The 72,089-nt window shown below is 36.2% G+C and overlaps 1 long non-coding RNA gene and 1 pseudogene across 4 annotated transcripts; one reads left to right on the top strand and one right to left on the bottom strand.

Annotated features, from left to right (window-relative positions):
• Positions 1 to 30,936: 30,936 nt before the first annotated feature.
• LOC134473585 (uncharacterized) lies at positions 30,937 to 47,280 on the top strand. 4 transcript variants are annotated; one of them, XR_010043887.1, is made up of 5 exons: positions 30,937 to 31,065; positions 35,075 to 35,133; positions 35,437 to 35,534; positions 38,001 to 38,065; positions 46,223 to 47,280. It is a non-coding gene; the product is annotated as an uncharacterized LOC134473585 (long non-coding RNA). The 4 variants fall into 4 exon arrangements; XR_010043888.1 differs by having other exon boundaries at positions 46,220 to 47,280; XR_010043886.1 differs by lacking the exon at positions 46,223 to 47,280 and adding an exon at positions 39,174 to 40,180.
• A 2,808-nt stretch (positions 47,281 to 50,088) lies between these two features.
• On the bottom strand, positions 50,089 to 50,743 carry LOC100721889 (polycomb complex protein BMI-1-like; annotated as a pseudogene).
• Positions 50,744 to 72,089: the final 21,346 nt, after the last annotated feature.

Here is a 72,089-nt window from a genome sequence, read left to right as displayed (position 1 = left end):
AGATCTGGAAGCAAATAACCCTAAAAGGAATGGAGATGTTATAGAGTGTTTTGGTTACTTTTTTTCATTGCTTAGACAAAATACACAACACTCAAAGTTAGAGGAGGAAAGGGTCATTTAACTCACAGTTTGTGGAGGTTTCAGTTTATAATTGACTGACTCCAAGGCAGGGTAGCATCACAGAGAACAGTTCATAGTGGTCAGAAGATAGCAAAGCAACAAGGGATGGCCACAGCTCTTTCTATCCTTTATATTTATCCAGGTTACTCATAGTGCGTATCATTCACACTCTGAATCCTAGTACCCTTGATCCTAGCATTGCACCAAATCAATTCCAGCATCACACATTCTAGATCCCTGAAAAAGCACCATGACTGCATGAGGTTTTGAGGGGACACCTAAACACAAGCTGTAATATAGTGTCTATTTGGAAGGAAAATCACGTCTAGGTATTGATACAAAGATGTGTTGAAAATAGAAATGGAAAGTGGCCCCTTTGTTTACTGAGTCAGAAAGGATGTCTGTCTAAAGTTAGGAAGTCTGTTGGGGTCTAGGTGAGTTTGGCATAAGTTTTAAGCTTCTTATCCATTTTATATATTGATCTCCCTATCTATTATCTATCTATCTATCTATCTATCTATCTATCTATCTATCTATCTATTTATCTATCCTTTCTAAAATGGACTTAACATGTGACCTACTGCATATAAGAATGCTTAGTAGTTTGGAAAGTCATCATGAAGTAGACCAGGAATTTTCTCCGTAGAGGTCTTCTATCTGACATCTTAGTATGTAGTTTCCCACTTGAGTCATGATATAGAAGCATCAGGAATACTGATGAGTGCAGACAAGGTAAATGCAAATTTTGGGATGTTGTTGAAATTCCACAAGAAATTCTGAAAACTTGATAAATAACTTTTTGCAAATAGAAGCTTTTGAAGAAATAACTACTAATGTTCCTTGTGCGGAAAGTAGGAACGGCTTGGAAGAAAGAGGCTGAACAGAATGAAGATGGTAGCTCCAAAAGTAAGCTTCCTTTAGGTCGTCCCTCCTCGACAACTCCACGCCTTCTCGGGCAGTCACTTACACACTGTACACACAGCATCGTGGGGAGTGACAAAGTTAGCAGTTTGATTGAGTTGGCTTCCCATGACTGCTGGTAGGGTGCAAGGTGTTAGGGTGACCACGCAAGAATATTCTGTATTTAAAAGAAGCTCCCAGAGCATCACAACCTATGAATTCTATAACATAAGACTCAAACTTCTGTTTTTAGTAAAAGAAAATGAGCAAGATCTCATTCTCGACATTCTTATTCAGCAAAACAGGCCAAAACTTGCAAAGAAAGTTATACCCAGGAACAAGTCTCTGTTTGTAGAATCTAAGCTTTCTTCTTTTTTTTTTTTTTCTTTTTTAAAAATTTTATTTAAAAGGAAAAAGAGAAAAACACAAAACAAAACAAAGCGGTGTAAGGGTACAAGTAATACAGAACTACAAAAAAAAAAAAAAAGTAAGAAATCACCAGTTAATAGATTACATATTATCATCTTAGAAATAGTTGCTCAACTCACAGTATCAAAGAATACAAAGTGGACATTCAAACAGTGAGACTGCAAACAGTTGTGTTCAATGATCCAACCAAAAACATTAATATGGTCAGCTATTTAACACCCCTAAACACACTTGCTATTGTATCCTTTAGAGCTCTTTTTTTCCTCTCTTTTTTACAACAAAATTTACACATTTTGGGTTTTATTACTCCTTAGTTCTTATTATTTTTTTGGGGGGAGAGAATAAAGTCAAATATGGCAAAACAAAACTGTCAGTCAAAACCAAGGATAGACATAGCACATGATGTAAAACAGAGTACAAGGTTATCAACAATGGTTATCAACGATGTCTCTTGTTTCCTTAAAAAGAATTGTCTATCTCATTAGATATTATAAAGTTGAACAAAACAGTAGAGAACAAGACCAATAAAACTTAAGCATTGTAAACATTACAGGACTTCCAAAGGAGACAATAGTCAAACCAGAATGGGCATCTTAGTGAATCTTACTGCCTTCAAAGTAGTTGCCTATACCCTCAAACTTGATACTATCATACAGAATGGAACAGAGTCTAATCAGTCAAAACAAGATAGTGGGAGTATTACAGGACTTCAAAACAAGTTAATAGGAAATCAAAAAAGTTACTATTATATACCCTGCTAATTTTTTAAAAATTTTCCCCTTAATTAAAAAAAACATAAAAAATAACTAAATAATTTTTAATGAATAAGGCAGAGATTGAGATAAAACAGGACATAACAATATAACAATACAGGTCAAAACATGACTGTTTCAGCAACCTAGTGCTTTACCACCAAATAACCCGACTTAATAGTAGTTACCATAGTGTCTGTCTTTTTCCTTGAAATATTTGAATAAAACTTCATATACTATAGCTTCAAATATTTCCATATCAAGAAGCCCAGAATAAAGCCTTTCCAATTAATAAGTGAAAACTTTATAAGGCTTCAAGGCCACATAATGGGGAATCATGATTACCACATATTTTTATATATTTGAATCATTACTTACATTACGGAAACTATTCAGTATTCACACATGCGAGACTGATTTATTTCACTTATGAGTATGGTCTCAAGCTGCGCCCATTTATTGATAAATATCTCAATATGATCCTTCTTTATAGCTGAATAATGCTTCCTTCTGATATCTTCTGCTTAAAAGGCTCTTTGCAAATGGTATATAGCCACTATTTCTTCCTGGGGCAAGAGTCTGAGCTTCCAGTACAATCAACACATGGCACCAACTAATCCAGCATTTCTAAGTCATCATTTAACTAACGCCAATCAATCTTTAATTCAGAAAAGGGAAGACTTGATCCCCTACACACCACAGAACTACTGCTTGTGATCTTGAGATTAATAAATACTCATTATAAAAAATAATTCCTTGGGCTTAGCAGGCAGCCTCTTTCTCATGGGGTCCAGCTGCATTCCTAGGGAAATTCTAGGTGTTAGATACCTTGAGGCCTCCTCCAAGTGGTATCTTGCTTTATCATCAGAATCTCTTATTTCAATGCAAGACTGCTTTTGAAAATGAAATTACCTAGTCCACCATCCCATCACTTGGTCAACTGTACCCAGCTCACTGGCATCTAGCTTCCAATATTTTAAGTGAACTGATGATCTGTGGCATAGCCCTTTGCTTTTTCACTCAAACTGCATTGAAATGTCTCTCATTCTCTCCATAATTTCCTCTAGCTTCTATTTTTATTCTAGGCCAATTACTAAAATCAATTGTGCTTATGTTTTGATGCTCTCCCTGCCCTGTTGCGAGGCTAATTACAATAGTCACACACTTGTCTATCCCTCTTTTTCTTGGAAGGAGATTTGTTTCTTTTTGAAACATGAAGGCATTTTTTGTACAACAAGGAATAAAGTATCTTATAAAATACTTTCAATTGAGAAATAAAGATGTGTATTCTAGTCAATTCTCCATCATAAAAGATCCCTTGACCTTTGGAGAATTAGCCAATTATCACCTGATTTGATTATATAACATTCAAATGTGGTAAGAATTATTTCATGATAACAGAAAATTATGAGCAAATATATCACATACATTTTATATATGTATATAAATCACAACACTTTAAGTTTTTAAATTTAGTACTTTAAATTAAATGATCACTTTCCAAATCACAAAGCCTCCAAACTACCCAAGGTTTCCCTTTTAAAACAATGCCTTGATTTTAGTTGAAGATACGGATTTTATCTAACTTAAATATGTCAAAGTTTATTTGTGAACAGATAAGTCTTAGGAGCCCCATAGACAATTAAAAAAAAATCAAACACTTGCAGTAGGTTGGTATTGAAACCTGCTGTTCTCTTTCCCAGTTTTTCATATTTAGTTCAAATGTTCAACTGTTTAGCAGGCTCAGATAACTTAATCAGTGAAGCTCTTATTTTTGGCATTCTCACATTCCAAATTAAAATTACATTATATTTTTTTGGGAAAACCCCCCACCAGTACCATCTGTGAATTGAATGGTGTCATTACATCAAAGTACTGCAATTAGAACAATAGGGTAAAATTAATGCCAATGTTAAGTACAGATGTGCCAAATATGATGGGTAGTTGATACACAATTCAAATTGACAACCACGTGCAGTGTGGAAAGTATCCAGGCATAACCCCGGATCCAGTTGGCCAATGGATGTCATGATTGCCTTACAGAGAACATATTTAAAAGAGATTTATTTGGCAGTAAGAAAAAGTTAGTGTGAAAAGACCATAGTCTATCCCAGGTTACTCATGCAAAGCTCTCATTATCCCAGGATAAAAATGGGTCCAAAGAAGATAATCCAAAGTGCATATAACAGTTCATTGCCATGGAACAAAATTCCCATATTTTCTGTTTCAGGATAGAACATTTGGTATTTATAATATTTGATAGATCAGATGGCACCATTAGTCTAATATTGCTGTTTTTCCCATTTTTAAAGCTGAGATAACTACTAATGCTAGCATGCAGAGGGAGTTTCTTGGTATAAGCTGATAGAATACTCTATTTTATTATTTAGGCTCACCACATATAAAACTAAATTTTTGGAATGTATGATAACGGACCAAAGCTCCTTTCAGTTTAGGCTCTTCTAATGCATAGGTAAGTCAGCGAGGTGTTAGTATCTATCAACCCTTAAGCTACGAGTGGTAAATAGCATTTTCATGTTAAAATAATTTTGCTACTAAACCCAGAAATTTTTAGCAACAAATTTAAAACAAACATTTTTTTTTGTGAATAGGCATAATTAACCTATAAATCTCATAGCAGCAGCTTTTATTTAAGCAAATAAGTTTCAAAAATGAGACAATATTTATTAAAGCAAGAACAGCAGTTGCTAGGTCAACAATTATATAGAGATATCTGCAGATGCAGTTTTGTTCCCAAAGGCTAGCTTGAACTGAGGTTATGATGATCTTTTTCTATAGAACAAAAAATTGCAGTCCAGGAATAATGGCATATCCATATTCTTTTCTAAAATGTCACATTTGTACATTCTTTTCCTTCATTATTACTCAATATTCTAAGTCTTAGGGTTTAAAGTGTAGAAAGGAATATAAATTGCGTGAACACAGGATGTCAAGAGGAACAGAGTCTCATCATTTTTGCAACCCATTATTACGAATCCCCAAATTTAGTGAAAGAGTAATTTAGCATCATTTGATGCCTGTTATTATCCTTCCTTCTTTTAGCTAAAGAATAATCCCTCTACCAGATCACATTTTCGCTCGTTCACTTGTGTGCACTGCTCTAGAAGTTCTCTCTCTTTCCTACACCATCAATTTTTCCCCTTCACTGTAGGTTCCTTCCCATCAGCCTACACACCTCTATTTTTCTTAGAAAGACAACTTTTTCTTGACTCTGTAGACCTCATTAGCTGTTCTCTTTCCCAGCTAATCTTTCAGACAAAATTTCTTAAAACAACCATCTTTACTATGACTGTAGTTTCTTTTACTTTGTTCTCTTAAACCCATCCCACTCAGGACTCAGGCCTGTATCACTTCACCAATCTCAACAGTGATGCTTGCATTGGTAAACTGAGGATTACTTTGGAGACACCGTTTTATCTGACCTATCAGCAATGCTTGCTAATAAAGCATTGCCTTCCTGCTATTTTTCTTTCATCTAGCGTTTTACATTTTCTTCTCCTCCTCATAACCTTTCTTCAGTTCTTGAGCATTCCTGCTTATCACTGATGACTTTCTGTTGGGGCTGCAATGGCTCCAACCTTGGCCCTTCTTTTCCTTTCTACCCATATGGATTCCTTTGATGGCATATCAAATCTCATGGTGGTCTCTACGGACTATGCTAAAATGTGAATCATGAGTATTATGTCTTCCCTGAAATCTAGACTTCTGTGTCACACTGCCTACTCAAAATTTCCACATGAACCTCCAAATGATATCAATTTAACATGTACAAAACTGAACTCTTTACTCTTCCACCTCCAAACCTACTTATCTCTCGATAAAAGCTTACTTGTACCTCGGTGTGATGGTGCATGCTTGTAATCCTTGCACTCTGAGAGACTGAGGCAGGAAGACTGCAAGTTTGAACACAGCCTGAGCAATTTAGAGAGATTCTGTCTCAAAATAGGGATGTTAATGTGAGAAGGCTGGGGTGTCAATCTCCAGCACTGGAAAAACATAATCTTAACTGTGCTTCTCCATTCATATGCATAAGACCTATACCCAGTTCTTCAGGTTGTGACATGTATTTGGAAACGAGTATCTTTAAAGAAGAATTTAAGTTAAGATGAGCGTGTATGGCTGGTTCCATCAGACTGATGCCTTTATGAGCAGACACAGTTGGTAGACATCCGTGTTCATGGAGGAATGACACAGCGAGAATGCAGTAAGCCAGTCATATATAAGACAAGGAGAGAGGCCAGTGAACAAACCAAAGCCAACAATCCCTTGACCTTGGATTTCTAGCTCCCAGAATGCTGAGAAAGCACATTTCTATGGCTTAAGTCTCCCTTTCCCCAAGAAGGCGTGGTGTTTATTTATGATAGCTTTAGCAGACTAGTATGCTCAGTACTTCTTCCTCAAGTCCATTCATGATAAATCTACCCTTCTTTTGCCCATGCCAAAATGCTGGAGATGTCCTGAATTCTTTCTCTCTTGTGGTTCTTCTATGCAGACATCCTGTTGTCCCTAAAGGCAGAATAAAATCTGACTACTTCTCACCCACTCTCATAGGACCACCTTAGTCCAGACTGTCATTGTCTCTTGCCTGGTTCACTCAGAAGCCTTTTTTCTGCCTTTATACATTGAGCATGGGCCCTCCATTCTATTCTTTGCAGCTCGGTTGGATGGGCACTTGCAAAAAGAAGTTTAAAATTGTCAATTCTCTGCTTTAAAGCTCTCCATTTTGCTTTAAATAAAAGCCGAGAGCTTTTTAACTTGCCTCGGGGCTCTGGAATGTCTTGCATCACCTCCCTTGACACCTAAATGGCTTCTCTTTCTGCTGCTTTCTCCTTCACTCACTCTGTGCCCATAAACCCATAAACACTCCAGGAATGCTCCAGCCTGAGGGCTTGGCATTGCTATTGCACCTGCTAAAATGCTCTCCCTTTCAACTGGTTTATACTTCTTTACTTCCTTTAAGTTTTTGCTCAAATGTTGCCTTCCCAGCCTATGTTATTTGAAATGAATATGCTCTCTATCTCTTTTACCACTAACACACCTTACACTGATGAAATTCCCCCAGCACCCTAATAACTAGCTAATGTTCTATTAACTTTGTTATTTTCTGATAATATTTAAAAATTTAAAAATATTCCTTTAGAACACAAGATCTACAAGGCAGCGATTCTTCATCTGTTTTGTTCAGTGATGTACCAATTGCTTTGAATGATACCTGCCACGTAGAAGGTGGTCAAAAAGTCTTCATAAAGTTAATAAATGAATTAAATATAAGGTAGCAACAAATGTTAATAAAACAACATCCAGCTTAAGAAAAAATTCTATTAAAACTTTAAAACAGTTCATATACTTCTCAACTTCACCTTTCCCCTCTGCTTCTATAGTAAAACATAATTATAGTTTTCTATTTATAATCCTTAGAACATCTTCATAATTATACTATATATGTAGATATTTTGTGTATTTTAAATTGAAAACACTTATCTGTATCTGATTTTTTGTTTATCTTTGTTTGAGAGGTTTTTCCATGTTGATAATGATAATACTGTTTATTTATTTCTAATGCTGTAGTTTTGTATTAAATTAACTCACCACATTTTCCAATTCTAGAAATTTGGCTCATTTTCACATTTGCACATGTGCCCTGCGATATATATGCTATTCAGGCATCCATGTACTGTAAGGACTGAGATTGGATAGCCTCAGAGAGTTTGATAGTTCCCTAGGAGTTCAATTTGCAAAAAAGTAATTTTTAAATAAAAATTCCATTCCTTCAGGTATGTAGACTCAAGGGAGGGTGTTTTGGGAATCAAAGTTCAGATTCCACTCTCTTGCAAAGGCTAAGATCTCTGGCATTTGGTTTTCTGATATTGGCAAATGGCTCCATCTCTATTTCCTAACTTGTTTCCCAATCTAGTCTCATTTTGGCTTCAGTGGATTTAACTTATTTTCTTTTAAGTTCAGCAATGTATTATCAGTGCTGCTTGTTGAATCTTATCCAGAATTTCTACATGTTTTAAATTCAGTGTTTTTTCGGAATACCTGTCTGCCATATTGCAAGAAGCAGCAGGAAGCTTAAACTTTATAGTTAATTTTAAAACTGTCACATATTGATGGGTTTGGTGTTGTTATTTGGGATAGGGTAAATGTTCTATAATAACAACAACTGTGTTTTGGAATATTAATATAACAATAGCAGCAGGCATCAAGGAGTTATTGATAGTAAAGGTGATTTAATTTATATATCTAGCACCATATTAAAAACTGTCAGGTCATCTGGGACCAATATGGATATTTTAATAAAAGGTGTTGTGACAACTGGACATCCATTTGCATAAAGTTGGATTCGTGCCTCGCACCTACATAAACACAAACTCTAAATGTATGAGAGATCTAAATACACAATGTAAAACCACACAAACTGGATAGGTGGATAAATCCCTTTAGAATCTGATGCAAGAAAGACAGATTTCCAACTATGACTCAAAGTACCATTGATCTATGCTTAAATCATGATAAATGTAAATAAAAATAAAATTCACATGAGTAACAAATGACAAATTCAAAGTCAAAATACAAACTAAGATAAAATATTTGCAAGGCCTATCATAAAATGACAGGCTAGTATTCATAATATAGAGAGAACTCCTTAAGCATTGGGAAAGAGATGGCCCCTAAAAATATGGAAAGATTTTCCACCTCACTCACCAGTTCAGTAAATATTCAAAAGTTTGATCACACACTCCTGTTGTTGAGGATGTGAGAATCTAATATAATACCAGAAGAAATATAAAGTGATATGTCTACGGAGTGGAATTTGGTCACATCTAATAAAACTACACTTTTGTCTAGCACATTCTAACTACTTACCCTGAAGAAAAATATGTCAATATTTAAAATTATGCAGATCATTGTACTATTGTATTGTGTTATTGCCAATTTTAGAAACAACACAAAAGTCTAAATGTGGGATAATGTTTGAATAAATTATGTACATTTATCCAAAGACAAGCATCTATGCAATGGCAGGGAAGGCAGAATGATGCTCAAAACCGATACAGTGATATCCAAGATATATCTTGAAAAACAATATGCCAAAGAGTATGTGTTGCATGCTAGCTTTTATATAAAGGAGAAAGAAGATTTTGCATGCTTGTGTGTGCGTGTGTGTGTGTGTGTGTGTGTGTGTGTGTGTGTGTGGTTTCATTACAAAAAGAAGCACAAGAAGATAAAACCAAAAGTTATGAAACAGATTGTCTACAAGGAATTAAATAGTGGTGACACAGAAGGAGTAAGAGAAGGGGCAACATTCCTGTGGAGTATACCTTTTGCTATAATTTTTACATTTGAAGCCCTACTAATGTTCTACAAATTTAAAAATTTAAGTCAACAAAGACAGATCAAACATTCTGTCATGGATTATGTCAATGACCCCCAAACCTCATGCAGTTATGGACTGTACCAAATCTAGCATTTGTGATTGGTTCATTGTCTAATGCTTGGATTGGTTATGTGAGTGTTATGCCTGCCAAGGGGTGGAGCCAGGATATGATGTAATGGTGGGAAGGGGAGGTCTTTCTCTCTCTCTCTCTCTCTTGCCAGTTCCCACCTTGCTGTTTGCAGCTGCAATGAAGGGCTGTTCCACCTCACCGCCGCTATCTAGGAAACAACTGAGTATGAACTGAAACTTCTAAGAACTGTAAGAAATAAACCTTTCCTTCCCTAACTTTGGGCGTCAAGTATTTTGTCCCAGCAACGAGAAAAGAATAACTAACATCCATGCTAAGGAACAAATGAGCATACATTTGAGCATTACAACATGTAAGGTAATCATAAGCAGAATGAAGAAAAAACTATTTTAAGTAACTTTTGAACTCAACAATTGGTATTTTCACTTCCCGTGTGAAGACGCAAAGGACCTGTGGCTTCATTTAGTAGGTTAGTTGCTATTAATGATGTATGGTAATTCCAAAATTTGTGTGTGTAGGAATCAGGAAATCAGTATATATTTTGATGTTGGAAGCTACCAGAGCTGTGTATGAAGGGAGATAACAATAAAAATTTGGGAAATGCAAGGAAGAATCCTGTGGTGTTGGACTGAATTCTAGTTAGTAACATGAACTCATGTTGTTTCCATGACACACATTACGTATTTGTGCTTTCTGTTCTATACGTAATTTATATGTATATACTCATTATTATATTAGTTCGTGTATAATTAAACCACACAGCACATTTTGTTCATTGAAAGGATCTGGGAATAATGGCATGTCAGTAGCAATAAGTATATAAATTTTGCTTCCCATCAAAACCAAGGGCGTCATCTAAATGTGGTTCATTGCAAGACTGAGTAAAAGGAGAAGTTGGGCCAGAAAGTGAGAAGATGCTCAGAAACTAAAGAACATGTGAAATGAACACAAGAGCTAGCTCTATAGATATATCTGGTCATACCTTTGAGTGGCAAAATGAATAAAAACAGTAATGGGTTCAGTACATTGAATCTCCAACAAGTGAGTAAAATCTGATATTTGTGGAAGGAAGGTGAATGCTCAGTGGGACTTTCTTCATTCTAGAATGCCAAGCAACACCTGCCGGAGGAATAGAGTTAGGAAACCACTATTTACAAACCTTACCACCATTGTATAATTCATTCAGGGAGGAATCATAACTGCATGCTAAAACAATGGAATTTTTTATTTGAGAGCTGTAGTATTTTTATAGTCAGAAGTGTTCACCAACTAATATTTATTTTACTTTTTATTATTTATTTTGATACCAGGAATCTAACTCTGGACTTCACATTTGCCAGGCAGGGACTCTGCATTGAGCTATATCCCCTTTCCCAACTATTATTTATTAATCAATAGAAATAAATATATGTCTATGATGGAGAAATGTGATGGATTCTTCCTTAAACTGCGTAATGAAGTTTATGTCAAGAGTAATGGCACAAAGGGAAATCTTAGCACCCTTATGGTGGGCCCTAATAAGGTAAAATGGTAGAGAAGGTTCATGTGGAATTTATCCCCCAAATGCATAATCTAAATCTGCACTGGAACAAATAGACGAGCCCAAATTTTTTGACAATCAGTCATAAAGAAAACAGAAGGAATTGCAATTTGTGGAAGAGTTATTATTCAATCAAAAGTATGTTGGGACTTCATTCAAACTTTAACTCAATTGATCTCAGATCTGCAGAGATTATTACTATGAAAATTAGTGCATGGTAATGGCACCCAGATGAGGGAGTTAATCCAGGAATTCTTTTCTATTTTTCCTTCTCTTCTCGATTCTGACCTTTATTTTGCTATGTTTCAGCAATTACACTCAAAGCTGCCCAATAGTAGTTGATTAAATAATAAAATTCTAGACAGTTGAGTTGTCTAAAGGATTGGTGAGCTGAGTTGAGGATTTGAATGTTTGTATTCAAATCCTTAATATGCAATACTTCATTTCTATGTACATTGTTTTTACTTTAAAAAGCAATAGTGATAATATCTACCCGTAAGAGTTGTAAGGATAGAATCAATTAAAATACATACATGTAACAGTGGCACATTTTATAAATAATAGCAATAATAAAAGAAGCAAATCATTTATTGTTGAAGCCACAATACTTTTGGCAGTGAAACAGGGCAACAGCATTATGCTGGTATAACGGCTATAAATCAGAGGGTTCTAGGAAAACCAGGATATAAAGTCATCCTAACCATTGTTGTTAAACTCTCAAAAATACTTATTATGTCTATCTGATTAGAATTTTTTTATAATATTGAATAAAAATATTACCTTCAAACTACATACGAGGAAATGTTTAGTAGCCCTATAACATGGACAGGAAAATCAAATTTAAATTAACTTCTATGGCCACACATCTATAAAAGACTACCCTGGGACTGAGAGAGGAGCTCTCTGATTTCAAGATTCATGCTCTTCAGAAATGTTCTGTATTCTTTCGCCACTCTCACGAATTCCTAATCTCTTGTCACACTAATGCATGAAGTTGATTAAAGTTCCCAAACTCTCGATCACCATTTGTGTCTGACATTAGTATTTATTCTTGCTCTACAGGAACATATATTGTTGTTGTTTTTTAAACTGGGTCTCAACTTCCCGCCATTTATATATCCCCTAAGGAGTAATGTCATCGGATTGTCACAGAGTTGTGTGTTGTGGTATGTTTTGAAATGCTCTGAGAAGGAAGCAGCACAGCGTAGTAGCTGTGGATGCAAATTCTCACTCCAGCACTTATTACTCATAAGATCTAAGCTTGGCGTCATCTCAGTATCTAAATCCATGTCTTCACAGCCGAGGTGATGAAGAGAAGATGCAAATCTGAGAAGGGTCAAGTGGGGTACAGTACTCTCATCGATCAAGCCACAGTGATCTCTGAATATATCTGTTTACTGAAGCAACCCACAAGTCACCCTGGCAAATCAAGAATTTACCTTTCACCTCCTCATATAGTTTAGTTTTTCTGTAACTGAATGTCCTGTTTGTGTAATTGTGCCCTCTCTCTGTCCTTTCCAAAGTACCAACTATTTAAAAAACACTATCTTTCTTCTGTATCCTGCTTTATTCCTCACACGTGTCATACTATGCTATGAATTCTTCCACGATGAGTAACACATCAAACACAGAAATAAGGGGTGATTTAACTAATACCCTATAATGCAATACCCATTAGTGCAATACAAAATAATATTATGAGATTTTATTAGCTCATATTAGTAAACACAGATTGCATTAAAAGCTGTTCCTGTTTTATTTTTGAAATGCTTGGATATGATAGACTCATATAAAATACCCAAATTATGCTGTTCTGAAACTGTAAAGTTGAGTTTCCTGCTGAGCAGGTTATGTTAAATCCTTTGCTTTTTCTTTATGCTTACCAAGGATAGGAAATGGTGGCTACAGGGTTTCTCTTTGTTCACCTTCCCTGCTGCATAGGAAGCAGTTTAAGAGCACTTCCCAGGAAACTGTTTCTGACCTCCTGTCCCTTGCTTTCTACCAGATACTAGTAACAACATCAAATGCCACTTCTTAACATTAAAAATTAGATATTATCTAACATTAGACTCTATGTAGCACAAGGTAAAGGGGCTTTTTGGCAGATAGCCAGGTAATTAGCTCGATGCAGACAAAACAAGACCATTCGAAGCCTCATTGGAGAGACCTGGCGATGCCTCTAAAGTCTTCCTCTCATCCTTGCTATAGGAAAACCTGTCAAAGGATGAATTTAACATTTTCATTTTAAGTATTTCTCTTTTGAATTTTACCACCCCCTACAAGTATGCCAGCTTTTTCATTTAACAAAGCCATTATCACACCAAGGTGAAGGCTATATTGGAAAAAAAAATTCCACTCAAAATAATACCACATCTATGTTTTGCTATGCTAATACTTTTGAGGATTAGAATACAGTGACACCAAATGACCATTTCTGGAGTCTACTAGTTAATATGCTTGTCTTCTATTAAGCAAGCGAAAACATCACATTTTGGTAATAGAATCAAACTTGATAAACATAGCTAGAACATTAAATTTTGTACTTTCTGCATAATGCGCTTTTAATATTTAAATAGTGTTTTAAAGGTATGCTTTACAGGTTTGTTTGCTCAAACCATCATGGGTATGTCAGAGAAATAGATTAAAGATCATAGAAAGTCATTTTAAAACAAAAGCAGACTACTTCAAGAGCTTATGCATTTACAGTTTTTTTTGTTCAGAAGCATTAATTGGTAAATTCAAAGAGGACCATTGACTGCTCAAGTCACACAAACTGTTTAGCAAGCATCTGCATATAGCTTGTCTTCTTGCTGTTCTAACCAATAAATGTTTCACACTGCTGCTCTCTCTCCCCTTAGCAGTAACACTTTTAAAAACTCATAGTTCTTGGTTCTGTTTACTCACTAATCCATTTTTTTTTCAGTCATCTAATATCTAATTTTTACCCAAAACCTTTCCAAGACTGTTCTCCTGAAGTGTACTTCAGGTAAATGCTTTCAGTATTTTAACTGGGGCTAAGAAGTAAGAGATTTACAGGATTTTTTTCCTGGTCCATGATTTATCCTTGGCCAACTTGCCACATGGGCTGGGAATTGCTCATCTCTCCTCTTTTGGGAACTGATAAGCAGATGAAAGACACATTAGTTAGACATATCCAACCAGGAAAGAGAAATGAGAAGGGAGATGAAGCCTCCACAAACTCAGAGGGAAAAACAAAATTTTCTATCTAGCTTCTGGTAGTCCCAGGTGAAAGGGGGAAGCCAGAATAGATTACTTGATGACTTGTGATAGGTTTTTCTTTAAGTTTAAAAATTATAACAGGCTTTTATTTATAATTCTTGCGTCAGTGACATTTCATTCTGTAAAATAGAATGAGTAACCTGAGAAGTGGTGGATGCAAGTAGTATTCAGAGTGGATGCTTTTAAACTCTACCATTTTTCCTTTCCAAAAATGTGGAGGCATGATTTATTCTCTACCATCATGATTGTGTTTTCTAATAATATACAAATGTAATTCTTTTCCTTGGTATCATCTTCTTGAGCCACATTTTATCTTTTACTATTATTGACTTTTCCCTCCTTTGAATTATTTTCTACTTCTGATACAGTAAATTTATTTCTCTTTTTTCTCTTGGCATACTATTATGATCCATACATTGTGTCATCTTGAGAAGTCTAGAAGCTTAACTAAATGACTCAGCAGGGCTCCATCCTTGGGTATAAAGCACATGCCCTTAGCTCTCCAAGATATTGTCCATTGTGTCGATTTGAGAATGTAAGAAAATTAATGAAGAGATTCAGCAGGGTGCCAGGGTCCTTACTTTGCAACAACCTCAGCTTGGCAAGAGGAGGGCATGGAGATAGTGTAAATGCCAACCCACCAGAGGGGGCGTAGCTTGCTTACAATATAAAGGAAGACAAGACGCATGCTCTCCTATCCCCATCCCCCCTTTTTGTTCTTATTGTTGCTGTCTTCTGCCACCTTGAAGTGTTGCCCCTGTGCCATGCCACCCTGCTTCGGAGCCAGCTGATTAAGGACTGAAACCTTCACAAACTGTGAGCTAAATAAATCTTTCCTTCCCTAATTTTGTGTATCTGGTATTTTGTCCCAGCAATAAGAAATGGTAAGCAAGACACACACTTTCCTCTTCTTATATTGTGATTTCATAGCTTCTTTTGACTCATAGAAAAATATAACTTTGAATCCGAGTACAACATGAAAACTTGTATTTTTTATGTCTTGAACACATTTCATAGTGATTCATTCTGTTACCCGAGCAGTGATGCATTTTACTTTTAACATTTCATGTTCACACTACTCGCACAGCACAAAGTGAAGCAGTCCCAGAGAGGGGATAACACTATTAAACAACTCATTTTGCAAGCTGCTTTATATCCAAATAAAACATCTTAGATCATATTTTCCAATAAGTATGAGGTTGTATTCTGAGAGCTCCACCTTTACATAAAAAAGAGCTGGCAATGAGCAGTAAGAAATCTGCTTATTTGTAAAGAGATGTATAAATAAGTACTCACTGCTGAACACATGATTGATTAATTATGGGAGAACTCAGTTCCGATTTTTAAGGATGATATTATTGGAGGCAAACATTGCATAACTTGCGTAACAACACATAGCATCCTGAGTTTGCTCGAGTGTGATTTTTTGACCCAGTGTCATCTTTTTGTTTTCTTTTAGCTTCAATATACCTTTTAAACCAATTTGTCACCATTTCTCAGAAATTCTGTTTGTGCATGAAATAATTGAGGGAGAAATTTTCAGATATTGTAGCATTTTTCATTTACCTACTTATTTGAGCTAATCAGCTCTTTGTTGTTGTGACCAAAATATCTGATGTAAACAGATTAAAGGAAGTGTTTCCATTGGCTCCTGGTTTCAGAGGTGTCAGTCCATGGTATCCGGTTCTGAAGCAGAACATCATACTGAAAGGACAGGAAGAAGAAAGCTGTTAACCTTACGGCAGCCAGAAAGCAGAAAGATCTGGAAGACAACCAGAGTGGGGAAGGGGGGTGCAGATAGGATTCACTGTACAAAGACAAGCCCTCAGTGACCAACTTCTTCAACTGGACACCACCTCCTAATAGGCCCTCACTCATCAATGGATTAATTTGTTGATGAGATTAGTTCCCACAATACATGAGTCTTTGGGAGCTACTTCCCACTTAAATCACAAGACTATTTCATCATTTTAAATTATTTAAACAAATTTTTGTAGAAGCTTTTTGTTTGAAGGAAAAAAAAACCCTAAAAGTTATTATGTGTAACAATCAACTTGAGGATTCACATGATCCTTAAAAAAAATCTCGACTGAAATATGCTGATCTTATTGCTCAGCAGTCATGTCTTCCCATGGAACCGTATTTCAATAGTTAATAACTGGTTTCTTTTGGTGTGCTCACTTTACAGTGGTGTAGATGACAAGCTTTCACTTTGCTGCAGTTGATCATACTGCTTCACACTGTGTTTCATTTTATGGAAACATACTTGTATGAGTGGAATGCTTTTGATTCTACAGATTGTAGAATGGGATACCTTGCATGCAGTCAGACAACTTATTAAAATATGGTCATTCTTAACCTGAAACCTTACATTTACAGGATCTTAACAACATACAAAGCACTTCTTTTTCTTTGATGGACCTTTGATCACAAATGGATAATTTTTAAATAGTCAGTTAGTATATAGTAGTGGATAAAGCCTGTGGTGTCATTAGCTGTAAAAAGTAGAAGCAAAAATCTCTATCTCTAGAGAAAAACTAGTGTCCAATAGTTAAGCATAAATAATGACACTAGCATTGTGCATTTCTTTCCTATTTTTTCTGTAATATTTTCCTGAACTGTTCACTTGTTATTATTTTAATTGAAGGCATTCTTTCTCAGAGCTGAGGTTGTTGTAAATGAATCAGAGCAGCTTAGCTTGTCAAAACATTTAGAGCTCTGGATAAAATAATTAAAAATTGTATGGAAAACTATCACATGAGCCAATGCCAAACAATGTCACGTAGAGATATTGTGATCAAAAAGCAGTTAAAATAAAGGCCAATTATGTCAACAAAAATTCTGTAACTGATGTTACAATCCTAGAAGAGGAAATGTTATACAGACACAAAAGACAGCATTACCATGATCATTTGTAAGAAAATTGTTATTGTAGTCCATAGAAACTCAGATAATTTGCTGCAAGAAATGGCTAGTCTAAGGTAGGGATTTCATAGCCCATCTGTACTCAATCTTTTCCATGATGAATATGACTTGTCTATTTTTCCAACCTGGAATAGCCAATTAAAGTACAAAATAAAGGATGAAGATATTTGGCATATGTAGTGGTTTTGATTTGAAATGTCCCCCAAAACTCATATGCTAAATGGTTGACTGCCAGCTAATGGATTTTGGAGAAGCCACTAGATCATGAGGACTCAACTACATCAGTTGGATTAATTTCAGTAATTTGATGGCTTCACTGGGAGGTAGTAGAGAGAGCAGTGGGGCTTAGTCTAAGGAAGTGGGATGTGACCAAGGGGACAGATGTCTGTCCTCTCCTGCCTTTCCAGAATGAAGTGAGGTGAGTTAGGCTCCTCTGCCACATCCCTCCGCCAACATGTTTCTGCCTCCTCACGAGCACAGAAGCAATGGAACTAGCTGAACATGGACTGGAAGTTTTTAAACTAGGAGCCAAAATAAAGTTTCCTCCTTGAAGTTGTTAATGTCAGCTATTCTGTCACAGCAACAAAATGCTGATTAACATAGCAGGTCAATTTGTCTTTCATGTAGGTCATAATAGAAACATTTCCACACTTAGTATCCTTACAGGAATCAAAGTGCTGCTCTTCAAACTATCTAGAGCATCAAAAATGGAACTAAATGTTTCTTCCTGGTTAGTCACTCTGCTCTTCAGATTAGTCCAAATCTCATTTCATTCTGCTCAACAACAGAAATAATAATAAAGACAATTTTAAAATTTTACTCTGATTAAAGAGAAAACAAACTAAACACTAAACTAGAAAGCTCCTGAATATAATCCTTTACAACCATGGATTCGCATATCTCATCTTTGGCAGATAAATCATGCAGATAGTGCAAAGAGAGTCAGAAAACATAAATTTTGAATCTCATAAAAAAGCAAATGGATGCATCAGTTTGACCTTGAGGTTGTACTCAGTTACATTTTCAGTAACTATCATAGTTGCAGCATTGAGAATCAATGCTGAGATCTTGATCCTGTAACCTTTCGGTATGGGGTTAATCTTGCCTATCTATAAGAGATTAATAAAAATTAATTCTTTTATATTCAAGATTTGGACAGTTTTCATTGCTACCACCTGGGAAGATGACTTTTGAAGTAGAAACAGGCAAGCAGGTCTGCTTTCAGTTAAGATTAGAATGTCAACCTCTGAACTCTCTCTAAAACGCAGAACAGATTCCTTGACATTTTGATCCCACATTTTCACAAGGCCAACACTTACAATTCGAAATATGCATTCTATGTCTTAATTTGACATGGTGACCCCACCTATACAAGGGACTGTAAATTTTTCATGTACCTGACATTTGATTCGAGCATTTAGAAATATTTATGGACTATTATGGAAAATATCAGAAATACCAATGTATTGAGCAATTTTGTGGACACCATGCTTGACACCAGGCATAGAGTTGTAGCACTTTGTACCTCTTCTGAGAGACTTCCAGAGCTACACCCAAGGAACCCACAGTCTTAAGTTTTGTTTTATCAATTCCATATATTTTACTATTTAATTCTATTTTTTCTTAAATAAAATATACAATTTTTTTGTATGGTAAGTGGTTTCACATTGCCTGTAGTCTATCATAGATCCAGTTCTCTGTCTTATTTTTTTTGTTGGCACAAATTTTACATTATTTAATTCCCACAATATATTTAGCTGTTTTATTCTTCTTTCTGGATTTTCACTATTTCATTGCTATAACATTTTTCTATGTGACTCCTGGTGTCCATATGTAAGAGTTTCTATAAGGTATAAAACCAGTAGTAAGACTGCTGGACTACCCTGGACTCACTAACAATAACTCATTCTCCAAAATCGTGTTGTTATTCCTACAAATAATGCATTGATATTCAAACTGCTTCATGTCTTTTGACAAATATTTCTTTATTGGAATTTTATTATTTGGCCAGTTTGGTAGATGAAAAATGTTTTCTGGTTGTGATTTTAAATTGTGTTTATAAAATTAATGATCAGGTTCAGAATTTTTACGTGTTTTAAGTTTGGTTTGTTTACTGGAGTATAATATTCATGCAGTGAAATTTAGCCTTTTTCTAGGATTTTTTATGATTTAAATGGTGATTTAAGTATCTTCTTTTATGATATGCTAGGGCATAGTGTTTAATTCATTGCTCTTTTGAATTGTCTTTTTTAGGAATTCACAACATTTCTTAATAGATTGAGAAATTCTTGATATATTGCTATAAAGAGTTTGGCTATAATTTCTTGTAACAGTTTTTAGTTTTATCTTTCATATTTAAGCCTTTACTCCATCTAGAATTAATGATTGTACATGGTGGACATAAAGGCCAACACTTTCCATTTCAGAAAGCTAGCTGCTTGGCAAAATTTATTTAAAATGGTGTTTTTTCTCAACCAGTCAGTAGTGTGATCAAGATAATAGTAAACATTTTCTTATTTGTGAGGTTTTTACTCCAACTTTTTATTGTTTCTCTTGATGAATTTGTTAATCTCTGTTCAAATACTGCACTGACATAATAGTATAATTTCTAAGAATTTCTTTGTATGTGAAAAGTCCTCATTCTGTTCTTGATAAACGCCAACATGAAAATTGGTTGGAATTTCCAACGAGTTGTACTAAATCTTTGCCAATCTTTATGGACGGGTAAACTGTAGAAATGTTATTCAGCACAATTAAAATTTTTTCATAGAGATTACCTAGTTATCTATTTGCTAACAGACCTCAAAGCAATAAAAACAATCTCATTGCCTTCTATGGTTTCAATGGTTGGCCTGGGTAGTTTTGGTTCAAAGTCTTTCCTGTGGTTGCGTGGTTGCAGTGACATGATGCATAAAGCCGAAATTATGGGGGCTTAGTGGGAAAGTGAGAGTCCGAGCAGCAGGGAGAGAGCCCAGCATTTTCTAATCCTGCTTCCAGGGCCTCTCACTGTGGTGTCGCCATCTGGGCTGGTAGGACTTTCCTCATAGCAAGACGGACTGAGTTTGTTTCATGGCATCCTGAGATGCCACAGGAAGTGGAAGTACCAATTTCTTTGAGACTTGTGTTTGGAAACTGGCACAATATCATTTGCATGAGAGCTGTCAGCCAAGCAACTGTAGAGCCTAAATTCTGGGTGCTAAGATTTAGGTCTAATCAAAGCCTTGTGTGTTTGGAAGGTGATTATATTATGGGGTGTGCCGTTGACTTTCTCTGAGGTATAGTCTGCTAGGAAGAGGACGATCAGTGGGGTTGAGACCCAGAAGGGTTTATCTCCTTTCTGGCTCCTCCATTCCCACTCCACTCTTGTCTCTAAGTTTGAAAAAATGATTTTATCCTTTGGAGGTTAATTGCGAGGACTGGACTATGTTATTTTTAGGAATTACTTTTTAGATTAAGGTATTACTTTTAACTTTTAGAGTGCTAAGACTTCAGAAATACTCTTCAAGAATATTGAATTTTGTCATTTGATCATTTAATGTTCTTTTTTTAATCTGGTGATCTAGTGATGTCTAATGTTAAAGTGGGATCACGTCCTGAAGATATGGATGATCATGAAGTATTCTGTTTTACATGTTGCTGTATGCATTTGGCTTACTAATATTTTGTCTAGCACTTTTTTCATCAAAAGGTACATGTGAAACAGGCCAATAATTTTTATTTTTCACAATGTCTTTGTCAAATTTTGTTATCAAGCTTATGCTAGACCCATAAACTAAGTAGAAATCATGCTGTTTTTCTATATTCCAGTATAGTTTGTAGCATAAATTTAGATCACTTTTGCTTGATTTTTTATTAGAACTCCCCCAAAAATGGTTCTTCTGCTGTTTCTTCTTTATGTGTTAAAAAATATTTAATTTTTGATTGCTTTGACTTCACATTTGTGAAAATATTCAGGTTTTCTAACTTTTCTTGGAATAGTTTCTTAAATCCTCTCCCCCCGCCATTCATTTTCTTCTACTTAAGGCTTTTTTAAAAAAGCAAATGAGCAAAATTTCTTGATTCCTCTTTAATAATTCTTATTCTTTTAAAATAGTACAAATCATATCAGGCTTTCTTTGGCGTAATTTACTTCTAAAACAAAAGTGATGCCAGTAAAACTCTGCTATGCACTATCACTATTGGTTCCTTTGTAATCTTAATTTTATATAAGAGGAAAGTTAAGGAGTGATTAGAGAGGTGATGGTCTCGTCACTCTCTACATGAACAGCTCTGATTCATTGGAATAGAATATGTGAAACCAGGAAGAGGGAAGGGCATGTGCGATTATGAGGAGGGATGGGAGGACTGAATGATCAAAATATGAATGTATATGTGCATGTGTAAATCTGCCAAATAAAACCTATTGGATGGCATAGTCAATTTTAAAAAATGAAAAAAAAAAAGAGAGAAATGTAAGATCTGATGGTGAGGGAAAAAAATCAGATAACACATTAAGAAAAGACAGGTCTGATTTAATTCAGTGAATAATTGTAGAATTGTCCACTGTATGAACATATCAAAATTATCTAAGATTTTTGTAACTACACACTATAAAACACTCCTCTCATCATAAGAGATTCTGATATACTCTTTCAGATGGAAAACCTTTCTATTACTTTGATGAGTTTATTTCTCTGATTTGTAGAAGGAAAAGAAGAAAAAATGATGAAATAAGCTATTGTAAGCCATTAATGCTACTTCATAGCTGTCATTATTCATAAAGTCAGTGAGGTGGAGTTATTCAAATTATTCATTTCATTTCAATTTGAGTGGAAGAAACCTTAGCTTTCAAACTTGTTACATAATGTAGAAATCTTTTTTGGGGGGTGTTACTGGGATTCAAACTCAGTACCTCACACTTGCCAGGCAGGCACTACCCCCATTGAGCCCAATCCTCAGCCCCCATCTGGCAACCTTTTGTACCATTCCTAGTGACTACTGAACCTGTCTAATCACATGTATGTCTGCAATCATGGAACACGTTATATTGCAGTTAATTCTATTGTCCTAACATAAGATAGCATCTCCTTTTAGAGTTTCTTTTAGAATGTACATATTTATAGTACATAATGGTACATATTTATAGTACATAATGTTTTCACTCTTTGTGTGGAATTGGTACACACATTTAATTTTTTCTATCCCCTTTGTCATGGTTTATGTCTGTGTCCCCCAGCCCTCATGAGTTTGAATTGTGCATTTGTTATTCGTTCAGTGTCTAGCGCTTGGATTGATGTGTCAGTGCTCCACCCACAAAGGGGTGGAGCCAGGATGTGATGTAATGGCAGGAAGAAGGTGTCTCTTTCTCTTTGCTAGTTCGAGCTTGCTGTTTGCAGCTGCCATGAAGGGCGGCTCAGCCATGCCCGCCTGCCTGGGAGCTAACTGAGTGTGGACTGAAACCTCCAAAAACTATAAGAAATAAACCTTTCCTTTCCCAACTTGGGCATCAGGTATTTTGTCTCAGCAAGGAGTAAAAAGTAACTAAGACACCCTTTCACTCCGCTCCTGGTTCCCTCCATCTCTTGAGCCCTTTCTCATTTGAGAAAGGACTATCTATCTTCTATTATCTATCTTTTATTTTGCTCTTTATTTATTCAGATCATAAGTGAAATTAATCAGAGATACAATTTTAAATATCACATGGTTTCTCTTACACAAGGAAGTCAAATTACAATAAAAGTGAAATAAAAATACTCTTTTTTTAAAAAAAAGTTAATTGATGTAATTGAAAACGGCAAACAAGTAATTGCATATTATGGTAGATCACAAATGCTATAGGATAAAGCCAAAGTAAGGGGACAGGTGTTTGATATGTACATTAGTTTCCTATAGTTGCTTAATAGGTTACACAAACATCTTAAAATAACAGAAATAGTATCTTATTCATTATTTTATTGCAGTAATTATAAGTCTTAGTGAGTGGTAGATGGTTTCTCAATGAGTAATCTTTGAGAGATGAATTGAATAAATGAAAACTTACAGCATAATAATAAAATGAATATTTATAGAATGAATGGTTGAGTATAATGCTCTCTGTATAGGCTGAAATGGTAAAGTGCAATGAACTCACTGAATTGAACCTCTGGTACTTGAGGACGTATTAACTCATTGTAGTCACTTTACAGGAGTAAAGTTATAAACAGATGAAGAATCAGGCTACCATTCTGCTATATTTACATGACAACTTATAACAACTGAAATATATTTGGGATAAACCAATCTCCCAATTTCAAAGAATAACAGGTTGTAGGACATGCTGAACGTCATATAAATTTCCAGGATTTTCGTGTTTCACATGTCATTTTATATGGCTTAAAATATTTTTTCATCCTTCATTTGCTTCTTCATTTGGATAATGCTAATGGGTTGTTATTGACTAGTGTCTCCAGTTCAGTTCATCGCACTGGGCAGTATTCATAAAATGCTCCTTATATGCCAGCTGAAATTGGTAGTGGTTTGAAGGCAGAGAGCCAAATTCATCAAAAGGATAATGGCTAAATATATTTTGTTTTGTTTTCTGAATTTTAATGACTGAATGGAAGACTTATTCATTATTTATCTATTTTTGAATTTTATCAAATAGTTCTAGGGGTAATTACTCTATCTCTGTATTTATAGAAAAGTGGCACATTATCAAGATAATAGCCTGATTCCATATTTATGAAGTATCTGTTAAAATTATAAATATAGATACATGGAACTATGTGATTAATGCCAGGGAAAGCCACTTATAGGTTAAAAATGGGGGAAAAACTACAACTAGCTAGCACCTTTGGTGAAATTAGCATTCTGTATCTGCGTTCCATTTGGGTGATAAAAGCATTATTCACCTTTTAAAATATGCACTTTATTTTAAAGGGAAGTGTGCACTTATTAATCAAAAATATAAAAGTAAATACAAAAAGTGTTTCATTATATTCTACTTTGCTAATAAAATTACAGAGGACATCCTAATCTTATCTTCCTTTGGTATGAATAACTTTAAATGTGGGTGCAGATGTTATTTACTATGCCCACTTTTTTGTTGTATTTCTGAAATTCTTATATTTATCACTTTAAAGAGAAGCATCAAGTGAACCGTATTTTTATAGAGAAGAAATGGAAAAAATAAAATGGAAGTAAATTAGATTTTAAGGGACAAACACGTAGAAATGTATAATATTAAGAGACTAAGCAAAAAAGTATAGAATAATACATTTCTAACATATCTGAACTTTTTTGTATTAGAAACAAAATTGTATTATGTAAAATTTGTAAATGCAAACTGGAAATTGAGAAATTTGGAAAGTGTCTATAAATTTGACATATTTGTGTAACATAAGAGTGTCTTAATTCAATTTTTCTTTTAAATATAATATTTTTATGCAAGTATATATATGCACATTTTCCACTGCTTAAAAGTAGGTTGTGTTGAGGATGAATTGTCTCTTCTTACAAAAAAGAATAAGTGGAATTGCATGTTGCTTAAGTTCTATTCTGATGTTTTCTGTACAGATTTTTGCTACCCCCAGTAAGCCAGACTAAGTTTCCATCATGTTCAAAGATTTGAGCTTCTGAGAGCAATTTTTGCTATTCATGGATCATTCTGTGAAGGCATGTTCTCTGTTGTTCTCCACTAGCGCAAAAACCATAGAATCCCTGCAATTTGACCTCGTCAAGATACAAGACAATACAAACTCGACAAAAAGAGTAAATTGATATAAATTGAACTCTAAATACTAAACAAGCTTTGACCAATTTACTATATTCTTACAGGACAAATGCCAGTAACTATCAATCCCTAACTTCTAGAGTATTAGCAGGAAGGGCCTCCATGTAGGGCATCCTGAGATTTTAGTTTGGATATTTTGTGTTTATTATGCTTGGTTTACCTTCATTTGCTTATCTGCTTCTGGGTTCCATTATATGCATATACAGGAATGGTGATGACCCCATGCCAAGGCTGGTAAACTCCATGAAGAGGCACTTGTTAAGAAAGCTTCATTTCAAAACATTTACTTAACTTTTTAAGGCTAACACACATGAAATGTAGTAAATATAGTGCAGATATGATTGTTTTCCCAGAACTATTGAAAAGTAAGCCCCATTATCCTTGAAATATTAGTGTGTTTCCTACAAATAAGTACTTTCTCTTACATAACTATGATAAAACCATCAAAATCAGGAAATTAAGACTGATAAACTATTTTACTGTCGTTTAATCCTCAGATCTCATTCAAAAATTTTCAGTTATCCTGATGTCCTTAGGATTCAGTTCAGATATGAGTTGGATTTATCTGCCAAATCTCCTGGTCTTTATACTTTTGAATATGACACCATGGTTACCTGGTGGAGTATCTCTCAAATTTGAGTCTTCGTGATTAGAAATGGATTGCCATGAAAGTCCCAGAGTTGATGTTGTGCTTTATTGCATTTTATCTACTGACTCTTTTTTTAGGTAGGTCTGCTATAAATGACATTAATTTAGATCACTACCATAAAGTGATGTCTGCTAGATTTCCACATTTTGAATTTTCTCTTTTTTAATAAGACTTTTGTAAGAAGATATTTTAAGAGTATATAGTTTATTCCTCATTTAACTTTTTAAATTTATTCATTCATGTCATTTTGATTTATTCGTTTGTAAATTATTTGGAATCATGGTTGCCAGTCTTTTTTGGTGGGTTATAATTTGTTACAGGTGTTATTTGTGTTGCTAAGAATGTGTCCTGAATTTATTTTAGGAATGGTAGTCCCTTCAAGTTGTCTATGTCATTTTAAAATATTTCTCCCACTCTTTGAGTATTTCCTTGATTTTTAGCACAAAGTTATATTCCTGATTTGGCTTGTACTTCCTCTGTCATGGTCATGAACCATTTCTTCAAAAAGCCTCAATCCTCTCTCTGAGCAGAGAATGCTATTTAGAAGTCAAGAGTTGGGAGACAAGTGTGTTCTCTACTATCAAGATATGCTGCTCTTAAACCCTTTCAGTAGATAAAGATAAGCAATGTATGTGTATTTGTAGATATCATTATACACACAAACACACATTCACATTTCTTTCTTTCTGTTATCACTAACTTTCTATCTCAATGTATTCACATAAATGACTCTAATCTTAATCCTGAACTAAAAGTTCATTTTAGTACTTTGCTTTAATACACGTAATACCCTGTTCCAATGGTAAGAAACTTGATCACATTATCATATGCATGTTTCCCACTGTCAGTAAATCCTCTTTGGGAACTCTGTCTCCCCACTCTGCTGACTTGGTGACCCCACTTGGCCTGTGAAACATCATGCCAGGCCACTTCCAGGCACAGATGTTAACACCCCGTCTGGTGCATAATGTACCACATTAGCCACTCCCCAATGTAAGGTGGACCCCTTTACCTCATTTGGGCTCTTGTAACTCTATTCTGGGTTATAAGAACCCCAATATATTTATAATCCAGGATATCTACATTATTCTGGAATACCTAATAACTTTAAGATTGCATGTTCCTCCTAAGAATCCATTTGGATCTATAATGGTTTATTTCAGGATTGTGCTTTGCTCTTACAACATGAAAGAGTACAGTTTAACATGATTTTTCTTTGATTCTTAGGAGAAATATGTAAGCACTTGATAGTTAAGTAGTTTACAGAAGTCTCTGTGTAGCCATGTTTGTATCAGAGAAAATAGATTTTAACAACAGCGACCTACACCCACAAGTCTTTATAGTACATCAATACTTTAAAGTATATATATTATTTCAATTTTGCATTATAAAATGAATCTCTGTTTTACCAAAATAAACCATTATACCCTGAGAGCGGTCCAAAAAACTGCTTTCAATCATTCAAATATTCTTTCCTTTGGACTGTTTCATGTCTTTGCCTATAAAACTTGGTTCAACAGCTAAGCTTAAAAGCAAATTTCTGTGGCTTGACTGACATTTTATTATCTGCTTGAATAGCAGCATTAAAGAGACTCAGTCCTCTCCAACAGACCCTTGTGCCTACCACTTGTCTCCATTTCCTAGAGCTCTGAAACTTCTTGTGGCTAAACCTGTCCATGGCAGATTAGTTATGATAAAGTGTGTGGGGAGGGTCCATCTTACAGAATTAAATGAGATGGTGCCTACAGAGAATTTAGTGCTATGTTAAGTGGAAGACATGTGCCTTTAGTTGTATTCTTGTTGCTGAGATGCACTACCTGACAGCCACAACTTAGAGAAGAAAAGTTTATTTTACCTCATAGTTGTAAGAGTTTTAGTCCATACACAGCTGGCTCCAAGCAATGGTGGCATGACAGAGGGGCACGGCAGAGGAAAATGATTCATGGCAAGTAGAAAACAGAGATCAAGGGAGGAGGAAGGTGGCCCATTTTCTTCAATTCTGTAAGGTCTGAGAAAGTTATCAAGTAAATTTAGATAGCTGCTTTAAAAGCAAATTCATTTTTCATTCTAAGATCAGCATGCTCCTGAATAACTCAAAAGAGTGTATATATTTAGTTTCCAGAGTTCTGCTTCAACAATTGTCCTAAGAACAAAACTGCTAAAACTAATGTCGACTGTAATGCATATTATGATTTCTTTTCAAGTTTTTGATTGTGTTCTCCAGTTTAGATAAATGTCTTTGGAAGCTCACTTGTTACAGCTTGGCTCCCCAGCCTGTGGCTCTATTGGGAAGCACAGTACCTTTAAAAGGCGGAGCTTAGTGGGAAGTCTTTGGTCATTGGTGGTGTACCCACCAATGGAGGGGAAATATAAGGACACTGGCTCCTTCTTCCTCTTTTGACTTCTGGCCAGGAAGTGAATGGTGTCCTAAAAGCAATGGGCCCACCCCAAAACAAAGTTGAACCATCAAAATTGAGAACCAAAATAAACCTTTTTTTCCATTAAATGTATTTATCTAGGTATTTATTACAATAAAACAAAGTTGGCAAATACACTGTTGACAAAGTTAACATATTGAAGGATTTAAACAAATTCCATTTATCCCAGTGGTTTTTAGGTAGTGTCTTTTTAATGATTAAAACTATAGTATCTAAGAAAATAATAGAAAAGAAGCAGTAAAACAAATAGAGTAGGACAAAATAAAGGTAATTTGTTTGGAAATGCATTTGTCAATCACATATTGAGAAATACTAAAGCAACTCCTATAACCAAGAAATAGGGTGTACTTTCCAGGTCTGCACAAGATGGAAGGATTTCCAAGACACGAGAATTTCAGGGATGAAATCAAGATATGCTCAAAGGCTGGGCAAGCCTGATCAGCATCAGAGCTATCATTGAAGGATTATTCCTATTGTGTCTCAGGTAGGGCGTAAGGTGGTGTATGCCATTATATGCTCCTTCGCTCCAGCCATCAAACCTATAAACTATAACCTAGTGGATATTGCAGAGAATTTTTTTATAAAAGTTCTTTTGCCAGACTGAGTGGTCAGGAAATGTCCCTAAGGAAAATTAGCAAGCAGCACATGTCTGACAACAGAATCATGTTAGCTATAAGTACTATAGTTTCTTAATATCCAATCACAGTAGTAATCAATGAATCTCCAGAGCCTGTGGTGTCATCCTCAGACCACTCCTAGCTTGTCTCTGCTACTGTGGCTTCATCTTGGAGGCATTTTTTGTCCTGTCTGGAATATGCTGGCAACCTGGGTTTCCATTTTCTTTTGGTAGATGGTACCCTTGACTTCAGTAAAGTAAACCTCAGCATTTATTTTTCACCCCAATAATCCATTCATTCATTGGTTTACTTATTTAGTAAGTATTTATTAAGCATCTACTATGTGCTAAACAGCATGAACAGTGTTAAGGATACAATTACAGACTTTCTGGCAGCCTCCACTGTCACTGAGTTTTCAGCTGAGTGGGCTGAACAGAGTGATCCCAGGTAGCGTCAGAGGACATAAGTGATCACAGTCACATTGCATAGCTAGATTTCCCTTTGCAGGCTCCTGTCTATCTCTGCCTCACTGGTCTGTCTGCCTGCCGAAGCCTGTTCCTTATGGCGTAAGGTGAGAGTTTCCATGCCCTGTGCTTTCTGCTTCTGTTACACCCACACCTTTGTCAACACTGCCTTTAAACATAAATCCTCCATGCACTTTTCTATTTGAGTGCATTGTCTTCTTCCTGTTGAGACCTTGATGATTAAACTAAGTTTAATTTTGGTGTTTTACAAGGCTCCATTCCACGTGCGTTCTGGGTCATATTCATGTGCCTTGGGCTGCCAGATTCCCTTTGGCATTTCTAGTGTCTTCTGAGTATTTGGAACATCTGGTGTCCCTCGGCGATGCTAAGTGGTGCTTCCACAGCCACCACTCCACCCAGGTGTCCAACAGCTGCCAAACACTCCAGGTGCCAAACCAGTACTGCAGGACATGTTGGGGCTGACTCACCCAGCAGGTGCATCGCCTTGAGGCCTCTAAAAATCCTTTTAGAGGTCTATGAAGATCTTGTCATTGCTTTCAAAGTTGGAGGTAAAGTAAACATTTAGTTTAAAGAAAAAAAAATTATAGTATAATGATGATATATTTGTCTTTGTGCCAATTCAAATATATATGCATTTATGCATGTATGTATATCTTAATCCCTCTTTCTCCATCTCTCTTTTTCTCTCTCCCTCCGTCTGTAAGAAAGGACCCCTGAAAACAAAAGTGCCGATAGCCCACCATATAAAAGTCATAATACAGCCTGGCTTTCAGTTCTCAAAATGACTGTGTGAATTCTTTGAATAACTAGACACCATAGTACCAGTTCTCTGAATATCCTACTTTTATTCAAGTATCCTTGCATCCTGATTTTCTTATTCTTCAGCAGAAAATGGCTCGTGTTCAGCTTGTATATAATGATGTCTTATAGGGCACCGTTGATAGTGCTTCACCCCATTTACCAAGCCAATTCTGAATAACTGCAGGCTCTGGATGGGACCACCTATGCCACATAGGACCCACAATGATGTAAAAGGAGCTGGATGATTGGAGAGGGTCACAAGTTTACTGGGATCATGTGCCCCAAAGCTGGGGGAGGGAATCATGCAGGGCTCACAGAAGTAGCATCTCAGTTGTAACCCATAGTTATGAATAGGATTGGGTCAGAGGAGGCAGCTCAGAGAAGAGGGAGAGAAGGGAGAGTTTAAACTCCCGCAGTGAGTGAGTACATATGGATTGGGAATCTGCAGAGGATGGATGGTTGTAAAGATTTGGAGTTGAATAGCTGGGCCAGCTTATAAGAGGTATTGATATTAATTTGGACTTAAACTTGAGTGAAAATTGGTTTTGCATTTGTAGAAAGATTTGTAGTATTTATTAACAATCAATATAAATTTATTAATTTTGTAAAAGGAAAATTAGGGAGAAGGACCTTTTAATTTCTCCAAAACTAAGTGGTTGGGGAATTGACTATCCAACAGTGTGTACCAGCAGCGGTCCAGGGAAGAGGTGAAAGTACTTTGAACTTGTGACGGTGGCAGGGGTGAAGGATTGTTGACAGATCGGAGGATATTTAGGAAGTCAGATAAGCAGGACACACTGATGGGTTGGTGCTGGGTGGCATGAGAGGAGAAGGTCAGTGCTGACGCCTGTGTGCCGTGAATTGGCATGAGAGGAACTGAGAAGGCGACCAGATGGACAGAGATGGGGACAAAAGGTGGTGAAGTGGAGAAGGTAAATTCAGTTTTAGGCAAGTCAAGTTTAGGGTGTCTTTTAGAATCCAAGTGGAGCTGTCTAGCGCAGAGTTCATTTGTGATTATTTACGGCACTTGTGACCTGGTCCTTAATCAGAACATTACTCCTTTGAGGACGTGTTCCATGTTTTTCACAGTCTTAAGGGGGTGATTGCATAGCTTTTCAAATGGTTGGAACTGTAGTTCTTGGTGACAAATACAGTCAGCTTGCCTCGGGAGGGACTGCCAATAATTCTACTCTACAAGAAAGAGACAAACTTCCCTGCTCTGGGCCCTCCATCCTAGCATTATCTCAGGTAATCTCTCACCCAGAATCCCCAAGGAACAAGGCCTTTTGTTCTTCCAAAGATAACCCACTTTCTGTTTCTAGAACTTGCTTGTAACATTATTAACCCTTGGCTTCCAATGCACTTCTACAAAAGCCACACGCCATGATCCAATCAGGCCCGACTCTCAGGACTCTGCTCTATCTTCTCTCCTTGGCACCAGTTTAGCTGCTCTGACCTGTTTTCTCTCCACCCCCCCCCCACAAGCTTCTTCCCTGCTTTGAAACCTTCACACAGGCTTTTTTTCATTTTTTTCTTGGCTATGCTCTGCCCATCCTATAGAACCAACTTAAATGCCACATTCTCAGAAATGTCATCCTGCTACCTCCTCCTTTTCTAAGTTAGCTCTTATTTATTTTTCTTTTCTGTCGACACACTGTTCTTTTCTATAAAATCACAGGTTACACACAGAAACTGTATATTCATTTATGTATTTATCTAATGTCCATCTCGCCAACTAACTTATAATCTGTAAGAGAGAGGGGCTGTGCCTAATACAATCTCAAGCAATAATACCATCTTTATTCAATTAATGAATGAATGAACAAATAATGAATGAATGAATAACTGGAATGCCCTCTTTGAGCAGAAAGATATGTGAGACCTGACTCTATACTTGGTATCCAGTAGTGAGAGATAATTCTGATGCAGTGTGACATCTTTTCCAGTAAATCCATTCACAAAATGATAGTGAGGCACAGTATAATGTTCTACTCACTTGCCCTGGTAGTATTGAGAAAGAATCCAGACAAAGGCAACATTTAATTTTGTTCTCAGTGATACCAAGGAGTTCACTGGGAGGAATGTTAAGAGGGTACACAGACAGAGCTCACATTTTGTGTGAAGCTGTGTGAGAGAACACAGAGCTTTCTGGGCAGCAGGGGAGTATGTGGCTTGTCTGACCATGGCACAGAATCCACGTTCACCAGGAATGGACAGAGGTGAGGCTGGTAAGAGATGCTGGAACAATCTGAAGAGCCCATGCTGTTTGTTTAGGTTTCATCCAACAGAGAATGGCAAGTCTTCATGGATTTCTAAGCCAGAGAGTAATGTGGTCAGGTTATGTCTCAGTAGGATTACCCTGGCAGCCAGTGTGTGGTGTGTGTGTGTGTGTGTGTGTGTGTGTGTGTGTGTGTGTGTGTGTGAAGGAGAGGACAGAGAGAGAGATGCCTGGATTCAGGGCAATGGTGAAGGCATCAATGACCCATAAGTTGTTGTGGCTACTTAATTATTAGCCACTTATCACTCTGAAGTCATTTCTAACTCTAAATTTCTGTGACTTCCATTCATTCTTATTTGAGCTTCAGAATTAGGGTAAAAAAATACTCTTAAAATGTTCTTGATTTTCTAAAAGTAAACTCAAGCAATGTCTCTTACACGGAAGCACAGACAAACTATGTTTTATACAAAAGTATGGCTTTTATACTTTCCCAGAGTGGGACCTAAAATATCATGAGAAAAGATCTGATAGGTTTCATGGAATAGGGTAGCAAAGTGAACACATTATGGTAGTTTTCAAACAATCAGACAATCCTAATAATGCTGTTCCACTGTTTTCTAAGAGTTTGTTTTAGGTGATGCTATTGCAAAATAAATATATAAATAAATAAACAATCCGTATTCATTTTGAATCAATGAAAGAAAAAGACAATTTTATATCCCTTCTTTTTCAGTATTATTAGTGTGTATTTTTGTCATGTAAATTTACTCAAATTTAATATCAATCAGTGGATTGATTTAGATGTAGATTACTTGTAAATTACTAGAAGGCTAGGCTGGAATAGGAGGAGGTCATATACACTGAATGGTAGTTTACATTAATATTGAATGAAATTGAAAACTATGGAAAGAGGGCTGAGAAACACGTGAACAAATGAACCAGTCCTCCAGTGAAATGAGTATGTGTGAATTTGGGAACATTCTATGTTTTTATTAGGTCGTTGTGAAGTCTTTTCCTAATTGCCTTTCATGATGGATTTTAAATCACTGTCTTGTCACTGAGACACAATATCTGATTCCTGCAGGTTAAAAGAGGAAGGGTTTATTTTGGCTTGTGTTTTCCCTCTGAGGTCAGCTGGCTCCAAGGCAAAAAGCAGAGGGGATAAAGACTTGGGTGGAGGAAAGCTCTTCATGTCATGTTAGTGGGAAGGACAGAGAAGGGAGGAGTCAGGAAGGGAGACACCCACAGTAACCCACCTCTTCCAGCCAAACCCCTCTTCCCTACAACAAATCAGCTGCACTGGGAGACACCAAAGTTGAAAGAGATCCTCACTCATCACAAGAGATGACCCCTCTGAAGTACTGTCCAACAGCAGCCTGGGGAAAGAAAAGGCCAGAGTGTGACCAGCCAAACTCTAACTCTTGTGAAGCTTCTGAAATTTCCTTCTCCTTGCCAACGTGTTATTTTTCTTTTTTTGCAGTAAAACTTCATGGAAAAAAATATGTGAAGCCATAACAAGGAATTTGAAAAAGTCAGGGGAAGGAGATTATCCACAGACTTTAAATAGTAATTTGTTGATTTATTTCACTCCCAGAAGAAGAAACATTTCCAAGAATAGTTTCCCTTATTTCCAGAAAAGCCTTTATATATACTTCAAGTGTCTCAAGAATCTTATCAGTACTCCCAACACAAACATTGTATTAAAAATAGTTTCAAAACTATTTAAAGTGTGCAGCACATGATCCTCCCTCAACATTCCTCAATTCTCTGCAATAGTTTTTACTAAGAGAGATAGAAAACAACAGACTAATTGTGTTACAGAGTCTGACCTTGGAATCATGGCCTTCTGAATAATTTTAACCTATGCCATGTGTCCAGTTCCTGCACTAATTAATTATTAGCCACTCACTGCAAGCAGCTTCTAGTCCTGATTCTAACTCCAGCTCTCATGGGCTGAGTCATCTGATACGAAGATGTTAATCTTCCTCCTCCATAAAGCAGAATTTATTTTATAATATTCTATATAATTTACGCTGTAAGAATGAACTACAAACAAAACTAAATGTGTTTTTCAATATGTGTGTATGTGCACATGTGTGATGATATAACTACAGATTATTTTGACAATTGTCTTATTCTTTTCCAAACATGCTAGCCTACCACTGAAAAATTTACAAATTATCTATCACACAAATGATGCACTGTATACTTTTTGCTTTCCAAGAACCCCTGCATCTTTGCAATCATTAAATCTAAGTTCAAAACTTCTACTTGTGTGAGCCAGGAGTGACAATTCTTAGTATACCATGGTAATTAATCCCTCCCCATATTAGTTCGGTGACTCTAGGCATGTTATATAGTCCCTCTGTGTCTTATTTTTTTCATTTAAAAAAATAATAAAAGGACTTTCCTCACAATATTATTATTACTATTGGCGAATGTTGTTGACAATAGGAACTAGGATGATTTTCAGATTTCTGTAAATATGGACTCCAGGATAAAAGCAAATATAAAGGAAAGGTCAGAGTTAAGATGCGTTCATTTGAGCTGCCTACCAATTTTATTAGGCATGGAGGATGTTCAGTGCAGATTTGAAAACAGCACTAAAACTAAAGTTTTAATGGATTTGGAGTCCATTCTCCTGAAAAGGTATTGCATTGTGTGGTTCAGATAATACTGGACTGTTGAAGGCAAGTTTTGTTTTTGTTTTTGTTTTGTACCAGGGATTGAACTCATGACCTTGTGCTTACCAAGCAAGTGCTTGAACCACTGAGCCCTGAAGGTAAATTTTTAACTAACTTAAGCTTGTACACTGACAAATGAGGACATAGTATACTATGTTTTACAATTTGTGGTCAAGTAGCAGTTACAATGGTGGCCCCCAATGAATCAAATGGCCCCCAATGAATCAAGTGTGCTGTTAGGTCTACAATTGTGTGGTTCCTTCCTCCTGAATCTGTGACTCACTGTAATGAATAACATTAGAAATGAGCCTACACTACTTGTAGGCCTGAACTTTATGATGTCTCAGCAACTTCTGTTTTATGTACATGAAACTTGCTTAACAAATCTGGCTTTGGAGCAGGAGAGAGAAAAGAAAGAGGCCACGTGATGAAGAAGATGCCTTGAGATAAGGAGGGAAAGACCAGCTGGTCTCTGTTCCAACACCTGGTGACCAGTTAAGTAAGTATATAGGTATTCACCCTCCAGACTAGATACAACTGAGTCCTTCCAATCCAAAGAATTGTAAGAGAGGAAATTTTAAAAAGAGAGAGGGAAGTTATTTTTAAGTCACTAGGTTTTAGGATTGTTACACATCAATGGGTAATCAGGGGTTGAACCAAGACAATCTAAGTCTTCTGAGATTTGGTGTAACAGTCTTGTAAAGCAAGGAATTCATACTATAAGATTTTGCTCTTGCCTTTCAGAAAAACTTGATATAGAATGCAGACTTGATAGTCTCTTTTTTCAGTTTGTTCTGTTGTATCACTTGCATAAGAATGAACAATGAACACAGACTAAAACTTACTGGATATGTGATATTAACAAGAGCTTTCTTTTGTTTTTCTGTGAGATTGATCTACTCAGTTTTCCATCCACCCATCCATCCATCCATCCTTCCATCCATCCATCCATCCATCCACTAACCTACTATCCATCAGTTTATAGCTTACTACTAATGAACTAGCATACGATTTTGTATCAAGCATCTTTTTCACTCTGTGATTTTCTAGGCCACTGAGGAAGTATAGGGAAAGTAGAATGAAAAAGCTGAGGCTTTGCACTTGTTACCATCTTAATTTTTATTCCTTGTAATTCTCATAAGGGAATTTTTTAAGGCAACAGTGTTATTTTAACGATTGAATGTCTAAAACTTTTATTGAGTTTTACCTGTTTGACAAACTTCAAGACAATAGTTGCAATGTTCAGTAAATGAACTACTTCCCAAGTAAGTGGAATTTAGACTGTAACAACATGTCATCTTTCATGCCAGCTACATTTATCTGGCATGCATCTTTGAGGTAAACCATTTATTTTTCTTTCTTTGGCGTGAAATCCTATACGTTTGTGGGTTCAGTTTTAGATATAATTGTAGAACCGTAGGAATGTTATTCAGTTCTGTATTAGAATTATATTTGTTTGGGAAATGCTCAGAAGTCTGTCTCATGGCATCTGACAGCTTGTCAAGGCTTGTTGCCATGGAAAACGTTTGTGATGTTATATAAATATATTCCTAGGTCATGAGTTACCATGTAGTTTTTGGACATTGATGCTAAGAGGGAAATGACTAAACATATTTTCTTAGAAAAGAAGAATAACAGTAAACAAACAATAATAACAAATGATAAATAAATACCAGTAAAATGGTGCTCTATTTTCTTAAGCATCAGGCTTGTGTTCTAACAAGCCTTTTAGCTATAAAAGTTCATTTATTACAGAGGCTTTGCCTCCCTTAAAATATTATTACCAGTCATTTTGCAATATTAATGGTTCCACTATTAATAGACTGAGAGACAGGGGAGTTGTTATGCCTGCTCTCTATCTGTTATTCCATTAAGTAAGACTGCCAACCTCTGACTGTTAGAAGCTCTATAGTGGACCATGTGCTCGAGCCACAGGGTATACCCTAAGCAAAAGTTGTCCTCACATGTTGTTTTTGGTGCATATTATGACTAGACAGGAAAAAGGTACAATAACACGATGCGAGGGAGGCACTCAATTCTGGTTAGGATCTAAAATAGGCATTTTTATTGGTTATGATGGGAGGTGAAGAAGTGTGAGAGAAATGATGCAGAAAGTCAGGGTGACTGTGTGTTTTGTCTTCTTCTTATGACTGATGCTCTTTGTGAGAGTTCCAATGGTCCCTACAATGGGAAGTACACAAGCCTGTTACCCGCCCTGGTTTTCTCTAACCCACTATCATTTATTCAGCCTATAATGGGACCTGCCAGATTCTTTTACTCAGGTAAACACTCCTGACCTCAGGAATCAGCGTGAGCTGCCTGCTGAGATGCTGTCTTTGCCATTACCACAGAGGCCTCTGCTGTTGTCCCTCCTTGAGTCAATAACGGATGCTACAAATGCCACCTTCTAATGCCAGCACAGAGAATGTGCATAACTGTGACTTGTAACAATGTCATCTTTCTCCCAGTGAATGCAATGTGGCCTTCTACTAGAATCTACATTCACTTATGGGTTGTAAAGTACTGTGAGATAAGCCACAAATGTCCTACTAGACAAAAATAATATATCCTTACAAAATACACACTTTCAAAAATGAATTTGCAAACATCTGTTTATTTTCATAATATCATTCCTATTCACTTGAATTACACAAGGCTCTCTTGAATGGGAAGAAAGGATTGGAGTTCAGTTATCTCTTATCCCAGGTATTATATGTTACACTAGCATTGAGCTACACAAGAAAATATCTTCTGGCACGTGTAGGAAGAAAAAAAAGATTGAGGGTAGATTGGTAGGGATGATATGGTCTCACTTGATAGTTTTGAGTATTTTTAGTTTTTAATTTGATTTTTGTCATGCAAGTTTCTTTTACAAATATCATGTCCTTCAATTCTATTCAGCACTGCAATAAGTACAGGTAAATAATAGTTTATACAGGTAAATAATAGTTTACTCATTTTCCAGGTGAGATAATGGAGACATGGAGATATTTAATGATTCTCCCATATCACATCTTACAAGTGACAAAGGTGAGCTTCCCATTAATTAGTATAATCTTGCTAGCCACATGCACAGGCCTTACTATGTGCCAAATATGCTTTGATGTACTGCTACCATGCTCAGCTGTGAACTCATTTTCATTAAGATCCACAAAGAGGGACAGAGCCAGAAGAAGAACTGGGTAGAATGTAACTTCTCCGTGGTTTCTTTGGCTCTGTAGAAGTTGAATCAAGTAGAGAGTTGGCTTCCTTGGCAAGCTTTGCCTGATGCAGACTGATCTCTTTGTGTGAGATGCCTTTTTTTTTTCTTCTGTCTTCATGTTTGTTAGCTTACTTTGCACTAGAAACTGAAGGACAGAAATAGGAGGGATTTGATGACTTTCAAGCTAAGCAAAACAACCTCAATTTCCTTTTTAAACATAGCACCTCTGACTAATTTTTGCTGTAATTTATCCTGGTAATTTGGAATGTAGAAAAATGAATCAAAAATAACTTTGCTTGAATTACCTCTATTCGCTAATTACCTCACAGACACAAACACAAATCAAGAAGGGGTCATAAAGCAGGTCCTTATGCAGACAAGCAAAAAAAATTTTTTAAAAAGGGTTGCATTTCTTCACTTCAGTTTTGCATTTAACTTTACTTTTGTAATTTTAAAAATGAATTTTTAAAACTTAAATTATCTTAATTTTTAAAATGAGCTGTTTCATGCTTTTAGAGAGCCTCAAGCACCCTTTATTCTTTGTGGTTAAAAATGATATGGAAATATAATAGAATCTGAACTTAAACTGTGACTAAATATGCTTTGGCATTCTACTTCATATGAAGCATTCCTTGATACTCAGTTTTACTTTGTTTTAAAAATACAAACAAAATATAGTAATTTATTAAGTATATAGTACTACAGGCATTTTCAAATAATTGATTCCATTTATTCCAGAAATCTGACTCTTAGGTACTCAATAGCACTATGTAAAAATACAAATCTCAGACCTATGGTAATATTATATATATTTTCTCTTTTAAAGTTAGAGTTAGCCATTTGTCTTTCTTTAGTCATTTAAATAGGGGCAAAAAGGACATATGTAATACTGGGAAGAAATATTTAATTGGATAAACAATTTTTCTTCTCTCACAGGAATCATGAAAACATGGAAATACAACTTTCATAAGCCTGGATCCTTGCATGAATTCCACATGAATCATTAGGTTTTGATAATTATTTGCTACCATTGCATAGATGATCCTCACCTGACTGACAGATCATTTTAATAAGGAAATGAAAAGAAATTAAGTAATTTTTAAAAATTGGCACAACAAAGCTGCAAACCAAGTTTTCTGGTTCTTCTGTCCTGGGTTAATAAGCTCAGTCCAGAAAATGTCCCTCAAGAATCTCAAAATTAAACATCTGATTTAGTGCACGTATAATGTATTCACTCACATACAAAGTATTTCGTTATTGTGATTGAATTGAAAAATTAGAGTCCATGATTGTTGTCAGGTTGAATGCTAAAATAAGCAAAGAATAAATCTACTAACACAAGTCATTTCATGGATAATCAAAACTGTAATTTGTAGCTTTCTAAATATCTGAAGCCGTATGGTCTCTGGGTTACTTAAAGTTAAATTTTTCATCAGACAAGGAACAGTTGACTACAAAGAGGGTAGTTCTACCTAAATTCTTAATATGGGAGATTGAGGAAGGAAATATCAGCCAACAAGACAGTTCCTGGAGCATTCAGGAGTAGATGAGACTTCTGACATAATGGTAAGAAGCTTAGAAACTTCGCTTGCCATGTACATTAATACCCATGGATCTCTGTCACTTGGACATGCTGATCCATGCTTGAGTGAAAATGTACTTTGCACACAGGCTTTTCATTGGAATATACTTTTTAAGATTTCATGACTTTGCAGCCCAGTTTCTTTAGTGCTAAAGAGATTTCTAAAAAACAAATGAGTTAATCATGTTGGCCACTTCAAAGTCACACGGATTTCACACTCAGTTTTCATTTTGTGTTCATTCTTCCTGGTGATGTTTTAATATTCCTTGTTTAACTATCTTTTATATAATTCAAGTTTTGTATTTTTGGCAGCCTGTGTCACACTTCTTTTAAGCTTTAACCAATGCCAACTACTTTATTTCTTTACCTGATGTTTTGCTCATTTCCTTGGTAGACTTAATCTTTCAGGATTTATGGGATATATATATATATATATATATATATATATATATATATATAATTTCTTATTCAAAATAGTCTTAAGAGCAGTATAGTCAAACTCCACTGGAAATAGGAAACACTTTTGTAATATTCATAATTCCTTAAAGTAACAAGATGCTCACAACTCACTTAAATCTTTAATTCTTCAATTTCCCCATCAACTAAATATAAATAATTACTGTTTTCCTCATTTAAATTCAAGGACTGATTTTGAAAACAAATGAAATTGTGTTTCTAAATTTTCTATAGTTTTGTAAAGAGTCATATTATATATATTTATGCTATAATAATCAGACCCAAATACATCTGAGACTTGACATTTAAAGCCATCATGCTAATATAACATTAGGAATGAACTATCATGTTCAATGTTTACTAGAGTTTTCAAGTATTAATAGTAAACGGCAAGTTAATTTCACAAAAGACCCATCAGTCCTGTATGGGTTTATATCTGAAAAAAGCTATTCTGATTTTAAAAACCAGAGCAAAAAAGAAATTTGATTATCTGAGTTAGGTATCAGATTATTTACCATTTCTGGAAGAAATGGTGTTTTATTGAAACATTTGGTGTTAATAAAAAATAGCTAACAGTTCCGATAATGTTTACTATATTTCAATTCTCGGTTGAATATTTATTCCCTTATCTCATTTATTGCAATGTCATTCACAACAGCCACATGAGCTACATATTTCATTTTATCATTCTTATTTTACAAATATGGAAATAGAACCATAAAGTTAATCAATTGGTTCAAGGTAAGCAGAGCTCACATTTTAATTCTGGAGCCCACATTGTTTGCCATTACAATATAACCTTTTGTGATTATTGTTCAAATTTATATAGGAAACTTATTAAAGTATTTCAGGGTAATCATCAAAATCAAAGGCATTATGGCAAATTCTTTACCTTAGATACTTCATTAACAATCCCTGACAGAGTAGAAGAATATAAACGTAATTGACTTGGATCAGAGAGAAAAAGGTGACGATATCATTTAGAGTCGCACAGGCACATCAGATGTATGTTTACTTAAAACTTGATGCTTTGGGTCTCATGGAAAGATTAGAAAGGACATTGCAGTTGAGCTAAAACTTCTTGAAAGCTGTTATATGATAAAAGGAGGATGAGTCTGGGTTCATCCAAAGGCACAAATAAGAACTTTTTAATAATAGTTACGGTGGGGAAACAGATTGGGATACACATGATTATTTAACGTCATTGTATGAACATCTTATTATGCATAGCTTATATGAAGTACTGCTCACAACAGTTCAACAGATATAAAGCTATATCAGAAGTCCCTCTGACTTGTTTTGATAATTATCTGTCTGTAGTGGTTGCAGGAAGCAATTTTACAAAGGGTAAGAACAACCCTGGAAATGGAGGAAACCAGAGTTTCTGAAATTTGTCAGGTAGACTTCTGTAGAATACAAGGCATCTAGCATCCTTAGTGTGAGTGCGCAGTAAAAATATTTAGCGAAATGGTGTTGCTTCTAATTCATAGTTTAGAGTGTTCAAAGCTAAAAATGTGTGAGACAGTTTGATTAATGATATGAAATAAGAAAATGCATGAGAGCCATCTCAACCCAATGGACTGAATCAGACATGAAACCTCAATGAAAATATATGCATCTATATCATACATATCTCTATCATTTTGTTCCCCCCAAATCATCTGGGCAATAAAGGTGCATAGACTTGAAGCATCAGGCAGCCAGAGAGTCTGTGTTCATACTGAATTCCCAAAAGCTAGCATAGAAACTTTTACCTAGTAGGCCTCGGTAAACAGTTGCAGAATGAACACAGTAAATGTAATTGTCATTCCCAGGAATTGCATAAAAAGGATGATTCAGAGTGAACTGAGGGGATTCAAGTTACAGGATTTCTGGGTGTATTCTAAATCTTTCCTGTCATTTATACTTTGACTCCAAAGACTTACGTTTACAGTGCCAGGCAATTGGAGGTAAGTGGCCCAGATATTTCTGGTTAAAGCAGCAGGGCTACTCATGTAGCCTAAGGGAAGAGCCTTTTGCAGTTAGATCTGAGCTAAGTTGCATTTCTGGAATGCCCCATTTTCATGAAAAGAGGTCTGCATTGTAACTTAAACACAGTATGGCAACACTGGTGAACAGACTTCTGAATTTAACAGCTTTCTCAAAAATTAAGAACACAGAACCAGACGGCCTGCAGGATACCACTGAGAGAATATTCATAATATCTAAACAATTGAATGTCAGTACTAATAACTGATTCTTTCTGGGATTCATTCTTTCCCAGCAACAAAAAAAAAAAAAAAAAAGAGAGAAACCCTTTATTCATACTATCATGGGTCCTTCTTGTGAAACATTCCATGCTGTATTAACATGTTGTGGATGACATTAAAAAAGTTTGTAACTCTGGATTAACTACTGGACACTTGGGTGATGGTTACCTCACATTTTTTCCATTCCTTCCTATCCCCACTTGACGTGTTCCTAGCTTGCAGTAAAGTATGTAACAATAAAATCAAGCCAAGTGCTTTAAAGGGAGGTGAAAGCCTGCTGGTTGGAATGACTGACTAGTAATGGTACAAGTCGCCTGTTGTCAGAAAGTTCTGTTCTTTTTTTTTTTTTTTTTTGTCTTTATGAGACAGGGTCTCACTATGCAGTTCAGGCTGGCCTTGAGCTCACTTTCTAGCCCAGGCTGGTCTCGAACTCACAGCAATCCTCCTGCCTCAGCCTCCTGAGTCCTGGGATTACAGGCATGAGCTACCATGCCCGGCTTTTTTTTTTTTTTTTTTTTTTTTAAATCGGTACTGGGGATCGAACTCATGACTGCCTGCTTGCAAGGCAGGCGCTTATGCCGCTGAGCTAAATTCCCAGGCCCCAGGCCTGGCTTTTAACTTTTTTTTTTTTTGAAAGTTCTGTTCTTATTGTCTCTCCTCCATTTGATTTTTAAACATGTGAAGTTGCAGAGAAGAAAACATTTTATGTTTCCACCTTGTGAAAGGAGGCTGACTATAAATAAAACAGGATATTCTTCCTTATATATTATCTCTGCCTTGAATGTTATAAATGAGAAAACGCTGCAGGGAAATCAAACCAAAATAAAATTTAAAACTCAGGGCACTAGATATTCAATACACAACTATGTTGATTGCAAACGGAACTCTAACTGGTGATGTCTTTGCCGAATGAATATCCGGGACTGGGAAGCAACACCCCAGCAATGCTTCAATAATGCAAAATATTGTTATAACACAAAGAAAAATTCAAGGGAAGCCACTTGATCAATCTAACCTGCTGTGGCATGCTACCCATATTGTGAGTGGGATTCACTACCCCCATGAAACTCCAGAATATTCACATCATTCCCTTCAGGATAAACAGATTAATCAGTGAACAACTAATTAGTGAATTACCTATCAGACATACAAATACATAGCACTATAGTAAATCTAGGCAAGCCACACCAAGATAAATGCTTTAATTTGCTCTAAAAATCAACTGCGCTGCTCTCATAATGTAATTTTACAGGACACATAAACTCACATCAGTGATTGATTTTCAGTCATAGGAATTTGAAAGCTTTGATTGAAAATGTTCTAAACATTTTTAATCCTTCTTTCTTCTTATCTATAACAGTAAAACTGAAAATAAGCACTTATACGACCTGGCCAAATATTTAGATAAAGAATGAGTCCATAACCAGCAATATCTTAAAATGTGTTTGAGTTATTCTATATGCTATTTAAATAGTTAAACTGTCAGCCTGGGATTTTGTATATATTCCTCATTAGGTTGCCTCAAAGGCCCCAGGGTAGGTATATCTGCATTTTAAAATTTTGTATTTTTCCATGGTTTATATATCCCATAAAATACTTTGAGAACTTTATGAGGGATGTTACATTAATATGTGTTATTATAAATATGATTTAAATATCTAAAGCATTACAGAGTGATTACTGTTCAATAAGGCAGCGTGCATAAAAGGGTTATCTCCACACTGTGCTTAGGTTTCTACAATATAATATAATGAATTGTTCAATATAGTTTGCATGCTATTTGTCTCTGTTTCTTCCTGGGCTCGAGGGAAGCTGATGTGCAATGCTCTAACAAGGCGATCATAAATTGCAGAACAATAAACAGCCCTTGAGATTTTTAGAGAGTTTGTGGTTAGCATGCAATCCATCTTGGGAAACTTGATTTAATACCTCAAAGGAGCATTTCTGACAATGCTCAACATTGTTTTAAACTGCTGCTAAATCAATTAGTGCATTGGAGAACCCTCATGTCTCTGCCTTTTTCATAGCCCATCCCAAGTATTCTGGTTGGTTATTTTGTAAAGACAGAGATTTAAGCACCAGTATGCAGATGCACTTGCGTTCCCTGGAAAACATTAGAGATAATCCTGCATGAAAGGAGAGAGCAGGCAGCTTCCCTAAATCATCAAGATCTATGTGGGTGTCATCTCCAAAATTTACTTCAATTTTTCTGAATTACCCTTCTATGGTCAAGAACTATGAAGCTAACTACAGAAAAAAAAAAAAGACAAAAAAAACGTCTTAAGAGACAAGTTTTGTTTTGTTTGTTATGCTTTGTTGAACATATTTTCTCTGGTATATATAAAGTGTTTTATGAGGATATTGATATTATAGAGGGGAAAATGAAAATATTTATAGGAATTATTTTACTTTCATAAGTTTATACTTGTAAGGTAGAAACCAAACTTGAAGATCAACAATATCCAGTCCTTCTAATGGAGATAATATAAAATATGTCTTAGTTCATAATCAACAATTCAACTTTTTATGATACATAATTCAGTCCTTTATTTTTGCTCCACTAAATGTGGAATAACAATCACTATGCAAAAAGGAAAATCGTAACTTATTCCCAAATTATATGATTTCCCCTTATTCCTTTTATTTTTCCTCATTCATGTAGATAATTCTCAGACAATGCTTTGTTTTTCTTTCATATTCTTAGTATGACTCTGTTTTTGCAGTCTCTCACAGACCTAGTGAGCCCCTGTTCCATGAAAGGCTCCTTCACACACCTTGCTGTGGATTGAGCCTCCTGTGAGACCCCTCAACCACTCAACCACTGTCATTCCTTTCAGGGCAATTTCACTCAATTTACATAACCACAGCTAAGTGACCTGATTAAGAAAAGAACGAAAGTGAAAGAAAGAGGTTATTAGTCCAACTCACTGAATATCTTTAATTTTTTTTAATTAAAAATTTTTTACCTAATTAAAAACAAATAACAGTAACTGTTTTGGTGATGAGTAAACAGAAACCAATGCTTTCCTCTGCCCAAGGTGAGTTTCCTCCAGCAAAACAAAAACAATCAAACAAACATAGGGTTTATATCTCTATTATTTGCTTCAAAGATACAGTGTGTATGATTTTTGTGGCAATAATCTGAGCCCCACATGTAATCAAAAGTCCAACCACTTCAGCTTCCCTGTGCAAGGGGAAGTCATGGGAAAAAGACTTTTTTTTTCTTTCCTCCACAAATAATCAAAAGAGAATTTAAATATTTAAACCTGATTCATTATTCAGAGCCTGGTTGAAGTTCATTTGTCTAACACATAAGTGCTATGGACAATATCACATTTCATTTTACAATGGTATTTCTAGGAAAAGTGAAATATATTTAAACAGTTTCTAAATTTCTTTAATCTCTAGCTTCATTCTATTACTTTTTTTTGGGGTCCTTAGTATCCTTGAATGACAAATTATAACGTAATTGAAAATAATTATCTAAGTTTTTGATATTAAATATATATATTTGGTCCTTACCACAGTGCTAATGGTGGGCTTCAGGACCTGACACCCCAAAACATAGCACCTTTGGCTTTGAGAAAGCAGCATGGTCAAGACAATATTTTCCTTTTCCTTTACTTTCTTCCTTGAACCATGTCATAAAACCTGGAAGAGTCCCTCTGACCTTCTCCTGTCTTTCTTTCTTGAAGCAGGTCATGAAACCCTTGTTTGAGAACTACACTGCCTTTACCTGGAGGAGAAGAGCATCCTTGCTTCTTACTGCATAAGGACACACAGAGAGAAACCGAAACCAATAGGCCGGGCTAAATTACTGGCAGTTTATTGACATTGGATCATACTCTCTTTGTTGACTCACACTGCTTCATGAGTAATCCATTGACCATGTTTTCATCACTGTGACAAAATATCTGACATAAACAACTTCATGACAATTTAAAGGAGGAAAAGTTTAGTTTGGTTCCCAGTTTCAGAAGTACTGGCGCTATTGTGTCTGGGTCAGAACATCATGATAAGAGAGTGTGTGGTAAAAGAAATCAGCTCACCTGATGGTGTACAGGAAGGCAGGTGAGCAGGAGATGGAAAGGGAGAGGAAGAGGGAGAAGGAGACACTGGAATCTCACCACATCCTGATGCTTCTCCGCACTGTATTAGTCAGATTTTCATCACTGGGACTAAGTATCTGGTTACACACAACTAAAAGAAGAAGGCTTTACTTTTGCATATGACTTCAGAGGCTTCAGTTCATGGTCAGCTGACTCCAAAACAGAAGCATCAAGGCAGTAGGGCATGGCAGAGCGAAGTTGGTCAGTCCATGGTGGTCAGAAGGCAGGGCAGAGAACCAAAGTCAGAAAAGAAGGGACCAAGAGCCAGACACAGTACCCAAGGTTACACTTCCATGACCCATCCATACACACTTGGAAGTGTGATTTACCAATTCATAGATGGCTCCCAAGCTAATCAAGCTAAAAATCCAGATTAACTGTTAGAAAAGGCATATCCAGTCCACATCCTTCCAGGTAGGCCTCACCTCCTGAAGTCCCCACTGCTTCCCAATTAATACCACCAGCTGCAGCCAGAGCTTCAATGCATGAGTCCTCTGAAAACACACACACACACACACACACACACACACACACACACACACACATATATATATACTTCCTTATTTCTTTGGGTCATTTCTGATAACCCTTATATCACATAAAACTTGTATTAAATAATTGCATTTACTTCTTTCAGGATTTTTAAATTTTTGGTTTTTTCCTTTTTATTGTAGGACAAAATAAAAAAAATTTATATAACCAAATGATAAGAGCATAACAATCATTATTATAGTTATCTTCAAAGTAGTGAGTATAAAATAATATTAAACAATAAGATCATTCTGTCTTCTGCATGTAGTGCAGTTTGTCAGATATTATTTTCATTTCATTAAGTAAAAATGGAGTTACAAAGTGGAAAAGTATCCAAAAGTACTGGAGAAATGTGCCAATTGAATATTTTAATAACGTTTACAGTGTTTTAATTGGAAAAAGAGGCATATGGTAAAATTTAAGAAAATGTTTTTATATTAGCGATCCTTTAAAAAAATATCCAAGGATGCATTCTTGCACTTTTTCTGTTTGTCTTTCTAGGTATCAATGAAATTTTACTATACTTTGGCCCTTGCCAAAGTACTTACAGTTGTAGTTTAGTGTAGTAATCCTTAATACATGAAGTGATTCTGATCACAAAACTGGTTTCAGTAAATTCCATACTATCTTTCCTAGAACCAAAATAACTTCTTCCTTGTGTCCAAACCTTTCAGTGATTTAAAAATCTTAACAGGAGTCACACAGCAGGGTCTCAATAGTTAGTCACTGTTTCATCGATTATTATAGAAACCACTCTTGTTCAAAACACAAACTCTCAAGATATAAGGGGAAAAATGATATGGCAGAGCTTTCTTTCTGTCATTTTCTTTCAGCAAGGATCCTATCCAAGTGTGTTTTCTTCAATTTTCTCCTTTTACCTCATTCAGACTTTTTCTACTACGGTTGTTCACATTTTTAAGTAATCAGAGCTTAGGACTTGGTTTGTAAGTTACTCTGGTCCACTATTATTTTTATTTCCTAAAGCCAGCCACATGAACACGGGTCAAAAGGTGTCACTTTGGGATCCAGAGACTACACAGTTTCAGATATTTAGAAATCTGCAACATTAAAATTTTGCTTATCTATGAAATAATTTGTGCTAATAGATTTGGTCTTGGTGATTATCTAAAGAGCCCTCCTGAAAAGAAAATTTGAAAGATGTATTCTCACTCGTATCTTTAAAATATATATCTATTCTCTTCCAAATTGCTGCTTTCAAAAAACTTTTCTTAGTCATTAAGTGATAGTTGCTACACATAGAGATAAAATGTGGAAACAGTTACCAATTTTCTAATTGTGGCTAAAGGATTGTAATTCTTAATTATTTCAAGAAATGTATTACTTAAACAGAAGCAGCTATATTAATGAAGACAGAGAAAATTGATTCTCTCAGAAAAGCTAGGAAGGCTTTATAGGACAGGTAGTTTTGAGTTTGGTGTACAGTGTTAGTATTAGGTTATGCAAAGGCTTGAGTGCTATACTAAAGCACTGATTTTATTCTGTGAGACATTTTAAAGATATGGAAAGGTAAGATCTAAATATTTAATTCATAATTTTTTGATCATTCTCTATTTTCTATTCATGAACTTTTAACAATTTGACAGTTATATAATGATATTTTATGATCCTATAACAGAAAATTTCTGTCTCTTTGGCCTTTCATGAAAGCAGAAACTAGAACTTAAAATTCAAGGGAACTCCGTGATGGATTACAAAACCAATGCCATCTGGGAACATAGCGCAGTTGTACAGAATATAGAGTTAGATCATGCCACTATAAAACAAAACCAAAGCAAACATGAGTATATAATTTTATCAGAAAAGTTAGCCTTTAATGGATGATATTTTAAAATGAGCTTTGATAGCTAGGTATGGTGGCTATGCCTTTAATCCCAGCACTTAAAAGGCTGAGGCAGGAGGAATCATGAGTTTGATGCCATCCTGGGTTACATAGTGAGTTCAAGACCAGCCTTGACTATTTAGTGACACCCTACCTCAGAAAAACAAAACAAAACAGAACAATAAACTTTAATAAATAACATGAAGACATGTTTAAATGAAGATGAATCCTAGCCATCTGCCTCACACAAGAACTTTTGCCACTTTACATATCTTTCTCGGGGACTTGGCACACAATATCAATGTCAAAATGAGTTACTCTAAAACTATTTCATTATTAATCCCCAAATTTTCTTAATATATGTTAGGTGCCACTTTTAGTTATGCAAGACTAGTGAGAAACACTCACAGAGGCTGAGAGCAGTTATAAGCAAGCTTTATTGCCTGCAGACAGAGTCCCACCACACGAGGAGCTTCAACCCCAAGAAACACAGTTTATATACAGTTAGTCTAGTTTCTAAAAATAGCAGGTACTTTCCAGAGAAGTGGTGCACAGATTTTATCCCATTTTGTGGACTCATATGACAAATCATGGGGTGATTTTGATTAACTAGGCATTTTAGTATTTACGAGAAACAGAAACTTGAGGAAAGAGAAATTTAAATCTAAAATGATGAGGTTCAGTTACATCATTCCCCGCTCAGGGACACTGTCCTCCAATCAGGTGAGCGAAGTGTTCTTTAAATTGTTACAAATGTTAGTCTTTTGGAACTTCAGCTATCATCAGGATCTCCACTCGGTCTAATTCACTTTAGACTTGGTCTACTCCAGCTCAGAATTTCCCTGGGTTCCATTTAATGACACAAGATCCAACATCCAACCAGAAGCAAGACCATAATGAATACAAAAGTATTAGCCAAACTTATGAGTAAAGTCTAGGGTTTCCGATGTATAGGTGGGCATATCACCCTGGAAATGTGAGGACACTGTGAATGAGGAGACTGCCCTGGAGCACTGGTACTGGGCAAACAAGAGCAGGTGGAGGGAATCCTCCTGTTGGGCTGTTGGCCTTGCCATTCCCAGAGTCATTTTTCAGTTCTCTGGCATTTGTCAGTCAACCTCTCTGGTGACTGATCTTCCTTCTCTTACAAGTATGTTGAACTCTGTATTTCAAAGGAAGTGGAACCCTTCCTCTCCAGGTATAAATATAGGCAGTGTCCATTAGTGCATAGTAATCCTTTAAATGTTCCTCTTCATACACGACATCAATCTCCTCCTTAGATTTCTCTTTGTATTATTTACATTGATCCCATCTGTTTTGGTCAAAGAATTGAAAGGATAAGCTTATTGATCTCACCATCATCAGTTATAATATTCTTCTCTTGATCTGCAACTTCTCCTCTATCTTCATTAGAGCTATTGACAGCATCATTTGAAGGATGAGTTGCATAAAAATCCCTTCTCTTCCTTTCATTTTTAAAAAGCCATGGAACTAATTCATATATGATATCTTGAAGTGTTTTATTTGACCTTATATTCAGTAGTGGTCTGGTTTTGTGAACTTGGACATCACAGATAAGACAGTCTTTGCTGGTCTCTAGGCAACCTACAATACATGTTTTACAGAAGGAATATAGACATTCTATTATGGTTGTGGCATCAATTAAGTACTCTCCACAAAAGCATACACAGTAGGTAAGAATTTAGCTCAGTCATCTTGATTCTGGTTGTTCGATTCATTTCTGCTTGATAAAAGATCCTAAAAACACAGAAACATTGGCCATGATTTAAAGAAACAAATTCAAGATTATTTTTAACTCCTGTTTGTTGGGATCAGCTTGATGGGTAAAGTGACAAGGAGGAGTAAGATGATGCTGCACACAGCTGACCCAAAGCCACCAATGGAACCTGATCGCCAGATGGTGTTGACTCAGTTTTGATTCATCACTTGGCACTGGAGTGATGGACCCACAGAGCAAATACTGAAACTTTAAGTGTAGTAAATGTGGTTAGTATGTATGGCCCACCTCACATTGGTTGGAGGGGTTCCTCCTTCCAAATTTTAACTAAGACTTTGTCTCCTGGTTCAAGAGAATGAAAAGAATGAATTGTAATGAGATGTTGTTCCAACACAGTTTGCTGGAGATCCTTTAATGTATAGTGCGTGCCTTAATATGTTAGCACAAGTTCAAAGTTACCATCTCTTGTAATCCTTCTAAACAGGTAAGAGTGGAGGAGATCACCCAAACATTATTTCAAAGGGAGTTAGCCCACCCTGGTATGAGGTGCAATATGACAGGAGGAGTGCCACAGGAAGCATTAAAACCAAGTAGCTTGGTCTCCTGGTAGAACTTCGCCAAGGTGTTTTTCAGAGTGTGGCTTTCTTTCTCCATTTGGTTTGAACTCTGGGATTGACAGGCTTTGTGTAGCTTACATTTTAGTCCCAGGGCTTGTGAAAGGCTTTGAACAACTCTGCATAGAAAAACAGGTCAATCATCTGAACACACCATTATGGGGACCATACTGGGCTATAATGAACTCCATCAAAGCTTTTATAATTTTTTTTTTTAGATATTTCAGTCCTACTAGAGATAGTCTGTACCCAGCCTGAATAGGTGCATAGCAGAATTAGCAAATACTTTTTTGCTTCCACTGGTGGGTTTCATTTCAGTAAAATCTATCTCAGCATCTTCAAAGGACAAAGTTCCTTGTCTCTGGATACCCAGTTGCTGCTGGGGCCAAGAGATAGAATTATTGTGGGCATAGGTTGTACACCTTGCAGTCACTGAAGTGCATGAAGTCCAGAGTCTGGGCACAAAAAAATGATGACCAAGAAATTGTGCCATAGCAGTTTTGCTCAAAATGGGAGCAGCTTTGTAAATCCTATATCACAAAATATACCAGCGGCTCAGAATGGACAGCCCATTAAAGAGTGATGACTCGCATTCCCACCATCTGAACCCTGTTGATTACCATGTTGCTGCTGTCTGAAAACAGTCCCGTGCCAGTCATGTTCTGTGGGTCCTGTCAAGCCAAGTAGACCATCTCAATTGCTTTTGTACAATCCTATTCAGGTGGCTCCACAGGCACAGGCTTAGATTAGTGATTTGTATAAGTGGGTGGGGTTGCAGGAATGTGACTATAACTCAGTTAACTGAATTGTTCTAAAAATGTGTATCATAATAGAAAGGAAAAGGAGTGGAAACTTCAGAAGGGACAAGCAAAAGTGTTAGCAGCAGCTTTTAAGGAGGTGGCCTGATCAAGAGCCAGAGACATAAAGTGAGAGACAAGCAACCTCAGTTAGGAAGATGCTCTAGTCATTTAGATCCAGATCAATGTGTCTACTGTAAGGAAAAGGAACATTTCAAGTGAGAATGTCCAAAACTGTTACAGAAGGAAAATGATGAAGTGTTTGTGTGAATTCAGGGGAAGTTTCATAATGACAGGGTCATGTGTCTCTGCCTCTCAGCCCCAGGGAATCCATGTTAACTGTAAATGTGGGTGGAAAGCCTATTAAATTTTTGATGGGCACTGGTTTGGATATACTGGTAATTACTCAGCCAGTTTCCCTACCTTTAGGTGAAAAGATTCAGGTTCAGGGAGCAACAGGCCAATCTTCAAGAAACAAATCCCTGCTTGAGCCCAAAAGTGAGCCGCAAATTGAAACAATCAGAAATAGAATTTCTAAAATGTTTACCCAGGTTAAGAGGTAGGGCTCAATTGTTCTGTCTCATAGCTACAGCATCCTGCCCCATAGTCTTCCTAGGATGCCAAGGAAAATCAGCCTGGGCACTCTGCCACCCAGAGGATTGACCACCAAGGCAAGGAGGCTGGGGTCCACCTCAAACAAGGGCCTTCCTGTGAGGATCTCAGTGGGGCCTCCAAATATCATGTTAGACTAACAGCAGGAAACACTCATTGATACAAGCAAGCTTTATGGCTGGTGTTCAAGGTCCCAACAGAGTGAGTAGCTTTGACCCCAAGGAGCAGGAAGACAACAGTTTATACACAATTAGCCCAGTTTCCAAAAACAGCAAGTGCTTTCCAGAGAGACAATGTACCTATTTTATTTCTCCATGTGGAATAATATGACAAATCACAGCGTGATTTTGATTAGCTAAGCATTTCGGCATTTAAGAGAAACAAACTGAAGTGAAGAGAAGCTTAAATCTAAAATGGCGCAGGTTGACAAGATGGCGTCAGTTGCACACTCTCCTGGGTTGGAGGACAGAATACAGAATGTGGCTAAATTCTGCCTTCCATGATCATAATTCTCAAAAGTATCCAAAATAAAAATTCTTCCAGAAACACTTTCTGCATCAGTGTATGCCAAGTTTTTTAATGTCAAGGTCCATAAATTGTCTGGGTCTCATGTTGATTTCATGGAATTATTTTGGGCGTTACATAAGTTAGACTAAAATTCATCATTAACATTCAGGTGTTATAGTTTTTCACAGAGTAGTTGTTCCACTGATATTTAGTGAGTAAATGAATGATTTAATTAGACTCTTCTATGCTCTTCAGACTGAGAAACAATCCTTACTTATTAATTGAGTTGAAATAAAAGGCGGCTTGATCCTCTCACATCTCATTAACAGAATGCTGCCATGCTGTAACCATTGCAGAAGATGATTTGGGTTGAAAGCAGTTTTGTAGTCTTCATGAAATCATACTCTGTGGCTTTATCTCCACACGCCACTTCTAAACTTCAGCAAGAAAATAACGACAAGTTAACACCACAGCAAAGGCAACCGTCTCTGCTCTTCCTTGTTTGCTAGAATTCTGCTTGCAGCAGGGAATTGATGCCATATGGAGGTCTGTTTCTTTGCTGTCAGTATATGGACCTGTGGTGCTCTACAAAACTCTCTTTCCCTCATTAAAGGCATACAAAAAGTCTAAAAATAAATCCTCTGCTCTTTCATCCTCCACTTTTTAACAAACCTCTGGGGACAATTGCCAGCCGGCTAGCTTCCCTTGGTCAGGTAAAGATCAGGAAGCTAAAATGTTCAGGTAGGTGCAGCAACTCACACATATAGGATTGGACTCAGCACCCCAGAAAGATTAAGAATTTACTAGAACATTCTTACCTGAATGTTTTCCACTATAGGTTATTCATAAAGGAACTCCCACCTCCAAAAATCAAGATCAGTAAGACTGCTGGTCAAATCAACTGGGATGATTGGTATTGTATAAAGAAACAGACACTGATTCTGTGTACTGTTTCTGTAGTCTTCTTTTTCATATTGGGGATTGAACTCATGACCTTGCACTTGCAAAGCAGGAGGTTGTGCCACTGAGCTAAACCCCCAGCTATTTTCCTAGTCATAATAGCATTAATTTATGCTCTTTATAATTTCCTGCCTTGTATCAGCTTTAGGGTTTGTTGTTTTTCTAGAAGTTTGTGGTTCAATATTAGATTGTTTGAGCTCATTTTGTTTTCCTGATGTGGAAATTCAGTGCTGTAAGTTTCATTTGTAGGACTGCTTTCATTGTGTGCCAAAGGTTCTGGAATGTTGTATTGGTATTATTATTTGGTTGGATATAAAGAATTAAAACATTCAGGTGCCTAAATTCAAATTTACAATCCAAAATGGGCATCTGAGTTGTATATGCACTTCTCAGATTTAAAAAAACGAAAATCCAAATAAGTATTTGAAAAACTGTTCCACATCATTGGTCACTCAAGAGATGCAAATTAAAACAACACTGAGGTACCATCTCACTTCAGAAAAAAAAATGGCTATCATCAAGAAATTAACCACTAACAAATGCTAGAAGGGCTTGGGGGAAAAGGAACCCTCCTCCATGTTGGTGGGAGTGTAGACTGGTGTAGCCACTGTGAAAATCAGTATGGAGATTCCTCAAAAAACTGGGATTAAAGGTCCCATTAGACTCAGCTATCCTCCTTCTGAATATCTTCCCAGAAGAATTCAAAATATCATACTAGACTGATATATGTGCACCTATGTTTATAACAGCACAACTTGTAACAGCTAAATATTGGAAACATTTCAAATTCACATCAAATGAGGAAAGGACTAAAAAGATGTGGTCTTTTTTAACAATGGAGTACTACTCAGCCATAAAGAAGGATACACTTGAGAATTTTATACCTAAATGGATGCAACTCAAGACTTTTATAGATAAATGAAATAAATCAGACTCATATGTGTAAACATCATATTGTCTCCCTGCTGTGAGAAACCAAAAGAGTAAAGAAGGCCCAAAGTGTACAATAGATATTGTGAATGAGAAGAAATTGTTCAAAAGAAAAAGGAATTAAGGTGTGGAAAAAGGGAAAGGAAGGAAGGGAAAAGAAAAAAATACAAGATAGTTATGCTAGTAGTTTTTCTTAGTTCATTTGGAAAAAATTATGCTAATATCATTGGGAGTATTTTTTATACCCATATCTTGTATTCTGAGTTACTTTGAAGATAACAATAAGCAATATATGAACTATTGGTATTCTCCTATTATTTCTGTTATGAAATTTTGTTTTACTTTTTACCATAAATAAAAAGGGAAAGAAAACAGGAACAGAAGCAAAAGTAATAGATAAGAAGTGGTGAGAGTTGGCAAGTCTTAATCTTTTTTGAGGCTCAGTATCAATCTGCTTTTAGACACTGCTTTCCTAAGCTTTGAAACTCTTGTTCCTGTATGCTGGCTCACCTGTATACTTTCTTCAATTGTGAACGGGCAGCTCATCTGGAAGGAAGAGCATCAGACAAAGCGATTTTGAGCTATTCTCACTTTCGAGTCAGTTAGTGTATCAGTCTAATTTCATTAGGCATAAAACTTCTGTAGGGAACTAGCACTAAGGCAGATGAGTGAAAAACCTGAGTCACTGGTCCCAGAAAGAGTAGGCGAGGATGCTGATGACCATTGTGACCATTTTACCAAGTTGTCTAGAGATTTCCTCTCCTTGCTGGTTCACTGAGCAACACTGGCTCAGACACTCAGTGGTGAGTGTCTTAGTCTGCTCAGGATGCCATAACAAAATACTTTGGGTGGAATCATTTGTAAATAATGAGAACTGTTTCTCACACAGTTCTAGAGGCGCAGACATCAAAAGTGAAGGTGATGTAATGTCTGGAGAAGGCTCATCTTGCTTCCTCACATGCCAGAAGAGGGTAAACTTACTTCCATGAGGCTTTTGCTAAGAGAAACAATCCCACCTATGAGGGGAAGCCCTCATGATATAATCACTTCCAAAAAGGCTCCATTTCTTAATATCATTACCCAGGAGTTGAGTTGCAACACCTGAATTTTGGAAGGACACCAACATTGGGCCATATCAGGTAGCAAATGGATTGTGGGATTCCTAAATCGTGTGGATTTTTGTTACTCAAGTAAAAAAGTATATTCCAAAACAAATATTGAACATATTTTATGTATAATGCTATTAAGTCAACTTAATAGCATTATACATAAAATATGTTCAATATTTGTTGACTTAATAGCATTATATATTACATATTATAATTAATAAAAACTTTTATTTTTCCCCAAATAGGCAAAAGTCTTATTTTTTCACTAGAAAATAATGAAAAAATTCTGAAATTGATGAGACTTTTTAAAAGAGAATTCCACATCAGTTTCTATTAGGTTATGATAGATGGACAAACATCAATGCTGTACTGTAGACGAAACACATACTCTAACCTTAAAACTTACCATCCTTTGACCAAGCTTTATCAAATGATGAACTGACTTCTAAGTTGACTTGAAAATATTTATGTTTTATCCTTTTTAAAAAACAGGATAATTTACAGATAGTTTGTTTAATGAAATATATTTATATCTAATCTGAATATTCTATTCATCAAATTGCACAAAGAATTTTTATTCTCAAATTTCCTTTAAAAATTCACATGACCACAATCTTAAGGTAAAATTTGTATCTGTATTGTCTGTGCCTATGTCTGTATCTATCTATGTCTACGCTGATGGTCCTTGATCTGACTGAACTGCTTTTGGGAGAGAGGGCTGAGATCTGAGATGACTGGATAGATGTGGGGCATTATTTTTAATATTTGATTAAATTTGAAATATTTTTGAGTTTCAACTCTTTCAGACTGTATAATCTGTCAACTCTACAAGACATTTTATTAGAATTAATTTAGAAAACACCTTCTTCTCTTTTTAGTATTAAACTAACATCAATCCATTCACCCAAAGGATTGTATCAAACAGAGAAACTGAAAAGAATACTTATACAATGACATTATAAAATGAGAGAAAGGTGATTAAACTATTAATTTTATTGATTGACTAGGTTAAGCATGCTAAGCTTACTGAAAGAGGAACACTAAGACACTAACTTTATCGGATGATAATTGGACAGAATTATGCATTGTGAATTCAATTTTAAGTACAGAGGTAAGGGGCTTCAGAAATAAGACACTGTATACTCTTCTAAATACATAAAAGACAGAAATATATGCATCTGCATTGATAATAAAGCAATATTTTCTAATAAAACCAGACATTTTATTTGAAATTTTTTGTTACAGATTCCAAGACAGTAATGACATTCACAAATATAGAGACAGATGTAATCAATGCTATATGAACTCATATTTTAAGATACATTGTAACATCTGTTCATTATCAATATTTATTTAAATACTCTTTTCGCAAGAAGTAAGTTGCTGACAGCTCAGAAACAATGGAAAACAGTAAACATCCCAAGTTCTTACACACAAGTGCATTGTTCTAGGTATGAGAGGAATCCAATAAAACACAACACAGGGAGTATAAATATAATCAGGTTGTCTCTTTGATAAGAAATGAGATCGTGTTACAAAGATAAGAAAAATCTGAGGAACAGCAAAGTAACCTGTTCAAGATTTAAATGAAGGACTAAGTTCATGCATAACATGGAAATGTGCATTCCAAAAATAAATATCCTATTTTTCCTCTTTCATTCTGACTTTGTATCATGGCCCCTACCTAGCTGTTGCATAGTTTTCTGCATTTTCTTCATTCTGTAGCTTTTGTCATTTCACATATTTGGGAGTTTTACGGTCTTCCTCCCCCTTCCTCGCCGTTAGTTACATGTGGTATCTGCAGATGCAGCCCACACTGTTCTCTCTGTGAACATCCACTGATAGACAGGTGCAGAGATTGATCACAGCTCTGTAACAGTGCTGGGAATGGCCGCCAGTTGTGAAGAAGAATAACAACTGGCAGCCATTCTGATTGGTGCTGGCACTGAATCTTTCTTCTGAGATCCAAATGCCTTGAGAACCAAATGTTCCTGGGATTCAGGCTTTTGCAGCCAACAAAGCTTAGGTCAAAAAGCTAATTGGCTACTTGAAACTTTACTTAGATATCTTTACGTGAAACAAAAGAGTTATTCCTGTTACCTCACGTAAGCACATACCAAGGAGCCGATGGCTAAACTGATAGATGCTAAAAAGTCAAATGCTTCTTTGAAAGAGCGTTTCTTTCAAGGTAGAGTGAAGAAAGGTATTTGAAATAACAGTGCAAAGCACATTTTCTATAGAAACTTGCGCCAAACTGTTATTTCATAATTCACCATGTAATTATGTGTTTGGTAATATAAAGTCCTCCCCATTGTAATTATTCAATGCTGAATAGATACAGAGAGAGGAAGAAAGACAAAAAGAAGAGACAGAAAGTAGGAGAGAGAGACAGAAAGAGACAGAGAGAGAGAGAGAGAGACAGAGAGACAGAGAGTCAGAGAGACAGAGAAAGTGAAAGAAAGGGTCCTTTAAAAGATGGGCATTTGGTATAATTCAAATAGACTCCTAACCAACATAACACCACGTCTGTCACCTTGCCTAACATGCAAGTTTGGCCTTCTCTGTCCTTTACTCCTCACTCAAATGCCACAGCCTTTGTAGGGCATGGCACAAAGAGGGAAATAGCACTGTGGCATTCTGATTAGACTCTAACGTTTTTTTCCTAAATGCTTTTTAACCAGTAGACAGTTCAATAGGAGAGAGAGCTGGGAAGGCAGAACCTTCTGGACATGTCATTAATGACCATCCAGTCAGCACTGACCTCTGTGTAGTGCTGTGCTGGGTACCGTATAGAGCAGCTCACAGGCATGCTCCCTGCTGCTCTTTAAAGTTTACAATTGAAAACAGGTGACAATGGGCTAAGACAGCTGGCAATAAGCCACCGGAAGATCATAGGCTGAAATTAAAGCAGAAAGTAAAGAGAAAGACAAAATTAAGGGTTACAAAATAGAATAAGCTAAAATATAAAGAATTTCTCTGTGCCTTTACTTGAGGATAGAGGGAAAGCTTGAGGAGGTCTTTATGTAAAGTTATCAAGTCAATGAAGTTGGTGACAGAAGGGGGTGAAGACAACATCACGAGTGGGGTTCACATACTAACAAGGTCTATCATTAGATGAAAGGGCAGAGGGCAAGCTGATGTTGGCCAAGTGGCAGCCGGCATGGAAAAACCCACGCTGAACAGAGAAACTGTCCCTAAGACCACTTTGTATCAAAGTAAAGCTCCATCTGTGGTTTTACTGTACAAATTTACTGTCCAGGAGCATGGATGAATATTCCTATAGCATATACATATTTTCTGCCTTGAAGCTAGAAGCTAGATGGCCTCTTGCTATCCTGCTTCAGGGTAGCATAGCTAAGGAAAAAAACTCAGTGTCAAGGGTGAGCTCTGAACTGAATTTGACCACTTTTTTTGATGATGCTTCTGTGGCAGTGTGACCAGATTGGGTCCCGAGAAAATTCCTTCTAAGTTCTTGAAAAGGGATTGGACAAAACACACAGACAGGCAGGTGTATGGATGGTGGAAAAGAAGGTTGTTTTTTAGGGTGAGTCAATGAACAGATTCACAACATCCAAGAATGTAATGGCAGGACTCTTGTAACTGGACTTTCTAGATTGCTTCTCCCTCATGCAAAATAAACATTTTGGTATGACTATCCTATCAGAGACTCACTGCCTGGTGTCACATTTAAGCTGTCCTACAGTAGGCTCATGCTCGCTTGGTTTTATGCCCAACATAAATAAAGAATTGAAGGTTGCACTCTGGTTGCTTCCAAGTACAAGGCTCAGGAACTGCAGTCAACTCGGGTCCTGTATTCTATGCATGCGCCCTGGATCTCCGTGACTGACAGATTTTTAACAGTTGTTTAACTGGTTTGCTACTGGCCTAATCTCCTAACTCAGGTCGCAGAGTTTGAGGAGACAGCTGTCTGGAGTGAGAAGAAAATAATTTGAAAATTTCTAAAGGAAAAAAGAAGAGCATTTCAGTTTCTTTCTTTTACTTTGATTATGAGAGTTAATAATCTGTGGATTCAATAAATATTTGTTTATAAATATAAGAAACTATATTAAGAACTCATTTTGGTTCATGTTTCCATGATTGGAGCTAATGCAGTTATTTATTTTTTAAAAGGATCTTCTTTCCCAAGTAACCTGATCTATTAACTAACCATCATTGATCTTATCGGGCATATTTTAAGATAGCTAAGTGTGACCAGCAAGAGAGTAGTCTTCAATAAGCAAAACTCAGATCACAAAGTCGGAAGTTATTACTTACCCTGCTAATATAGTACTGCTCTGATATTTAGAAGTACAATATCATAGTGTTTTTGATACTGGAAATCGAACTCAGGACCTTGTACTTGCCAGGCAGGCTGTTATACCACTGAGCTATATCTCTGGCAATGTCATAGTTTTATAAAAGTCCAAGTCTCCTTAAATGTCATTAGATCCTGTGAATGTGACATAGACAAGAATAAATAAAGAAAGATGAAAGGAACTGTCACTATTTTATCTGGGGAAGAGAAAATTAAAAAGCAGCTTCAAAGACAAGCCTGCTATCTAAACAAAACAACATAGCTGATTTGTACAAGTAAACACTGCAGTTAGACTAAAGGGGGAACATTTAGAACAGAAGCAACGGAGATACTTAATACTGGGTCAAACAAAGTTGGCTGATGCAGAATTCTCTTGTCTGAGAAAAGGACCTGATACAGAGCGTTCCAAACCTGTCATTTGGTGTTTATTCTTTTGTTTGATCTGATGAGTAAAAAGACATGGAAAGATGTATGTTGCTATAAATCTTTATTAGTGGACTTGTATTTATTGTTATGAAGGATGAAGAGAGCGAATAGGTCATCGCCTTCTAACTCAAACCTGATATTATCTCTTATCTTCCACTGCATATTAAAATACACTTTCTTTTTATCAGAGTTTTTCTTAGGAAAATTCAAGGATAATGAAGAACTGTGTATTTCGTTCACTACTCATATATTTTCTCATTATTGTGCTCCTTTCAGTTGGTTAGTAGAGTTTTTTATCAATAAAAACAGGACCTTTTTTCCTTGAGATTTCCATTTTCATAGTGTCATTATTGACACTGACAGCTGTCTAACAGTCATGTGAAATATATAATTGCCTAAGGAAGAACATTCCATGACCAATTCTTTCTCTTTTATATTAAAAAGAAGTTAGACAGGCTTGCTAAGCCGCAGGCTTCTGAACTTTATGTCAGTTCAGAAATTCTTTTTATTTTCCAGATATTGTATTCATATATTTTTCTACATATATCAAATTATTTTTTCTGGGATAAATTTAGTTATATATTTCTTCCTTGCTTTGTCCCAAAGATTGCATTTTGTATTTATTCTAGATCTTTCTCTTGGGTTCCTTTCCAGTTCCAAAGACAAATAATGACTCCTATAATTTAATGTCACTAGTAATAATACAACACTTCCTCCAAGTTTCAAATGTTGTTGAATCTGTTTTCAAAATTTTGAGTTTGAATTAAATGTAGAGTTTTAATTTTTTTAAAGAGAAGATGAATGATAGCAAATGCACTTTCTTTTTGTTTTATTGTTGGTGCTTTGATAATATGTTTCACTGTTTGCTGGAAAGCACTGCCCTTGGCATGCACCCCTTCTCCATTAACATTCCTCTACATCCACGCTCTGCATCCTTTTTATCTCATCAAAAACTCTCTCCCAGGACTAGAAAGGAAATGTCTGAACATATTATGAAGGCATCTTTACTTTTCTCTTCTCAAGGACACATCACTCTGATTCCTTTAACATTTTCTAATTTTTCATTTTAACAGCCTTGATCATTTTTGTTACGCTCTTCTGGACCCTTTCCAAGTTATCTGTAAGGATGACATTCCTTTTTCTTTGCAGACTGGAGGGGGAAAGATGATATTATATCATGGCACAGAATGATTCCTTGAGGAATAAAAGCTTAGGGAGAGCTAGAGAACTGAGGGCTGAGGAATTAATAGAGGATGTTCAATTTATATCAGACTTCATCTCAATTGTAGACTTCAGGCTACTGTCATTTTCAGTTACCTTCTTTATGGCTTTGTACATTTTCCCCAGCCATGGCAAACTCTGAGTAAAAACGAGACACAGAGATGTATTTTGCTGACTTTAAAAAAAGGCATCACCAATTATTAAAAGTTTTCAGGGCCCTGCCACAGATACTCCCACATTTATTACTTGAGATCCTAAAGACTCATCTCATGAATATTCACGAACAAATTTATGTGGCTATTCTTCACTTTCTCTACTCAGTACCAACGTGTAAGTATGCACATTGTCATTCTGTTCTTGCTGGGTCCTGCTGTCAATAGAATCAGGTTGAATTCCTTCAGAGTAGGGAAGCTACTACTCTTAATCTCTGAGCTGGTACCTTAGGGTCTCCGGATACAGTCACACCAATGCCATCGTGTACTCTGCAGTGAGTTCACTCACTGATGCAGTGGAGCTAGAATTTCTGTGTGTACGGAAGATATCTGGACACAAAACTGGAGAATAGACACTCCAAACTTTGGTCTGAGATTTTGCTTATTTCTTTAAATGTGATTGAAAGGAAGAGGTAACGAATTCAGGGCCACAAATCAATCATTTCACAGTACTGCTTTCAGCTTTTGAGATTAGCTTTCACCCTCATTCATTCTCCTCAGAGCTCCAGGAAACTGACTCCATCTCTAGAGCTTAAAACGGTGAAAAAGCATAGGGCATGGTATCTGTGGCAGTGGCGTTCTTAGGAGCAAGATCTCCTCAGCAGTGACACATAGTTTGTCTCCCAAGGTTACCTTTTTTGTTCTCACCCCTTTTTCACACAGAAGCTGAAGGTTGGTGGAATAGAGAGAGGTGACAAAGTGGTGGCAGGCTGTGGAATGGAAATTACGTTCTTTCAAATATGTCCACGCAAACTACACAGCTCCCCTGCACACCTAGTCCTGAGGAGGTTCCTGATAGAATGCTTAATTTGTATATTAAAATGAAACACATCAGTCTTTCATCTTTTAAGACATTGTCTGCAAAGCAGAAAATGATTCCTTCGATGAAGAGCAAGCCAGAACTTACTTGGGCCTCGAAGTGATGGGCTGAAAATGACCTTTTGCTTCTTAAACTGTTATTATTCAGTGTATGATTTTTTCAAGTTTATAATTTCATTTTTCTGCTATGCTATAAAATCAGTTTTAAATGATAATTAATGTATTCCTGTATACTTATTTTTCAGGATGCTGTAGTTTAATTTTTCTCTAGAGTTAAATTGCTTCTTTATTATTATTGGATTATTTATTTTATCTTTTGACTATTAAAAATATCCACTGCTTTTAAAAATTTTATTTCTTTAACCTACAGCCTCAGCTTTCATTTTCTGATTTCAGTTTTGCTTTAATCTTTGCCTGGTTTATCTTTTTTACATTGAGATTTGTATCTTCCTCTTTAAAAATATTTTTACATCTGATTTATAGAAGTTAGGAAGAAAAAAATTCCCCAAACAGGCAAGCCCATAGAACAGCAGTACTTCTGTATCCCATAATAGTCCTCAAATCCTTTTTAATGTTGAATGCACAAAAAATTTAGCTTGAGGGACTCAGGAGACTACCACATTTCAAATTTCCTCCCAGGATAATGCTAATATTACCTGAACTAACAGCATATTTGACCTGCTGGAATGGCATTATTTTCTCAGTTCTCTTATGAAGGGAAACATTATTTAAAATCCACAGTCTCTGCCATACAGGATTGTAGATATTGGGCAAACCTCCAGGTCAGAGCTGGGCAAAGTTACACAAAACAGAGGGAGGTAAGTTAGAGATTCCTTTCAGGGAAAAAAAAAATCAAGAGAATATATCTTGTTTGACTTTACCAAGGTTTTCTTTGCATCTGTACTAAGACACATAGAAAGGTGACATTATGGAGGCTTCTTGAAGGGTATGTCACAAAGAATTATGAAGCATAAGAAAAAAAAAACTCACATGCATTTTGGGTTGTTGGTTTCTGAGGAATCTTAAGGAAGAATAAAACCACTGTCTTCTCCAAAACCAGAGAATCACATAGCTTTCTGTAAAGATTTGAACATTAAAATTAATAGGTAAATACATAAAATTTAAGTAAGCTTAAAAAATGATATCCTCAAGCAGAGAGAGGTGGAGGAACAGGGAACACATGTGTGAGACGGGAGGATTTTACTCTGCTGGCCCTTGTAAAAGACAAACACCGAAGAGGTTTCTATTGGTGGCCAAATACTTACCTCAAACGCCCCATACTCCCTGGAGACCACACTTCCCGTGTTCTTGACTTCTTGGATGAGATGACAATGCTTTGATACAGTGGGACCACAGTCCATGGGCTTGGGAATCCCAGCTACCTCTCACTCAATACTCTGTTGAAAATCCAAGAGAGACCAGAAGGTGACTTTTCATAGGTATGGCTACTGTGAATACTATTATGTAATATGTTGTGCAGCATTTCAAAGAATATCTTGATTTGTCTTCATAGTTTAAGGCATCAGTATGACTTACTAAATTTAATGATGCTCATCCATACCTAACGTTCCTGAAATTTCTCTTGAGAATGAAAATTATCTTGCTTTAGTGGTGAACATTCTTCTTCTGAAGTTACCCAGTTACCCTAAATCTCTTCCCTGCAGAGGCCTAAGTGATCTCATTGGGCACTAAGTTATATTTCTTTCTTCCTAGTAGCTTGATATTATCAACTACAAATGACAGAGTTCATATTCCCCATAATTTCTAGCCCCCTTTTTCCCCCCCCCACTGTGGGAGGACCTGAAGGGGGCATTATTTCAATTAACATTTGTCTGTTGTATCAGTTAATGTTCAGTGCAGGGGAAAATAAAAACTTCCTAGGTACCTTGATCAGGAAGAGATTCAAAACTGAAATTGGGAGCTTACAAAATTTTGGAAGATTTGAGATAACAGTATTCAGGGTAATGCCAGTATGGTAGAAGTGTGCTCTCAGGGGAATTACCTGTTCTACAGTTGGCTGTCATGAACTGACAAGCCTGGAGCAGGTGAGGTCTCATTTCCTTCTGTCCTGTGTTTTTGCAAAACACTTGACATTGCAAAAGGCCGAATAGCTGCTTCCTCTGCTTGTGACCTCCCCCCAACCTTGTGTGCATCTGACAGAGAGGGCCCAATTTACGTTTAGAACCCTCACAGAGACCCTAGGATGTATTTTGCACTTTCCCCTCTCTCTAAAAAGGAACAAAAGAAAGGAGATAGAATAAGCTAATCGACAGCACCTGGAGATGTCATGAATGCTGAACTTGAGGACCTTTCATTTGTTGGTTGGGCCCATTGATTTTTCGCCTGTGAATCATGTGTTCAAATATTTGTCAATTTTTTGTTCGGCTGATTACTTTTTCCTTGTGGCTCATAGACATTTATTATTTTCTTCTGGATTCTAATCTTTGTTGGTTATAAGCACTACAGGTATCTTCCTTCAGTCTATGAGTTGTGAGTGTGTGCGTGTGAGTTTATTAATTTTTATTGTAGTGTCATCATCAGAACTTTCATCTTATAATGTGTGTTTTGTAAGTCTTTTAAAAATTACTGTTTCTTCTGAAGAAAATATAGCAGTACTTTTTTTCTAAATGTTTAAAACTTCACTCTTCACATTTAGATATTCATACATGTGGAAAACATTTTGAGAATTGGAAGAGAGAGATCGTATTTTTCTATAATAACAGACAATTATCTTCATAAAATTTTGCCACATACAACACTATTTATTTCCATCCTTTTCCTCACTGATATATAATACCCTTCCTATCATGAACTGCTTACCTGTTTTATGCTTAGAGCTCTTTAATTTGCTTCCGTTATCTCCTTGCCTATCTCCAGTATGGTGATACACAATTTAGTTTCCATAATTTCATAATATATCTTATGACTCAAACTTTGTGCCAATTTCTCATCTTTTTTTCTTCTAAATTTTTGGCTTTTCTGCATCCTTTCCTAATCCATAAGAGTTCTAGACTCAGTACATTTCCATTTAAAAAATTAGGGTTTTCTTTAGAATTGCATTACATTTAGAAATAATCAGGTAATATATGCTGTTAAAGTTTGCTGATTTATTCATATCCTGTGAATGGACCATTTTATATAGATAGATTATATGGTTTATCTGTTAACAAATTTTCTAAATTTCATATATATGTATACATATTTATACTTATGTACTTGTTAAATTAATCCCTAAAGCTTTCGTGTGGTTTTCAATGGAAAGCATCATTTAGTGTTGTTATTGCTTTGCTGTTAGATGGCAGTGTATTAAGAACAGAATCCTACAAAATTACTAAACTCTGCGTTATGGATTCACATAGACATTTTTGCTAATCAGCATTTGAGAATACTTGAAATTTAGGTTTTTCCCTTTCCAGTCCTTACACCTCCTATTTCTTGTCTAGTGTGCTAAAACATCCAGCACAATGTTGAATAGCAAATGCTCTCTGAGTGAGGGGCAAACTGGATTAAGGGCCAGCTGGTTCTCACCAGGGGTGCTAATCTGTAAGGGGCGTTAAAACTTCAGTGGAATAAATCAAATATATGGTGCCAAACTACTCAGGTTTCCACAAGCAATTCCTTATATTATTGGCACAATGAATATTGGTCTTGCTCCCACCAAAGTGGTGATGCCCTGAAAGGAAATTAAAAAACAAAAACTCCTTGCCAGCCAACTCTGAAACTCCCTCTCACACAGTCACCTGGTCTTGGCAATCATTCACAGCTCTGAAATAAAATCATGGTGGCATAGTGGTGTTTACCAAGAACAAATGATTTTCCTTACTATAAAATTTTACTCACTTTATAATGCCATTTTCCCAGAACATACTTGGTTTGGAGAAGAGCTGATGGCAGGTAGGATTCAACAATTTGAAAACATCTTGCCTCTTTGATATCAGTGTGTGGAAGTAAATTCATAATCAAATCTGTACGAGAATACAATATTCATTAGTAGACAATTATCTCTTCATCATCACTAAATCAACTTGAATGAATATTGCTTAAAAATTATTTTGAAAGGGCACCACATTATTGGCTAGCTTAATTTTGATCCTGATAAGGACCTGATAATTGCCTTATGAAAAAATATCTAAGGATGACATTTCTTTGGGGATGTTTTCACTACCTATTTTCTGGAAAGCAGAAATTGTCAGAACGTTCAGTATAGTGGTTTACATACATATATAACCACTGAAGAACTCATATAAACTCAGAGTAGAGGTTACGGACATTTGTCTGTCTTTTGGGGACAGGGGACATTTTAACATATTATGACTCCTCCTTGATATTCCCTTCCTACTTTAAATCACAGCCAAACATATATTACTATGACTCTTTTGAACAGTTTTTTGGATCTCTGACAATACCTCTTATTTTAGTCCTACAACACACTTATATTTCATTTTTACTTAAAGTTTTTCTTTTTCTTTTTTCCTCCCATCACTATGCCATACTTTCTGGTCTGTTAGGGTTTCCCCACCTTCTTTTTGTTTTCTTTTTCCTATCACTCACTTTGTGCCAGCTTAGAAACATTGCAACAGAGTAAAGAGTGATACCTAATCAAGACTGCATATGGATGGAGAGAGGAGAAAAACATGATTCAAAGAATAAGAGACTTTTCTGAGGGTAAACAAAGCTTGTGTGGATCAGCTACTAAGTATGCCTGAGCTACATATAATCAATCAGAGATTTAGAGTGTTCTCCTTAGTAGACTGCCAAATAATAAAAACATTTTTTTCAATTATAGACACAAAGGGTTTTAAAACACACACAGTGTGTTTATTGAAGATGAAAGTAAAGTAATAACAATTAGAATAAGTATGAATATGATAAGAAGTAAATAAATAGCAGATGAAATCCCTGGTTGAGCATAATGTATACATAGAATAATTTTATTCCTAGGAGAGCAAATATTTATCATCTGACTCCACTCAAAGCTTGTTTGAATACCTGGCAGCCCTCTGCCTACTATGATGTTTGGAAGGACATATTTGTTCAGAGGACCTTACTGGAACACTCCAAGCTGTTTTTCAATCTTCACCCCAAAATGCTTACTTTCCAGCTGCCCTGCATTTTGTCATTGACAGAGTCTTAAGCATGGAAACAGAAGCTGGCACTGCTGCCAGCTGTGCCCCTTTTCCACAGGAGCTGATTCTCCAACAGTAAGATAAGGACCAGAAAGCAGATAGTGCAGTGCAAGTATAGACAGTGAGAGATGACACGAAGCCTGGTGATGCAGAAAGAGGGGGTGCACGTTCCCCCAAGAAAGAGCAGGAAGCACTGCTTCAGCCCCAGTCCCTGGAGAGTGGAGAATCCCTGAGACGGTGGAGCAAGTCTCTACCTCAGTGTGGGGATGGTGGGTGCATGACAGGAGCTGAGCCTGGACTAGTAGGCAGACCTCACATAGGTTCCTTAGACTTGGCGAGCAACTTGGAAGTTTGTTGTGGGTGAAACTGGAAGTTCTTGGGAGCTGAGATAGAGTCAGTCTGCTTTCTAGTAGATTCATCTTTCAGTAGGATGACTTGTGGAGAGTTGCCTACCTTTGCAGATGTTTAGTTTCTCACCTATGAGAAGAGAGAAGGCACAGAAAATCTATCAAGTCACTATGAGTTTTGATCCATACTATTGATAAAGCTATTTTGATCTACACTATTGATAAAGCTGTTTTTATTGTATGTTTATGATGTCTTGGAAATTTCATTGTTTTGTTTTATTTAAACTCTGCAATAAGCCAATGCATTGAATATGATTACCACTATTAGGACCAAGAAGTTGTATACTATTAGTACATCCAGTCAGTAAATAACTTGGATTTGAAACTACTGCATAATGTTTTTATGAAACCAATGAGACTTTTATGACTTTGATGGGTTGTGGTAGTCAGGGTTTGCAAGGAGAATGATTATATACAGGACACACAATTTATATTAATTATAATTATCATGGTATTAATTAATTATTAACATATTAATTATAATGGTCACCCAAGGAGCCAAATTACAAAGAAAGTGCAGGAAGTGTCCACACACTAAGAATCCAGATGAGGATCTGGAACCCATAGCAATGTCCTGTTAAGTCCAGCTGAAGACCTAGGATCCATCACAATGCTCCCCATGAGTCCAACTGGAGGCCTAGAGCCCACAGCAATGACTAACGCAAGTCTCTTTCAAAGATCTGCGCTGGGAAGGCCAAAAGATTGTGAGTAGAAGCCAGCAAGTCTATGCTAGCTGGGTAAAGGATCTGTGCCAGAGGTGGAGGGTTATGCACTGGAGCCAAGAAGTGATGCTCAACATAAGGATGAGGGCTCCCTAAAAAGTACCACAGTCATCCTCAGTGATGATGAGGTCCTGAGTTCCTCTGACAATGGAAACAGCCAAGTTTATATCAGAAACCAGAGTAACAAACTTCTCCTGGAGATGGAACAGCACAAATCTGCTCCTCCAGAGCCAGGAAGCGATGCTCAAAGCAAGGACCACAGCTCATCCAAAGCGATCCGCAGCCATCCTCAGCAACAAGGTCCTCCTCTGACAATAACAGCTGAGCTCATATCAGGGAAGCCAGCATGACAAACTCCTCCAGGAGAATCAACAGCTCCTAAAAGAAGCACCAGCTCCAAACAACACTTCTTCAGTTCTTCCTTTAAGCTGGTCGGAGTCCTCAGGTGGGCTCCCCACTTGGCACCACACTGATTCAGTTCAGCTGGTTTTAAGCTGATCACCAGTTTTTAATCCATTACAATGGAGGAGAATTTTCTTAAATCAAAAAATTTAAATAAAATATGATATGGAATACAAATGCCATTTGAAAGACGGTGACTGATTACTAAAATCTGTCTTTTAGGAGAAAAGAATAAAAAGAAATGGTTTGCAAGTGCACTATATGAACACTGATTCTATTTCAGTATAAAGAAAAATTTTAGATAGCAGCGGGTAACAGCTATGGTTGAAGTTACAAGTCCATTTTTTTGGTTTAGACTTTCTTTACCAAGTAGGTTCTTACCTGCCCAAATGACCTCAGGGTTTGTTCTGACAAGATGTAAGCTATTAACAAGCCAAACACTCAAATTTCTCTGTGATTTATGATCTAATCTGGAAATATTCCCTAATAACCAGACATGTTCCCTTAATTAAAGGAACAGAAATGATTTGTTGAAAATATGCTAAATCATTATAATATCAGAATACATACTCTAGTAAATACTTTAAAAGAAACAATAGAGAAGTCACTTTTCTAAAATTAATTTTAGAAATTCTCAACTAAATTATGTATATGACTAAAATACATTTTCATACATTCATACACTTCTATACAAAATGTATGCTTGAAGGAAGACAAAAATAACTCTAAAAATTCTAACTTACTGTATTGATAAACTGAGAGGTAATTTTTTTTAAATTGGCATGTCTGACCTTTTCAAGACATTTAGCCCTTTGAATGAAACAAAATTCCAAACACATTCCTCTGAATATTACAATCTAAGAGTACTTCCTTTGTTAAAGAGTCCAAGTATGCTTCCTGGCAGTTAGATATTGATAAGCTTAATATCCTTTTCTACATTATTCCTCTAACAAGTGTTGTTCTCTTTTCCTCCTTCAATATAAAAGCATATAATGTGTTTTGAAGATTATACTTTTTTCTATCTACCTTTTCTAAAACATCTGATATGTTATCACAGTGTAACTTCTTTGTAAATTTCATATTTAAATATATCCCAGAGTGCTTCCCACATTATTTCTGTCCACCTTTTGAGGCTGGAAATAGGAAAGCACAGCCTAAAGCTGCAATGGAAGGAAAAACTCCCTAGAAACCAGGCATGAAGATTTCTTTGGAGTTTTGATACAGCTCACTATAATGTGGTTAGTGATAAACATTTTAGCTGCCGTAAATAAAATTCACCTATGTCCAATCTTGATAATTTCCCCTTTCTGATTATTGGCTGCTCTTCTATACATATACATAAATAACTTTGCTAGCCCCATTTGAATTACAGTTGTATTCAAGCAAAGTAATTAAAACACAGCTGAGATTCTATTAGAAAGGTCTTAGCATTTGCACTTAGAGGAAAGCATCCATGCGAGGACCTTCTGCCCTGTTACTCAGCTGGCAGTTCAGATGCATGCATTGCTCTTGAAACGTGTCCTTGAGGATAAACAGTATTCCGGAAATGAATAAGAAATATCAGATCCCCCATTTTACAAAATTTAAATTATTTAATGTCTGATTATTCTCTTAGTTACAGTCATATATTTATAAACCACCAAGAATGAAAAAGAAGAAGCAAAATGTTTGAAATTTGGTCACTGAATTACCAGTGATTTAGTTGATTCCATTTTCCCCCGTGCCCTAGCGTCAGTTGCCAAATGTCTTACTCACTGGGTGGTTGCCAAAACACAGAAAATCCTAATAAAGATTGTTAGCAGAGTTATTAAGTTATTACTATGCCTATTACTCCCTTTCTTCTGTTTTTCTTTCCTCTACTTCTCAAATAGGCACATTGTCTGCAAATGGGCAAATCATCCTGCCCAGCTTTATGATCCCATTAAGACATTTTCAGAGCCAACTGAAATAGCAAAGGCCACAGAAAAGTGAGCTATTAACAATGCACACGTAATAGCAACTCTGATTATGATAAATACAATGAAAATGTACTCATTAGAAGGTATTGAGTAAGACACTCAAAGTTTTTCTTTTTAAAAAAAAAAAATCTCACTTTGATGAATTAGTAAGTGAAGAAAGTCACCTAAGTCCCTTCCCTGACCTGCCTGGTATTCTCGGCTAGCTTTTAT

Source organism: Cavia porcellus, unplaced genomic scaffold (assembly GCF_034190915.1).
Source record: "Cavia porcellus strain 051 isolate PalLab524CR breed Dunkin Hartley unplaced genomic scaffold, mCavPor4.1 scaffold_27, whole genome shotgun sequence".
Classification (NCBI taxonomy): domain Eukaryota; kingdom Metazoa; phylum Chordata; class Mammalia; order Rodentia; family Caviidae; genus Cavia; species Cavia porcellus.
This window is presented reverse-complemented; position numbering and strand designations above follow the sequence as displayed.